Below are 71,767 nucleotides of genomic sequence, written 5' to 3' on the forward strand. Positions count from 1 at the left end.
CTTTGGCACCCATTTCATGAGCCTTCTCAGCCTAAGAGAAAGAACCTTTTGAGTATAAAGTACCCAAATACATGGAGCAAAACGCTGGTAATGATGGGTGGGACTCACTTTGGAGTTAGTCTTTCAAATATCCTTGGTGTCAGTGGTCCTGCAGTAAGAGCAATAATCAGACTGGCAGCACTGTTGCCTGCAGGGGAAACGGGGAGTGACCTCATTGGTAAAGGTACATAAATGGCTCTCTGCAGGCTGTTGGGGCCACAACACTGCTCCCCATACTTCTTCCCCCAAGGAAGAAGAGGCCAGGCCTGAGCACCTGGCATCAGAAGTGCCTGGAGGACTAGCATCTCAGTCCTGGAGGGAGAAGGAGACTTCTCCTCTTAAATGAAGATAGTTCTGGGTAGAGTGTGGCCTTTTCCAGTTGGAGACATAGTGACAGGACATCAGCCAAGTAGAAAGAACTGAAGGAAAAAGGAGCCAGGGACAAAAATGTGATGGAGACAAAGTGGGCAGCAAGGGGGAAATCCAGCTCTTTTTTCTGAAAATGGAATCCTATATGCTGTTGGTGCCCCTGGCTTCCTGTTTTCTTGTTCAGGCAGCCCAAGTGTAGGTCAGGCACCTCACAGCTACCACGAGCCTAGAAGGTACACACATGATTCCGTGTGGGTCTGAGACACATCACTGTGCAGAGGAGAAACCTGCGGCACAGAGAGGGCAAGCATCTTGCTCTAAGAGTCAGCGCCAGGAAGGGGCTGAATAGGGTCTGCACCAGACCTCGCTGAGGCCCAGGCCTGCCTCTGTCCCCATACCCGCCCGCAATGAAGTCACCAGGAAGCTTTAATCTGCTCATTTGCCTGCAAGGAAATGAAGGAGTATTGGAGGAGGGCGGTGGGAGGACCCAGAATACTCTAAGGACTCCATAAAGCAGAGATCCTCAGAGCTCTAGATTTGGTACCTTTTTAAATCCTTCATGCATATTTGGGGCTCTAGTAGGCACTATATTCTGAAGTCTGCTAAGACTCATATATTTTATTTCTGAAAAAAATTAGAAAAGGGGTTGAGGTATATTTTAGAATTGAATTTACAAGCAGCCCAAGCTGTCCTGGAGCCACTGTGCACTATGCAGACCTGCCTGGTCAGGACAGGACACAAGTCAAATAGCCTGGTTATGGTCTTGTGCACTGAGTCCTTAATATGGACAGGACTTGCTCAGACCTCCTCTGTCCCCCATCTGGTGAGCATGGGCTGGGGGACGCTGCTTTGCTGCTCCTGTGGGTATGGCCTGGCTTTCTCTGCACTCACCGTAGTCTCAGGCACACTACCTGGGGGACCCTCAAGGGCCCTGCCTTGACTGTCCAGGGTGACTGTGGGGCACACTCCTGGGTGTGCCACTGTGAATCTACACTCACGGTGTGACTGGCAGGACTGCTAGCACATAGTGGGTCCCTCAGGGAGACACACTTTCCTTCAGCAGGTAAGGCTGAGTTTGGAAGAGGTCATCCTGCTGACGCCCCTGCCCTGTCCCATCTTCTCCTGCCACAGACCCCCGAGGTTGGCTCATCCCCCACCCCCAAAGTGGCCCCGACCAAGCCACTTTCCCTTCTGAACTGGTGCCAAAGGAAGTAGCAAGCTGCTTGATGAGAGCGCTAGGGCTCCTGGGTTCATGTGCTCCTGAAGAAAAAGGCCAAAAGCTGGGGAAGTGGCTTGAGGGCTGCCCATGCAGGTGGAAGGGCAGTGATCTGCTGGCTGCCATGGGTATGTGGCCACACAGCCGCTGTTAAGGGGGATTTCACAGGTGGGACTGGGGGCCCAGGTTCAGGCTTATCCCATGTGACAAGCCGAGCTGGCACAGCAAGGCTAGGAGAGCGTGGGCCCTGAGAGGGCTTCTCACTGTGGGGAGTGGAGATGTTGCTGTGGCGTGAGACCTGAGAGCCCCAGGCCCAGCCCTGCCCAGCCCAGGAGGTGAGGCCTGGCACCCATGGCCAGTGGAGACCAAACCAGGTGCTGTCCTGCCCAGAAGAAACATTCTCCCTCCTCTTGCCACATTTTGGAAAATATTTTTTTTAAACTGAACCCCCAAATATGGGGGAACTCTCATGCTCCCCCAGTCTCTGGCCCAGGAGCCTCCTGCTCAGGTATAGGGTTGCCTGAGCCGGTGCCCTTAAGGGAGTGTTTTCTTTCTAGCCCTACTCCTAGCTCTGTATTTGGAAGTAATACAGGCTCCTAACACCCTCAACTAGACTTCTCTTAAAATATTACTTCCTCAGAAAAACATGATTTCATATAGTTTCCATGCCCATAGGCCTCACTCCCACTCCTGAACCCCAGTTTGGGGAAGATGTCACTGTGTTCACTCTCCAGAGAGGACCAGGTGGGCCCGCTCTGAGCCCCCACAGGGATTCTCACATCTGGGCCCTGAACCCCCCACCTTGAAGGAAGCAGAGGTCTTCCCTTCTCCAGTGCGCAGCTCCTCCTCCAGAGACCCCTGTCCAGCAGCCTGCAGCTCTCTGCCACCTGTCAGCATCTCTCCCAATGGACTTGCTTCCTTCCACCTCAAACCCACCCAGGTCTCTCTGTCCAAAATGCAAAGCCACACCTATATACAAATTTGTACCCCCCTTAGTGCTCGGAGCAGCCAGCCCTCCCCCTGCTGTCCTGGAGTCAGGAGAGTGCTGTCTCCATGCACTGACACCACCACTCTGCTGGTCCTGCTTCTCTCCATGGTCCTGAATATTGGCTCTGTGCCACAAATACTGGGGACCATCTAGTCCTAAGGGTGCTCAACCTCCCTTTGGTGCTTCATTGGATTCCAGTCATTTGTGCCATGAGAATTTTAACCTCCTTATCCAGGTATTCAGAAGCTCCATAACTTCTCACGTCCAGACTTTTGCTCAAACTGCTGAGCTCACCTAGGATGCAGGCATGTCATGTCTTCCTCAAGCACCCTATCCCAGCCTGATGTTCAGGACCCCACTCATGGGCTTCCTTGTCTTAGACCCACCAAGGAAGCAAAATTCCCTCCACTGAAAACAATGCTGCGATGATGCCCCTCCCTTCCTCCCTGGTTCTGATCTGTCTCTCACTCACCCCTTCTTATATATTGCCCCAGGGCAGAAATTGACACATAACAGCAGGTATCAGACACAGGTCACTGTTCACAAAGGACCTGCACATCTGCTCCCTACAATCTTGGGAGTCTTCCCAGCTATCCCATTCTAAGAAAAGGGAAGAGTGTGGAGGGAACATTACAACTCAGGACAGTTGTAGGTCAAGGCTTAGAGGGGTGGAGGTGGTCTAGCAGCACATAGTCTACCAGTGTCAGTGCAGCCAGAGGTCAGAGAGGGCTGGGGAGCCAAAGTTGGGGATCAGGGTGCACAATAAAAGAAGTCCAGGCCAGCCTGGCTTGCATACTGGTGGGCTCTCCATTGTGGTTTCAGTGACCCCTCAGCCTCTTGGCTCTCCCTGAGGTCTGGTTTTCTAGGTCTGCCATTGGGCATCATATCAGTGCTTACCTGTCTGAGGTGAGCTTCATGAAGGTGCTGCCCTTTGTGGAGTAGATGACGAAGGACATCTGCATTTCTGAACTGTGGAGGAAGCATGTGCTTGTGAGACACCGTCAACACAGGCTCAAAATGACACCAATAGAGCTCAGAAAAACAAAGCTTCAGGCAGCCAGTGAGGGGGTCTATGTCAATTTCTCTACTTCTCACAACTCTTCTGCTTTGGGACCCATTTCTCAAACCCTGGAAGTTGTCATAAATGTAGTGAAAAATCTTTAGGCTTGTAAGATGTGTGGTCCCCTTAGAATAGAATGGTAGGTTAGCATCCTGCTCCATTCTTACACTCTTACATTCTTACAGCATTCCAAAAGACAGACAGACAGGCAGGCAGGCAGTTGGACACACACACACACACACACACACACACACACACACACACACAAAGAGGTATGTAAACAGTACAGCACAAGGAGATAGACACCTTCACATTCCTGCATGAGAGGTTCCCCCTGGTCTCTCTTCTACTATAACATTCTTTGGAGTTTCATTCCCTTCTCTCCTAACTACCTTCTGTACCTTATTTCTTCTCTTGTCAAAGAAATAATTCTCTTCCTTGGCAGCCATGTATATACATCCCTTCCTTTCCATCTTCTGGCCACTGTCTTCTGGTCTGTTGGTCCTCATTATCACTGAGATAAATTGGTGCAAAAGGTCCCTAGCTGAACTCCTTATTGCTCTTGGCTCTTGCTCCAATTTGTTTTATCCACTATTATAAGACTTCTTTTCCTGAAGCACAACCTTGATCATGTGAGACGCCTGCTCAAAAATCCTATACCCCCCTATTGCTCACAGCAGGAAATTCAAGCTTGTGGCCTGGTATTATGAGCCCCTATGTTCTTAGATCTTAGTTGACTTGCCCAGCTTCATCTTCCAGTCTTCTGACTAACCTACTCTGCAGTCAAACAGACCATTCTCATCACAAGAAGCTTCTTTGATGGTTTCTGCTATCCTGTGTTTGTCTTTCAAGGCCTAGTTAAAATTCTCAAATATTCCAGGTAGCTACCCTTGACTTTTTCTCTAGGAATCCCTGTTTTTCCTTTATATTGCCATGCAAGACTTTTGTCCATTTCTCTTGGCCTTCAACATCATTTAACCCAGTTTTCAGTCACTGAGTTACTGTCAGTCTGCTTTAACTTCCTCTCCAAGTCTGTAAAGTCCTAAGAAACAGACTGTGTCTCCTCTAATGTGGACTGACTCTCGGGAAAGAGTCAGTGAGAGCTGCTAAGAACTAATGGAATCAGTGTGATTTTCCTATTTTCCTCTTTAAGAACACCACCACGGGCTCTGTGTTCCTGGCCTGAGGGACTCCCATTCCCACTGTCTAAGCAACTATGTATCTGTCTGGAAAATACCCTGGAGCATGGAGAAGCCATACTTTGGAAAACTCTTCACCAGATCGTCAACAAATTTATAAATGTCCTTCCAATGGTCTTTCGCATTGTCTGACCTGAAAACAAAGACTTGAGTCAGAGAGATGAAAGACAATCATCAGGTGAGCACTTTCTGTCTCCACCTCCCCCATTCCCTTTAGCAAGCTCCTATGCATCCCACATAACTGAACCCTGCCACATACCCATGATCTTGGTGGTGATTTCATCAGTGTAAATGGTGGGGAGGTTGAATAACCAGGCCTGTATCCTTGGGAACAAGTGACTTCCAGGGATGAAGAACTTTGGGTGGCAAACCAGGATGGTTAGTTTGGTCATAGAGGGAGATAAGAAATGAAGGAGGATGCATTCATTGGAAAACACATTCTGATTTTGATATGTTGGCTCTCTTGGTCCCCCACTTTCCTTTGGAATAACCATTAACACTGTCTGCTCCTCTTCTACTCCTTAAAGGTGTGTAATGGGATGCAAGACAGGGTTTTATTGTACCACATTCCATCATATGCCTCTTGGAAGCAACAGATCTGGCTCAGAGAGCCAGAGAATATCTCTCAGAGGGTGACCCAAGCTGGTCCTGTAATCCTCTGATGGACTCTAGATTCTTGGGTATCAAACTATTCTGACATACCTCCTTAGATTCGGGATCCATTTGTAAGCCTAAGTCTGAACTGCCAACCATTCCTAATCACACACACACACACAGAATCTGTTCACTTTCATGTTTTCCAGCACTCACAGAGTAGGAAAAGACATTCTCAACAGGAGCCTGTACCTCAGGCAAGGGAGGATGTGCTGCTTAGACTATTTTATTTCCCTTCATCCTTCAGAGCTGACCCACTCTACACATGAAGGCCTATTCCAGCACCACTGTAAGGGGAGAGATAGGAATAGGCCTGGGACACTGATCTTCTGTTGCCATCATGCTCTGACCAGGAGGGAAAGCCAGAGGAAAAGTCACTTCATCTTCTTATTTTCAGTTTCTCAAACTCATAGGCTCCCACTTTAGTTCCTCATTGGTGAAGATGCTCAAGGGAGTCTGAGCCTTATGATGTCCCCTTCTGTCTATGCAGGAAGCCCTTAAATGTGTCCTACCAGCTCAGGGATTGATGATCTCTACAATCCAATGTCTCTATAGTTCTGTACTATTCTAGGTTATGAATGGCAAATGTAAGGTTCACTAAGAGTGTTGGTCAAGATTCTATGGATGTTAAGGGGTAAAACAGTCTGATGCCCTGGCCTGGACTCTTTTTATTGATCTATGACAGTTCATATCTTTCCTATGTCATATGAATTTGAGGAACCCACAAGGAGGCTCTTCCTCTTTCCTCCAATGATAACTTTGTCAATAAACATCTTAAGTATCATATTTATATGCATGATTCTCATATCCAAGAGCATCTTTCTCTTATCATTTTTACTGTCTCCTCTAAGTTTCATCTAAAACTATCAACAGATGGTGAGGAAACTAAGAATAGATGATTCTAACTATGTCAGAATGATCATCATGGAGCACTATTTATGAAGCACTTTATATGCATGATTTCCAATTCCAAATCAATCCAATGATATTAGCACTATTCCCATGTTATAGATGAAAAAACAGTCTCTCATAGGTCAAGGAATTTGCCACAATTTCCATGGATAGCATAGATATGAACCAAGATCAGCTACAAAACTCATGCTCTATCTATTGGATTTGGGAGATTGGGGTGACATTGCTGTGCCAATAACTGCTGGGAGCATAGCAGTAGACTCTGACAACTTACCCACAATACAGACTTTCTCATGGAAGCTCCATGATAATGTACAACGAAGGCAATTCATTTCCTAACTAATGGTAATCCTTTCCACTTTCCTTCTCACCGTACTCTCCTTTGTTCTCCCCCAGAGTGAAGAGGATCTTCTAAAGAAGATTCACAGGATAAGAGTCTTCAACCCATCAACCAGCCCTGGGAAAGCTTCTAGTTTGTGATGATTTTGAAGGATGGTCTAGCCTCTAGAACAAAGAAACTGTGAGTACTCTTGTGTAGTGCATCTTCTTGTAGAAACCCACAAGGATAGAAGTTCTAGGGGAGAGGCAGTATAGAACAGAGCAACCATATGGAGTTCCAGCACACAGAGTTCCAATCATGTGTTAGCACCCAAACTCAAATGAGAATGGAGAGATGGGAATCACCAGACATTTGAGGGCATCTCTACTGTTGAAGCTTGAGTCCAAATTATCTTAGTGATATCATTACTCTGGGGGAAATGGAAAGGGTGGGGAGATTCATGTAGGAGAGCTAAACTATAAGAAAACTAAATTCTCTTCTTTCCTAGTCAGAAGTCAATAGAGAGTGAGTAAACCTCAAACAGCAAGAAGCAATAACAATAGTTATTGAAATTTGAAATTAAGTTAATTTCTAATTAAAACTAGAAAAATCTGGAAGAGTTGTAATGGCTGCTTCTGGGAAATTGGATCAAATGTGGGGGGAAGAGGTACAGGAGCCTCTGGTTGATGTGTTTGTTCTCTGTGTTTTGTTTTGAAAATGTGTGCTATTTTATTTTGTTCTAGCTCCTGTCATTCAAGGAAATCTCTGTCATATCTTTAGCTGAATATGAGCTAAAGGAACAAACACTTCAGTAATCATATAAACAAGGATATTGTTACATTCTTTACAAAAAATGTTTGGAAACCTCACAAAAGAAATAAAAATCTACACGCTTCTACCATAGATAACAGAAGCAAAAGCAACCTAGTATTAATGGGAAATTCTGATTTCCATAGTACCACATTAAAATAATAAAACACCCAATTTTCAACAAAAATAAATCACAAAACATACAAATAAACAGGAGAACATGGCTCATTCAAAGGAACTAAATATAAATTTATAGAAACCATCCCTGAGGAAGTCAAGGCATCAGACAAAGGCTCCAAGCAACTATCTTAAATATGCTCAGAGGTAATGGAAAAATAAGGACTAAGAAATCAAGGAAACCAGGAAAATGATATATAAACAAAATGAGAATATCAACAAAAACCACAAATCTAAGGTAAATGTGCAATAGTTTTATTGAAAACTTTTTATAGTGTTCAGTAGAAGACTTGAGCATACATGGCAAAAAATCAGGGAAGCTGAGAATAGGACAATTAAAATTTTTAAGTGTCAGGAGTAGAAAGAAAAAAGAATGAAGAAAAGTGATCAGCATCTTTCGGACCTATATGAAACCATGAAGCAGACCAACATCTACATTATGGGAATCCTAGAAAGGGATAAAAGAACATAAATTTTATTTGAAGAAATAGCAGCAAAAAATGTCCAAAACTGAATATTACTCAGCCGTAAAAATGACTGAAATCTTGCCATTTGCAACAAAGTGGATGGATCTAGAGAATATAAATGCTAAGTGAAATAAATCAGTCAGAGAAAGACAAATACCATATGATTTCACTCATATGTGTAATTTAAGAAACAAACAGAATGGATCAAGAAGATGTGGTTTATCTATACCATGGAATACTACATGGCAATGAGAAACAATGAAATCTGGCCATGTGTAGCAACATGGATGGACCTTGAGGGTGTTATGCTGAGTGAAATAAGTCAGGCAGAGAAGGACAAATATCATATGTTTGCATGTATAGGAGGATTAGGAGGAACTTGACGGAGGAACAAGGGGGAGATGAAGGGGGGAAATGGTGGGGGAAAGGGAGAGAGGCAAACCATGAGAGACTCTTGAATGCTGACAAAAACTGAGGACTGATGGATGTGGGGGGGAGGGGGGATGGGCACTCATGGGGATGAGCACTGGGTGTTATGTGGAAACTAATTTGACAATAAACTATTTGAAAAAAAAGAAAAACAAACAAACAAGCAAACAAAACAAAGGAAAAGAAGAATCAAACCAAAAAAAAAAAAACCCCAAAAAACAAAAAACCCCCAAAACCAGCCTCTTAACTATAGAGAATAAACAGATGGTTTCCAGAGGAGAGGTGGGTGAGGGATGGGTGAAATAGATGAAGAGGATCTAGTGCACACTTATCTTGATGAGCACTGAATGAAGTATAGAATTGTTGAATTACTATATTGTACACTAATAGTGCAACTAATATAATTAGGGCAACTAATATAACACTGTATGTTAATTATACTAGAATTAATTTTTTAAGTCCATGATTAGATGAAATACATAAATCAAATTATCCAAGAACCTCAATGAACTTCAACTGTGATAAACAAGAGACCCACCCTAAGACATTATAATAAAACTACTGAAAGGCAAAGACAACAAAAGAATCTTGAGCAGGAAGCAAAACATGTAACATGCAAGTAGTCCTCAATAAGATTATTTCTCATCAGAAACCTTGGAGGCCAGAAGGTAGTAGAGAAAATATTTAAAGTGATGAAAGAAAAAAAAACCAAATGAGAATGCCAAATTCCACAAAACTGTCTTTTGTAGGTGATGGAGAAATTTAGATATTCACAGATAAACAAAAGCTGAGGGAGTTCATTACCACTGAACCTGCCCTAACACTAAGTAATGTTAAAAGAGTCCTATAGATTAAAACAGAAGGACACTAACCAATAACTTGAAGTTATATGAACATAAAAAGATACAGATTTAGCTTTCTGGTAAAGATAAATATAAGAGCAAATATAAAAGCTAGCATTATTGCAATCTTGGTTTGTAACTGAACATTTACTCTCCATAGAATTCAAAAGAAATGCATTAAAGTCATTATAAATCTGTTATTGGGCATACAATGTGTAAAGATGTAATTTGTTACACTGATAACACAAAGGGGGGGTTGTAGCAGCTTAGGAGTAGAGTTTTTATAGGTGATTAAAGTTAAGATGGCATTAATTATAATTAGATTGCTATAAATTTAGCATATTACAGTTAATGGTCATGTAATCATAGAGAAAATATCTATAATAGAATGCACAAAGGAAATGAGAAGGGAATTAAAACTTGATTATTTTGTTTTGTAGTAATAAATTTTGATTCCCTTCCCAGAAGTAGGCAGTAAAGAAGAAAATAAGGAGCAAAAGGCATAAGGCAAACATAAAATAAATAGCAAAGTGACAGAAGTAAGTCCTTCCATATAGTAATTATTTTAAATGAAAATGAATTAAACTATCCAGACAAAAGAGACAGATGAAAGAAAGATCTAAGTAAATGCTATCTACAAGAGACTCACTTTGGATGTAAAGACACAAATAGGTTGAAAGTGAAAGAATGCCAAGATATTTGATGCAAACAGAAACCCAAAGAGAGCTGGGGTAACTATATTATACAAAATAGACATTTTTAAAAAATTGTGATAAATGGCAAAGGACATTATATATTCATAAAAAGGTCAAATAATTAAGAAAATAAAACAGTTATAAATATATATGCACCAAACATTGGAGCTCCAAAATTTATGAAGCTAACATTGACAGAATTTAAGAGGGAATTAGAAATCTGTACAATAAAGGTTGAAGACTTCAATACTCTACTTTCAATAATGGTAGAACAACTAGACAAAATATAAGAAAACAAATAAGGGAATTGATGATGTGAACACTATAAACCAGTTGTACCTAACAAGATATGTAGAGAACACTCTCTGTGATAACAGCAAAATGCATTTCCCTCCAATGCTTGTGAAATATTCTCCAAGGTAGAGAATATTACATGTTAGGCCAAAGAACAAGTTTTAACAAATTTAAAATGATGTAAAAAATTCAACCATGAGATAGAAATCATAAAAATAAATCATACAGAAATTGGGGCTGAAAAATACAATGATTGCACTGAAGTATTCAATAGAGAATTTCAATAGCAGACTCAAAGAAGTAGAATAAACCATCAATGAACTAGAAGATAGGGCATTTGAAATTATCCAGTCAGAGAAGCAAAAAGAGAAGAGAATGAAAAAGAATGAGGAAAGCCTACAGGGTTTATGAGAAATCAACAAAGGAAACAATATAGTTATTATGAGACTACCAAAAGGAGAAGAAAATGAGAAAGGGACAGAAAGTATACTTAAAGCAATGATGGCTGAAAGCTTCCTAAACATGGGGAAAAAATAGAAATCCAGATTCAAGGCTGCAATGCACTCCAAAGAGGTTAAGCCTAACAAGGGTTACACCAAGACACATTATATTTAATTTTAATAAGTCAAAGACAAAGAGAGACTTTTGGGAGTAGCAAGAGAAAAACACAGCCACATATAAGGGAATGTACCATAAAATTGTCAGAAGATGTCTCAACAGAAACTTTCCAGGTTAGGAGAGAATGAAATGGTACATCAAAATAATGAAAGAAAAAACTGTCAACCAGAATACTATACTGAACAGTTCTGTTTTTCATAAATGAAGTAGATAAAGACTTTCCTGAATAACAACAAAAGAAGGTAAGAGAGTTCATCATCACTAGGCTTGGCTTATAAGAAATGCTATAGGGTGTTCTTCAAGTATAAGTAAAAGAACACTAATTAAAACAATAAAAACAACATTGGTATAAAACCCATTGATAATAGTAAATACATATTCAAAGTCACACTCTCTAATACATCGGTGGTTCATAATTCACTTACAAGTCTATTTTAAAAGTTAAAAAACAGGGGCGCCTGAGTGGCTTAGTCAGTTAAGCGTCCGACTTTCGCTTAGGTCATGATCTCGCGGTTCGTGGGTTCGAGCCCCACATCGGGCTCTGTGCTGACTGCCAGCTCAGAGCCTGGAGCCTGTTTCAGATTCTGTGTCTCCCTCTCTCTCTGACCCTCCCCTGCTCACGCTGTCTCTCTCTCTCCTAGAAATAAAGAAAACATTAAAAAATTTTTTTTAAAAAATAATAAAAGTTAAAAAACAGATATAATAAAATTCTTCATAACCACAATAATTTGTTATTGGATACATAGTATAAAATGAATAAGTTGTAATATCAATAACCTAAAATGTGAGGAGAAGAGGTAAAGCTGTAAAGTTTAGTAATGGTAGCAAAGTTAAGTTGTTGTCAGCTTAAAGTAATGTTATAAATATAAGATATTTTATGTAAGCCTTATCATAACTACAAAAACAACAAAATAAAGTTGATCTCTGAACAACACAGGGGTTAGGGGTGCTGACCCCCAAATACAGTTGAAAACCTATGTTGTCAAAAAGAAAGCCACAAGCCCCAAATAGTATCACTTAGGTTAAGGTCCCAAGTCAGTAAACCAAGACAATATTTAACCTAACTCAGTTTCAACCCCCCATAAAGGTAACCATTAACCAGTCACCATGAAGATTTCCTGGTCAGCACTGATAGATCCCTTCTGTTCCCCTTAGGAGTGAAATCTTGCCTAAAACAATGAATTCATTGCTAATACTTTCCCTTTTCCTACTTCCTTTCTACATTTACTTTTTAAATGTTTATTTATTTATTTGAGAGAAAGAGAGAACGAGTGCGTGTGTGCATGGGTGCAAGTTGGGGAGGGGCAGAGAGAGTTGGAGAGAGAATCCCAAGCAGGCTCTGCACTGTCAGCATGGAGGCCAACATGGGGCTCAATCTTCCCAACTGTGAGATGATAAGCAGAGCCAAAATCAACAGTTGGACTCTTAACTAACTGAGCTACCCAGGTGTTCCTCTACTTCCTTTCTACATTTAAAAACCTTTCCTTTTCTGTAGCTCTTTTGGTCTTCCCTCTACTTGCTTAGATGGGGTATTGCCTGATTCATAATTTCTTAAAATAAATCCCAATTAGACCTTTAAAACTTATTTGCTTGAATTTTTGTTAGTTAACAGCATATAACATTTGACTCACCCAAAACTTAACTACTAATAGCCTACTGTTGACCAGAAGCCTTACTGATAACATAAACAATTGATACACACATATAATGTATTTATATGTATTATATACTGTATTCTTAAGATAACATAAGCTAGACAAAAGAAAATGTTAAGAAAATCATAAGGAAGAGAAAATATAATAATAGAACCACACTGTATTTATTTTTAAAAATCCAGATATAAGTGGATGTTTATACCCGTGTTGTTCAAGGGTCAACTGTAGTAGTTCCACAAAAAAATTATGATAAAAGCATACTGTTACAAAAAGTCATCAAATCACAACAGAAGACAAGATAAGAAGGAACAATGGATTTATCAAACAATCTGAAAACAATTAACAAATGGCAATATAAATGAATTAAATTCTCCAATCAAAAGTCACAGAATGGCTGAGCGGATAAAAAAATAAAACCAAAACCAATAATAATACAGACCTAATGATGTGTTGCCTACAAGAGACTTACTTTAGTCTTACAAACAGACATCCTGAGAGTAAAGAGATGATAAAAAAAATACTTCAAGCAAATGGTAACCAAAGGAAAAGAGTGGTAGCTATACTTACATCAGACAAAATAGACTTTGAGTTTCAACTGGCCAAAAGAGACACAGAAGGTCATTATATAATGACAAAAGGGGTTGATCTATCAAGAAGATATAATAATTGTATATGTTTATGCCCCAACATCAAAATACCTAAATATATAAATCAAATACTTATAGAAGTAAAAGGAGAAGTAAACATCAATACAATAATAGTTGGACCAGGTCTTCAATACCCCATGCTTAACAATAGACATATCATCCAGACAAAGAACTAATAAATAAACAACTTTTAATCACACTATAGGTCAAAAGGACCTAAACGAGATATATAGAATATTCCATCCATCTATAAGAAGCAAGATACACATTCCTCTCAAGCACACAAGGAACATTTTCTAGGACTGATCACATGTTAGGACACAACATAAGTCTTGATACATTTAAGAACATTGAAATCATACCAAGAATCTTTTCTCATCACAATGGTATAAAACTAGTAATCAAACAGGAGGAAAACTGAAAAATTCGCAAATGCATGGGAGTTCAACAAACACTTCTGAACAACCAGTGGATCCAAGAAGAAATTAAAATGGAAAGAAAATATCTTGAGACAAATGAAAATGGAAACACAACATACCAAAACTTATGAAATACAGCAAAAGCAGTTCTAAGAGAGAAGTTTACAGCAATAAACATATATATCAAGAAAAAAAGATTTCAAATAAATCTAACTTTCAACCGAATGAATTAGAAAAAGAACAAACTAAGCCCAGTTTAGTAAAGAAAGGAAATAATAAAGAACAGAAATAGGTCAAAATAACAGGAAAAGAATAGAAAAGCTTAAGATTTGGTTCTTGGAAAAGATAAGCCAAATTGACAAACCTTTAGCTAGACTAACCAAGGGGAAAAAAAAAGAGAAGACCCAAATAAATAAAATTATAAGTGAAAGAGGAGAGATTACAACTGATACCACATAAATCCAGAAGAACATATGAGATTACTATGAACAACTATATGCCAACAACTGGGCAATCGAGAAGAAATGGATAAATCCCTAGAAACATACAAATTACCAAGACTGAATCAAGAAAAAGGAAAAAAACTAAAGAGACCAGCAATGAGTAAGGAGATTGAATCTATAATCAAAGTCTTCCCAACAAGGAAAAACCCAAGAGCGGACGGCTTTACTAACGAACTTGACCAAACATTTAAAGAATTAATGTTGATCCTTCTCAACCTGTTCTAAAAATGGAAGTAAAAGAAACATTTCTCAACTCGTTTTACAAGGCCATTATAACCCTTATACCAAAGCCAGTTAAGTACACTATTAGAAAACTACAGACCAAATCTCTGATAAATATATATACAAAATTCTCAGCATAATACTAACAAACCAAATTCAGAAACATATTAATTAAGATAATATACCATGACCAAGTAGGATTCATCCCTTTGGTGCAAGAATAGTTCAGTATATGCAAATCAATAAGGGGGATACATTTCATTTGTAGAATGAAAGGTAAAAATTATATGATCATTTCAATAGAAGCAGAGAAAACGTTTGACAAAATTGAACATCCATTTATGATTAAAAAAAACACTCAAGAAATTAGGTTTATAGAAAGAACACACCTAACATAATATAGGCCATGTATGAGAGCCCACAAGTAATATCATATTCCATGGTGAAGGTGTGAAAGAACTTCTAAGATAAGGAACAATACAAAGATGTTTACTCCCATTAATTCTATTCAGCACGGCACTGAATGTTGTAGCCAGGCAGGAGAAAGAAATAAAAGGTATCAGAATTAAACAGGGAGAAGTAAAATTGACTCTATTTTCAGATGACATATTTTATATCTAGAAAATCTTAAAGACTACACACACACACACACACACACACACACTGAGATTTAATCAACAAATACAGCAAATTGGTAGGATACAAAATCAACATACAAAGACCAGAAGTATTTCTATATATTAATAATGAATTATCTGAAAAAGAAAGAAGGAAAACAGTCTTACTTACAATAGCATAAACAATATAATACTTATGAATAAATTCAATGGAGGTGAAAGATCTTTATACTGAAAATTAGAAGACATTGATGAAAGAAATTGAAGAAAACACAAATAAATGGAAAGAAATCCTGTGCATTGAATGGAATAATTTATATTGTTAAAATATCTAAACAACCCAAATCCTTCTAAAGTTCAATGCAATCCTTATCAAGATTACAATAGTATTTTTCACATATGCTGAAAAAACAATTCTAAACTGTGTATGGAACCAGAAAAGACCCCAAATGGCCAAAGCAATCCTGAGAAAGAAACTAAAGCTGGAGGCACCATCGTTCCTGATTTCAAACTATATTACAAAGCTACAGTAGTTAAAAACAGCAAGATACTGGCATAAAGCAGACACAATCACCAATGAGATAAAATTCAGAATCTGCAAAATAAACCCATGCATATATAATTAATTAATATTCAACAAGGAAATCAAGAATATTCAATGGAGAAAAGACGATTTTTTAGTAAGTGGTTCAGGGAAAATTGGACATTCTAAATCAAAAGAATGAAACTAGACCCACATATCACTCACAAAAATCATCTCAAAATGGATTAAAGACTGAAATGTAAACTTTAAAAAATAAAATTCCTAGAAGAAAACATAGGAAAATCATTTCTTTTTTTTAAACCTTTTTAAAATAATTTAATCCAAATCTCATATCTTATCTATAGTTTTCTTTAAAAATGATATAGACTTTACTATTACCATTTAGATACTTATGTTTATGTATGGTGTGAACTGGAATATAATTTCATATTTTACCATATGAATAGTTATCTCTGTTCCTTGAATTCAATATCCTTCTTTTATTGATTACTTTCCATCCTTTACATAGTCACTGCACATCTAGGCGAGGAGGCAGATTCAAGCTAGGAAAATAATTTCTTAACCTCAGTTTTGGGAATAATTTTTAGTTATAACACCTAAAGACAAGCATCAAAGGCAAAAATAAACAAGTGGGACAATATCAAAATTAAAATGCTTTGCACAGAAAAAAGATCAGCAAACTGAAAAGACAACCTACACAATGGGAGAAAATATTTGCAAATGACATATTCTGCTAAAGGGTTAATATCCAAAATATATAAGGAACTCATACAACTCGATCACATAAAAGCCCCCAAATAATCCAATTTAACAATGGGTATAGGACCTAAAGAGACATTTTTCCCCCCAAAGATATTCACATATCCAAGAGTTACAATAATTAAAAACCCAATTTTCAACAAAGAAACATCACAAAACATACAGAGAAACAGCAGAACATTGCTCATTCAAAGGATCTAAATAAACTTACAGAAATCATCCCCAGGAATGCCAAGGCATTACACTTACTAGACAAAGACTTAAAACAACTATTTAAAGTATGCTGGAGGCAAAAATAAAGTAATCCAATTTAAAAATGGGTTAAAAAAACCTGAAGAGACATTTTTCCAAAGAAGATATTCAAATGGTCAAGAGAGTAACAGGATAAGGTACTCAGCATCACCACCAATTAGGGAAATTCAAACCAAAACCACAATGAGATATCACCTTACATCTATTAAAATGGCTTTCATCAGAAAGACCAGAGATAACAAATGTGTATGAGGAGGTAAAGAAAATCTCCCTGATATAAAAAAGTGAATTGAAGATAGTGTAGTTAGAAGGTGGGTCAGCCCTTTGATATCATTCAGATTGCAATCCAGTTCTTTGAGTAATAAAAACAACTGTATTCATCTTATAAATTAAATCTTTATAAGAACAGAAAAGTTCTATGTGATTCAAAGCTCACTTATTTTTTAATATTTTACCAGTCCTATGAGAGTAGACTACTGAGCACTCTACAGGAGAGAACTCTAACAGTTTTGATCAGTACATCATGGTATTGGAGTCATCAAGGAAAACACAGTAGTCTAGCACTGGATGGTACAATGCTTTGCTGACATAAAGAGACAGAACAAGATCAACTTCACTAGTGAGCACTGGACCCCATGCCCAGTGGGCCTCTCTTGGTGGCTTAGGCATGGCAATTGGCCTAAACACACCTCTCCTGTAACAGGGAGAAAATTTGTTCCTTTCCACAGAAGACAGGTATAACAGTGGATTGGTCAGTTGCCATTTGATGCATATTCTTTAAGCAGAGACAAAATAGTCAGAAAGTTAAACAAGGAGCAATGTCCTCACTCAAGGTGATAAGCCTGACACAGGCTGTATGGGCTCTTTATCTCTTTGTAAAAACATGTTCCAGGCTCAAGGTTTATTCTTATGTGGCTGAATGCACATGAGACTACATGCATGAGAATGCCTTTTCCAAACAATTTCCAAACAAGATAAAATATGAAAACATTAATTATTCAACATAGGATTACCTACATTGGGCTTCTTATTACAGAGGAATTAAAGCTATTTGGATTTGTTAATAAGTATGTCTTATGCCACACTGAAAAATTTACTATGAGGAAGAATATACATACTTGCAGAAATCATGAAATTTTTTCACAAACTTGCCGATCTACAGAATGCTGGTATAACAGTCCATAATAGCTCACCTTTTAGTTTTCACTAGAAATTAAATGGCTAAAAATTTGAATCAACACATGCAGTTAAAACTTCTAGAAATAATAAGAGAAATAACTCCATATAGGGAGGATAGAATGTGTTTTTGGTAAGAAAAGACATGAGGTATGAAAATGAACTTTTGTTAAGGGAAAAGAGTAATTTTGTTCTAAAAGAATGGTCATTTTAGAATGAAGAAGAAGAAAAGATTAAAACTAAATGGAAGTAGAAAGCGGAAAGTGAGAGAAACATCTTACTTGGTCAAGCTGGTGAGAAATGAATGATTTTATTTAAATATTTTAAAATATTTTTTAAAAATATGGGGTGCTTGGGTGGCTCAGTTGGTTAAGCATCCGACTTCGGCTCAGGTCATGATCTCACAGTTTGTGGGTTTGAGCCCCGCATTGGGCTCTGTGCTGACAGCTAGCTCAGCGCCTGGAGTCTGCTTCAGTTTCTGTGTCTCCCTCTTTCTCTGACCCTCCTCTGCTCACGCTGTCTCTCTCTCTCTTTCAGAAATAAATAAAATATTTTAAAAATAAGCTTCACCATCAATAGCATACCTATGCAAAATTAAAACATAATTCTCTTTCGTTTTTTAAACATAAAAAGTTTTCTTAAACTTTAGTGTGTTCTTTTTAAAATTTATTTATATATTTTGAGAGAGCATGAGTGGGGGGGGGAGAGAGAGAGAGAGAGAGAGAGAGAGAGAGAGAATCCCAAGCAGATTTCTCACTGTCAGTGCTGAGCCCGACATGGGACTTGATCTCATGAACTGTGAGATCAAGATCTGAGCCAAAACCAAGAGTCAGATGCTTAACCAACTGAGTGACTCAGGCACCCCTCTTGGTGTGCTCTTAATAAAAGATTATAAAAGGTTGTTCTGTACCTTTGTATAATCTATCTTGAAGGCAAATATATTGTGTCTTACCAAAATAATTTCTTGTGCTTCATGCTGTTATTATCAGGTCTTTGATTACTTGGGGGAACTGAGTCTCCTCTATTAAAAGAGCTAAGATTTTTTTTTGGCAAGATCTAAGGTTTTTTTACAACTATGTAACTTTTTATGTTTGCCTTAGGAATCTTTATCACTTTGGTTGGATAGATAACCCAGATCACATTCAATCAAGTGTTCAAACTTTTTGCTATTTCTTATAAACTTCCCATAATGAAATTCTAAATGAAGTCTTTTTGATCTCAAATTAACTTTGGGATATTTAAGAGGGTGCCTGGAACATTTCAAAAGTTTTTTTTCTCTCTCTTTATAAAAGAGACATGTTAGACAATTAGATTAATTTCACATGTCAAATCACATGGGAAGCATTGTCAAATAAAAAGCTAAACCTTTCTTAGATTATACTTTTGATGTATGTTACTGATATGAATTCCAGAAATTGTATGAAATTCCTAGAACTATGTTATGTCTTGGTATAATACTACCAGTCATAATTCTAATTTTTATCTTAAAATTTATGTCAGAAAAAAAATAAAATGTCCTTGTCAATTTCACTGTAATGGGCTCTCATAAGATCTTTAACATTGACTACTTTTAAGTCTTTTGACATTTACAGTTATTGGTTTACTCTAATGCTTTTGCAAAAGTGCTTCTCTTCAAAGAGATTCATAAAAGTGACTGACAAGTACAGATTTCTGATAACTTTAATGTCATATCTTGAACTGGTCATACCATGAAAACTTTTTGAACTCTAGCAGAGAAACTGATAGAGTCATAAAACTTAACAAGAGTAAACTACATGGAACACTAGGTGGCTCATTTGGTTGAGCATCAGACTATTCATTTTGGCTTGGGTCATGATCCCAGGGTCGTGGGATCAAGCCCTGCATTGGCTCAGCATGGAGCCTGCATGGAATTCTTTCTTTCTCTCTACTCCTCTCCCTGTGTCCCTCTCCCTTGCTTGTATACATTCTCACTCTCTCCCATTCTCTCTCTCAAATAATTTTTAAAAAGAATTAACTACATGGTATTGAAATAACTGATGAAGATGATAATAACTTTCTGCACAGTTGAAAGTTCACATATCACTTCTGCCTCCTTTCAAAACTCAACAACTGTGCTTTACATTGTGATTTAAAAGTATAGAAGTTACCAAATGACTAGAAGTGACAGGAAGGTGGAGCAAAGATGCAGGGAAGGCTGGAACAGTAGAGTTCTGGTCTGTTCCTGGCACTCCTCACTCCAGTACCTATGTGAAGCTCATATCATTGAGGTTTTGAACTGAGAGGCACCAAGAAACCAGTTCTGTGAAGGGATTCTTGCCAAAGTGATGGGTCCAGTCACTGGTCAGAGTTGGCCAAGGACCACAGAATAGGAGCTCTTGGGTATGGAATCTGGGAGAACACTAGGGGCAGGGTGGCACCAAGCAGAAGCAGTTTGGGCCTCAGAGCAAACAGCAGGAGGGGCGCTGTCCACGGTGCTGAAAGTTCTCTGAGCCAAGTAACTAAATAGCACCAGGGAACTGGAGGCTCACTGCTTGCCAGAATTTCCTGCAAGTAGAAACTGTTCTAGAACCAGATAAGAGGGGTCAGGTGGAGCAAGTGACCTAGAGAGATGGTTGGAGGTACTCTGTCTTCTCCTAGACTCTGCTGGGAAAGAGCGTTCCCATATTCCTGGGTAGAAAAGCAAGGAGTGGGTGTCATTCCAGGATCTAGCTATGCTAATTTTGGGTAGAGATGAGGAGACATGTAGTGCCTCTTTCTACTAATGTCCTGTATGTAAAAAAAAAAAAAATCCATGTGTAAGTGGACCCATGCAGTTCAAACCCCTGTTGTCAAAGGTCAACAGTATTTCTCTTTTTCTATCTGATCCCTCTAGTATCCGGAAATTCTTGAGTATTCCTACTTTACATGACAATATAGATATTTGTTTAAGTTCAGTGAAAATCTGTTCTTATTACAGGACAAAATTGGGCAACTGCTTAGTTTGGCTTCTTCAACTAATAAAGCTTTTAAAAATGGAATCTATGTCATTTCCAATATTAAGAAAACAATGAGGACTGTATAAAGGCAATAAATCCCCTTTAGATATCACCAAAGCTTTAACTGGAATATCATATTTGAGAGTATACATAAAACCACTATTCTTGTTGCACTTATGCCAATAACCAGACCCAGTTTAATAAGACTAGACATGCTTTGCAAACAAATTAGTCTTTCTATGATTGTTTTTGGTAGAAATTGGGGTAACTGTAGAGATGAAAAATATTCTCAGCAGAAACTACAACACATCCTAATGGATAACAGATTCTAAACCTGTTCATTGTCTTTGAGGCATTGTTGTTTATTTGTAAAATGGAATGGATCCTAAATTATTCTATTTTTCTCCAGTATCTGTCTACAACTCTCCAAACTAATGATTCCAATTTTCTTCTACCCTTCTGATTTGGAATTACTAAGAACAAAAACTGCCCTTTTCTCAAAGCCCTGAAAACTGAGCTGGATAACTTGATATAAACATCACAGAAATCAACACAATGGCTCATCTACAGAAAACTGTTGTGTCTGCTATTGATTGGACTACACAGAACAGTCACTTGAACATCCAATAGCATCACTAGAGACAAATAAATTACACAAGATGCTTTGAATCCACATCTAGAAGCCTAATGTCTGGAAGTCTTTTCAGTTGGCTGCTCTGTGGACTCAGAACCTGGTGCACAGTCTGCCCCAAACATTAACTGTTTTCTTGTTTTCACTGAAATGTCTCTTGTTAAATACATGATTGCTCACATGGCATAGGTCTAACTTCATTACCTCCTGAAATGAGACATCACTGTTTAACTGAATTGACCTATTCTCAAGATTAAGGGATGGATTCAATGAGATAAAACAAGCTACCAACTCAACTTCTAGAAAATTCTTGGGGAAATTTCAAAGGAGGTAGATAATAGGTAGCAAATTGTGCTACCCCAAAGTATGCTTCTTGTTTTAAGAATTATTTCAAGCTGATAAAGGTGGTTTTAGGTAATAGAATTGCTTTAGATTACCTGTTGGCTAAACAAGGAGTCTCTGCCATCGCAATTACTTCCTGCTGTACCTGGTTCAATACCTCTGGTATTGTAGACATTGAAATATAAGAAATTAACAAACAAGCCACTTAACTAAACAGGTTGATGTCTCTTCTGGTATATTCTTTGATTTATATGATATCAACTGGTTTGGTTCATGTGTACCCTGGTTAAGGAATATTCTTCAGTCTCTTGCTATTGTCCTCCTGATAGTCAGCATGGTAGTCTCCATGGTGTGCTGTATTCTCTCAAAGGTCTTAAATATGTGTCCACAACCGTCATCAGTACATCAGATGGTCTCACTGCACTTAGAGAAACAGAAAAAAATGAACAGATGAGTAGTAAAAACAAACAATTCTTCCAATGTCTCTGACATCATTACCTATAAGCTTCATGACAAGACAACTTAACCCTAATGGTAACTAAAAGTTGCACTAATACTAACTTGTTGGTCAGTCTCTCCAGTATGAGAAGATGACCCAAAGGGAGTAATTATTAAAGTATTAACACAAAGCCATTGGACTGAAGTAGCTCTGATACCTTGAAAGCCTACATAGGCACACCAATCACAAACAGCAAAATAGGCTTTTCCAAATAAGGCAACTACTTAAACTACAATCATTCAAATGATTTCTTTGATTTTCTTTCATATCTTCTCTATATAAACCTTGACAGTGGATCCTGTCAGTGTTCCTAACAACTGAGGTTTGGTGTTTCCTGATTCCAATTCATATATGCTCAAATCCTTAAAAATTATAAAGTGCTTCAGTTTATCTTTTAACACCAGGAAAGACAGTGGTGAGCTCCTCTCCCATCCCCAATGGACCCACAGTGACAATGACCAGAGTCCCAGTGTCACCAGAACGAATGGACCTTGAAGCTCTATTTCTCTTCTCTACAGCAGCCCCTCTTTCTGCATCCATAATACACATGTGGGAGCTGCCTTGCAGTCTGTCTGCCCATTCTCCTTTCACAGGGCACATCTGCCTTAGGCTCCTACCCATTTTGCCCTCATCTCTCAAGTCTTCTGGGAACTTCTAAGACCTTCTCTTTTTCATTGCAGCTGCTGCTTGCATCCTTCCTCCTTCTTATCCATCCTTCCCAAGGAAGCTGGTGGCTCTAACAAAAGCATAGATCTGATCCATCTCTCCTCTGTTAAAAGCTTTTCTTCTGTTGACTTCCAGTCGCCCTCAAGGTGAAGAACACACCTCCTAAATGGCCCAAGGACTCCTCACTGGCCTGTTCTCTTCCTTCTTCCACTCCTTTTTCTTCTTCCTCCTTACACTGGATCCTCTGGGATCACCTGAGGGCCTCACTGCTCAGGTATTTGCATAGACCAGTCCCTCTGCCTAGAGCTCCTTGGCTTTCATATGCCACTGGCCAATAAGGCAGGCACATGGTAACACTCACTCATTTTCATCCTATTCAGTCTAATGAATGGCCAAATTAATAAGGAATCTAATGAATAAGCTGAAAGCAAACCACTCGAGAACGTCCTACAGGTGACAAATTCCTTTTGTAATCAAGGACAATCACAGGTATTCTCAGAAACCTACCCATGGGCTTTGGAATAAGACACTTCAATAACATTTACCTATAGTTGTGAGGAAAATGCAGTGATGAAGCTGTTTTCCTACCTTACTCTTACCCCCACTCTGGGACCACACATTGCCTCCCCCATCCAATCTGTCTGGATTCCTGTGACCTCTAGTTTCAAATCAGATGCAGAATTTGGCCACTCATCATTACCACCCCTACCCTATTAATATATGCCACTATCATGCCACCTGTGAACCTCTGTGCCAGCCCCTCACTGGTCTCTGCCTTTGTGGTCAACTGTGATCTGCTTAGAACTAGTTCCAACCACACACCTCCTCTGCTTAAAAACACTGCCCCCCACCCCAAGCCTCCTCACAATCCTGTCTGTCAGCCCTGCCTTTCCTGACCACCACTTTAGAACGGTAGCTTTTCATCCCCCTACCTTACATTCTCCTTGGGAGAGAGGAGAGGACACTACCCCCTATTATCTAATGTTTTGCAGCAAACTAGCTCAATTGACATTGAGAAAACACTGGACTCTCCAGACTCTGTTGCATCACCCCTAAAATAGGAAAACAGATTCTATTCCTCTAAGCAGGAGGAGACCAAAGTGGTCGTCATGTTGCCTGGCACACAGTAAGTGCTCAATTGATATTTTTTCACATGTCCTACCTATGCAAAGTGTCCTTCTTATCTATTGCAGGGTTGAACTGTGCCCACATTGGACCTAATGGCAGAAATACGCACTGGCAGGGGCACTGTGACAGCATGGCACCTGAGGGGGCCCTTTGGACTCATGACCATTCTCTACAAAGACTGACCCAGAGAGGCATTCATTCCTTTACAATGCTCATCTGTCCCCAACCCCAATGCGCAAGAGAGAAATCACCATCCCTCTGGGCTGTGCCAAGTATCAATGCACCATGACATGCTCGGGACAACTCAGAAGTCTCCACGGGACAGTGAAGAGGGACTTATTCAGTGGGCATGGTGGCTTCTAGCTCTGCTGACTTTCCTTAAATGCTAGTGGGCTGGGCACACAACTCCCCAACCATCAGCCTCCACAGAGAATAGTATCAAAGAATCAGAGACTGTACATCCTGGGATGCTGCCATCAGGATGCACATGAAGCCGGAGTTTTGTCAGTCCCACCAGCCTCAGTGCTACTCCATCAAACTTTAGATCTCACCCTCTTTCCAGGAGATTGCAAATGCAAATACCTCCATACTCTACATGCCAGGGTGCTCCCCACCCCGCGACCTCACGATGACTATGAGGATGACAAAAGTACAATAAATGGGCTCTGGAAACCAAAAAGTGCCTTAACACTATATTGACAGTCATACTACTGTTACCACTGAATCAGTAAAGTTTATTCTCAACCCACCAGAGGAGTTGAAAATAGAACCAAGACAACCTCTCCAATCTCTCCAAGCATGGGGATCCTCCCCCTTTCCATTGAAGACCATAAGAGGCACACCCCAGTTTCCTAAGACAAACTGCACCAAACTGTTCTGAAAATGCACACAAACTGTAACATGGTCTCTAAGTGGTTGAAGAAAAAGCAAAACACTTAGCAGTAGGAGAGCAAAGAACTTTCTAATCAGTGACACTATGAGAATGCCTAACAAAAGCAACATGGCAATATCTGTGGCCTTGTAAAAATAGAAATCATTTGGATAAAAAACAAAACAAACAACAACCAAAACTCATAGAGGGATGCTAACAACTGCTGAGAAGGAGCTCCTTGCAATCACTCGTCTCTCCAGCTATTTAAGGGGCATTCAGGCCACAGATCTCGCTATGCTGGTGGGGAGACTGAGAGCCATCCAGAAACTCTATGGTGTCTCTTTTTCCTCTCCAAAAATTCTTGGGGCATTTCTTCGGCCTCAGGAACAAGGGGATTGCAGGGGTCTTATCTTGGATCCGATTAAGGCTATTCCCACTTCCCCTTTCTCAAAAGCTGGACTCTACTTGAACCCCTTCACCAGCAGTAACCCTGAGGTCAGAGGTGCCCTGAAGAACACCCACGGTGGGAGGGCTGCTCATGTGTCGAGGATCAAGTAGAGATCAAAGGCACCTTTGTAGGTTTTCAGCTTTTCTGTCTTGCTCCTGTAGTGCTTGGTGCCCTGGTAGAAGGGTCTCCAGGCTGGGATGCGGTACAGGAAGCTCCCTGTGCTCAGCAATGGAAGTGGCAGCAGCAGGAGCAGGGAGAGTGCAGGGCCTGGCATCCAGAGGTTGCTGCTCCTCATTTTCTTAGCTGCCCCTGATGCCTCACTCTCTCCTGGGGCAGGAGTGTGATCAGTGCAGGCCATGCCCAGCCACCACAGGCCTCTTCTTCATCCACTGTCTCTCCTTCAACCCTGTGTCCTGGGGCCTTGTTCCCTTCAGCCCTTTCCCCAAGGTGCTCTTAGAACCTCTACCTGGCACCTGCCCTTTGGGCAGGAGAGGCAAGCATCTGGCTCTGGGGCAATGGCTCCACTACCTGAGTGGCCCTTCCCTGCCCCACAGAGGCAGAATTCCCTGTGATGTCCGTTATGATGGACAGGAGGGTTGACATGGTGACTTTGTGACCTACAGCTGTGCTCAGTGTTCTACCTGTTGACAACCCCAGGCAGGAGTCATGGGCTCTTTGGACGGGGGGTAAAATGTGGCTTCCATTTGTCTCTTATCTTAAACTCTCTCAGGTAGCCATTAAAGTCTCCAAGACTCTGGCTTTTTGTAACTCAAAGAAGGCAGCTGAGGTGGTTTAGATGAGGACATCCCTGTGCATGTCCAGGAAGTTGAGGAACTGGGAGACTAGAGTACAGTAATGAATGGTCATGGTGTGAACACTGAAGTCACCCATGGACATGGAAGGATCTAGAAGGTCTAGGTTTGTGCAAACATTCCAAAGTTCTTTGTGAATAAGGGACATTCTGGCTATCTCTTGCTGTGTAACAAACCACCCAAATGTAGTGACATACAAGAGAACCATCTAATATGCACACAGGTTCTATGGATCAGAAATGCAGAGAAGGCTGAATGGGGATGGCTTGCCTGTGCCCCATGGAAAAACATGGGCACCAACAACTCATAAGTCAAAAGTGATTGCAAAACGTCAGTACGCAATGTAAAAAGTATTTAGAAATTCCTTCACTGATTTATTTTGTTTTATTCGTTTTTTTTGCATGTACAAAACAAGTGTGATATACACTAAAAATCCTTCTATGTTTAAAATAGAGTTTTCAATATGTATTATAAAAAATTTAAATGATAAAAAGCTTTGTGTTGGCAGTTTTGTTTTGTTTTCTTTTTTGGAGTGGTATTTAAAACCATGGAATATCTTGGGGCACCTGGGTGGCTTAGTTGGTTAAGCAGCCGACTTTCACTTAGGTCATGATCTCGCGGTTCGTGGGTTCAAGCCCCGTGTCGGGCTCTGTGCTGACTGCCAGCTCAGAGCCTGGAGCCTGTTTCAGCCTGTGACTCTCTCTCTCTCTGACTCTCCCCTGCTCATGCTGTCTCTCTGTCTCTCTCCTAGAAATAAATAAAAAATGAATAAATAAAACCATGGAATATCTTAAATGATACTTTGGAATTGATAGAATTGGTATGCATGTCATTAGCATATTAGCTATTCCTTGTTTGATGCTTGGTATTGTCACATTTTTGCATACTTTTCTATTGATTAGACATCTCATGGTGGTCTTAATTTGCATTTCCATAATATCTGATGGTTTTCTGTTCAAGAGATTTTGGGCCATTCATTTTTCTTTGTTTGTGAAGTGCTTGTTTCTACCTATATCCATTCTCTGATTCAGGTGTTCATGCTTTTCATATTGATTTTTTGGCATTCCTTATACAGGTTGGATACTAATCCTTTAACAACTGTTGCAAATATTTTCTTTTAGCATGTGGCTTATTTTTCACTTTTAAGATTTGTAGGATTTTGTATCTGACTTAAGTAATTCTTTCCTGTTAAGGTGAGGCACAATTTATCTAAAAGTTCTAAAGATTTTATTTCACACTGAAGCCTTTGATAAAACTGCAATTAATTAATAAGTGCAATTTGTGCTAGGGATCTTACTCCATGTTTTCCCATATATAAGTCTCATCACCATCCTTTTGTATTTGTTGACTATTCTATCTTTTTCTCAGTGATTTGCACGTCACCTCTGATGCATTTCAAATCCCATATAGGTGTGGACGTGGTTCTGTCATCTCTGTTCTATTCCTTTTATTCATCTGTTGGTTAGTATTTATAGTGTCAATACTACAGTATCTTAGTATAGTATGGATGATTATGTTATTTTTCCTTTCTGTCCCTTATTCCTGTAAGGAAGGATGGTGCTTACCTGCCACATTCATAGCAGGCTTAGACTTGATTTCAACAATGAAATGTTAACATAAGTACATGTGTCACTTCTGGACAGAATCCTTAAGAATGTAGGTATGATTCAGGCGAGCAACTGTGTTGCGCAATGCCCTCTTGGAAACCTGAGGTGGATATGTATATTTGGCAGAGTATGGAATATGAGTGGAAAATAAATTTTGTGTTTTTAAGCTAATCAGATGTAGGGGGCTGTTACCAAAAGATAACCCAGCTGAATCTGATACACACGGGGCATTGGTTACCTAATCTAACACAGAGAGTGCTACAGCAAGCCTTTGCAGGGCAAGGTAAATTATCCACCTTACTTTTCTTATGGCCACTTGTTCTTTCATGTAAATTTTAGAATCAGTTTACCAATTCTTCATTCCCTTCAAACACTCTTAATATTTTATTACAATAACATTAAATATATAGATACATTTGAAAGGATTTGAATCTGCTATCTAGCCTCCCCTAATGGTGAACATGGCAATGTCTCCATTTATTTAGTCGTTTTCAATGCCTTTCATATAAACTTTCCTATAAAGATCTTAAACTGTTTTGCCAAGTGCCTTTCCTACACTGTGTATATACATATACATTTGTACTTTATATATATATATACACACACACACATACACACATTCAAATAGATGTATATATACATATATATGTACTTTATACATACATACATATATACAAATATATTTATATAAATATATATATACAATTGCTATTATAAGTAACATTTTTAAAAATAAAGTTTTTAAACTGTTTATTGGTGTTGTGTTGTGGACAAATGTATGAATTTATTGACTATTCAGCAATCAAAAAGAATAAAATCTTGCCATTTGCAACTATGTGGATGGAACTAGAAGGTATCATGCTAAGCGAAATTAGTCAGTCAGAGAAAGACAAATATCATATGACTTGACTCACATGAGGACTTTAAGATAGACAGCAGATGAACATAGGGAAGAGAAGCAAAAATAATATAAAAACAGAAAGGGGGAAAAACACAAGAGACTCTTGAATATGGAGAACAAACAGAGGGTTACTGGAGGGTTTGTGGGAAGGGGTATAGGCTAAATGGATAAGGGGCATTAAGAAATCTACTCTTGAGGGGCGCCTGGGTGGCTTAGTCGGTTAAGCGTCCGACTTTCGCTTAGGTCATGATCTCACGGTTTGTGGGTTCGAGCCTCGCGTCGGGCTCTGTGCTGACTGCCGGCTCAGAGCCTGGAGCCTGTTTCAGTCTGTGACTCCCTCTCTCTCTGACCCTCCCCTGCTCATGCTGTCTCTCTCTCTCCTAGAAATAAATAAAACATTAAAAAAAAAAAAAGGAATCTACTCTTGAAATAATTGTTGCACCATGTGCTAACTAACTTGGATGTAAATTTTTAAAAATTAATTAAAACATTTATTGATTATTCACCTAACTTGCTAAATATATCTGTAGAGCTGTTTTGGTTTCTATAAAAAGCAAAAAGCAAAAACTACTGTGCTGGTTAGTTCTCTAATAACACATTGACTGGACGCTGTGATGGAGGCATTCTTGATTTTAAAAAGAATACTTCTAATACATCACCATTAAGAATGATATTTATGAGAGGCTTTTGGTGGACATCGATCAGGAGCAGTTTCCCTTCTCTTCTTGGCTTGCTACAAATCATGAACGAGTGTTGAATTTTATCTAAATTATCTTTCTGCATACTTTATGATGAATATCATTTTCCCCAGTAACTTATTCATATGATTAATAACATTAATGTGTATAAAATCAATTTTAATATTTTATAAACCCAACTTGGACATGATAATTTTTGTAAACACTGCTGGATTGAGTTTACTATTAGTTTAGAATTTTTTTTTTACCTATGAACATGAGTGAGGCTGATCTGTAATTTCCTCTTTTTGTGCTGTCCCTTAACTGTTTTACATTAGGGAATAATAGCCTCAGAAAATGTGCTAGGGCTGTTTTTACTTTCTTTATTCTTGGAAGTACTTTCAACATGATCCCAACAATCTGCTCTGTGTATATTTGGTATAATATAATCTCTGCCTAGTGTTTTCTTTGTGAGAATTTTTTAAATTACTGATATCATTTATTTAACATTTACTGAACATTATGGACTGAGTTCTGCCCCCCAACCTCACTTTGGATTATGAAGCTCTATCTAACACATAATGTCACTGTATTCAAAGACAGGCCCTATAAGGAGATGATTCAAGTTAAACGAGGTCCAAAGAATGTGGCCCTCATTCTATAGGAACTTTTTTGTGGTACTTTGTTATAGCAGTCTGAGCAGACTAACACCCTGGATTATTTTGTGCTTGTATTTCTTTTATCAGTCATTTAGGTACCATATTTCTGTAGGAATTTGGATATTTATTTCCATAGATGGGCATGAAGTTGTTCAAAATATGTTTGAGTTTTATATTTCAGCTCGATTTGTGGTTATAGCTTTTTAATTTCTAATATGACTTCAGTCTTTTCTTATTCTCTGCATTCACATCACGGAACATATTGCCCCAAGGGGGTGAAAATTAGTCTCACAGTTTTTAATTATAAAGCACAGTACATAAAAAGGTATACAGTAAATCCTTGGTACTAAAATTTCATGGGCATCTATAAGGAAAAAAAGTGTTCAAAAAAGCTCCTGGGGGAGGGTTATAATTTAAAAAAAATATTGGGAAGCACTGCCTGTTTTACAATCAATTTCATTAGGGTATTATCTATATTAACAAACTTTTCAAATAACCTTTGGCTTTGTTTTATTATTTTACATTTTTTGTATTTATTTTTTCCTCTAATATATTATCCCTTTCATTATCTTTGGGTTGAATTTTACTATTCTTTTTCAACTATTTTAGGCCAATTATTAACTCCTTTATTTTCACCATTCCCCTCACCCCCCCATAACATAACCATTTGGGGCGCAAATTTTCCTCTAAGCTTCCCCTTCACTAAGGCTATATAGATGCTCACATTAGGGATTTCCATATTCACAAAAATAAAAGTTTTGCCTTGCAGACCATCCCCCAAAGTTTTAATGTATATTCTGAATCAGCTCTCAGATTCAGCATCATTTCATTCCTTTACAATCTTATTTGTGTAATAGATGCTCCACAACCTGGGGGTAAAGCACAGAGCCTGTCACCTTATGTCCCTGCACCCTCTGCCTCCCCTAGGGCATCCAGAATATTTACAGAGTGACTGAAGGAAGGAAGGAGCAGGGACTCAGGGCTGGTTTCCTTTTCAGTCCCTCAATGTCCCTTCCTTGGTCTCATCTGCTCTGCACTCCCGTCTCTGTGCTCATGCAACGTGACCCGCACATCTGCCTGCCACTGCAACAATTCTGGTTACCTGAGACTCTTCTCCCACCTCTTCTCACCTGTCACCACGAGGCCATTCAAGCCCTGTCATGACTGTCGCGCCCACTCAGAAGTCATTCCCTCCCGCTCCCCCCCCCCAACCCCCCAAGCCCTTCTCTGGGGCCGAGTCCGTCCCACCCTCCGTGGGCAGTTCGGTTCCCTGCCACCTTTGCTTCCTGCGAGGTCTCAGAACTCACCATGCTCTGGCGCGGTGCTGCCATCTCCCAGCTGAGGAGGCGGCGAGGCGGAGTGACAGCTCCAATGAAGTTTGCGAGATTCTCGGGGAGCGCTGCGAAGATGCCCTTTGCCCGGCTGCTCAGCGGGCAGGGGAACGACTGCCCGGACGCCAGGAGTACCTGCCGCGGCGGGGCGCAGACCGCGCGCTCTGACGTCCCGGCCGTAGCCTGCGGCCCACCGACCCCAGCGAGAAGCCGCGGCGTCCGGGGCGAGTGGGCCGTGGCAGGGGCAGCTCCGTCGTGGCCTAGGCACCGCCTCCAAAGGCACGGGGGATTTGGGCGCGGCGGGGCCACCGGTGCCAGGACGTCCCCTCAGGCCCGCCGCCGCAGCCCAGGCGGAGCCACCTGGCGGCGGGCGGGGGGTCGCGGAACCGAGCGCACGGGGCATGCATTCCGCACCCCTCGCGGCTCGGAGCGTCGACTCGCAGGCCCCTCCCGCAAGGGGCTGTGGGGCTGGCGTGCCCGAGGCCCCGCCCCGGAGGCGGGAGCAGTCCGGGGAGGGGGCGGAGTCCGGCCGGCCCCCAGGGCTCGCGTGCCAAGTTCCCAGATGCGCGTGTCGCGCCGCGCGACCCAGAAGCGGCCGGGGCTGCCAGCGCGTCTCCAGCGCCCAGCGCCGCTGGAGAGCCGAGGTGAGACGCGGCGTCCTGCCCCCGGGACGGGTCGCGAGGGGACGTGGGGGGCGCGATTCATCCCATTTCTACGGCCTCTCCCTAAGGCAGACTGCTCCGTCCTGCCCTTGACTGCCCGGTTCTTCCCAGCCCTCGGGCGCCTGCTTACTTCGTCTCGCCCTCCCTTTTTTTCTCCCCGTGCCCCCCAGTCCTTGCTTTCTGCCTCTGTCTTTTGTCTCCTTGTTTCCTCCTGTTTTTCTCTGTCGTCTATCTCACTTTTTCCTGTCTGTCTCTTCACTACGTATTTCCCCCGTCCTACCCCTTCCTTTCTTCCTTCTCTCTTCTGGTGTTCCTTCCCTTTGCCCCCCCCCCCCCCCACACACACCCAAACCCCCACTGNTCTGCTTCTGATTTTTGTTCTCCTAGGTTGACTTTGGGGGCAGCAATTCTCTTCATTCATCCATCTCTCCATCCACCCATCCTCTCATCGTGTTGTTGCTCGGTTCTGTAAGCTAGGGCTTGTGCTGGGCACCAGGGTAATGGTGCATCTGCCCCAGATCCTTTATCCCAGTAGATTATATCCAAAGATTTGGGTCCGTAACATAGTCAGTGTCTGTTTTTTTGGGGGGGGAACCCATAAATGATCTAGTTGTAAATATCTGAGTTTTTTACGCTGAGCTGGAAGAAAATACTTGGCTTTACAGACAAGGGATTGATTGAATCCTTTCTTGACACTTGCCTTTAGGAATAGACACAGACAGCACACCAGGAAGCTAAAGCATGCAGAAACATTTAGGGGACACTGGGGCCCACACCATCCTTCTGGGGAAGTAGGGTAACGCCAGGTTGGCGGGAAGGGAAGGGGTGGAAGTCAGAGCTCAGTTGTGGGAAGACAATAAGAGGATCAGGGATTTGTGTGTGAAAACGTTAGCTGAGAGTTAAAATATGAAATTAACTGCATATTTCTAAAATACATACTTGTCCATGCTGCTGCTGTGCAGAAATTAAATTACTGAATCAGATACTATGTTAAATCAGACAGGCATTTTATAGCAATTATGGTGGCATTTAAAATTAATGTTTTTGTGTACATTAGGTAGGACCACAGTTGAAAATATCTTAGTATCAAAATTTCTCCTAGACACATATTAAGTGAAGAAATCTAGGAAAGCAAATCTGATTCATTTGGGGAGAATAAAGTAGAGGTGTTGTATGTTAAAGCAATGTTTTGTTTCTTGTTAGCAATGTAATTTTGTCAGAGACATGATTTTATTATTTTATGAGATTTTTATAACATCTGTAGAGCTATATACGTGTTCAAACACACGTATACACATACCATGTATATATATATATATATATATATGGTTGTAAAAAGAAAACTTGTTTATTTTTAAAGCTATTAATTACCACCTAACACTTGAAGCTTTTTTAAAATAAATAATTTAGCCTTTGAAGTTTATGATTTTTAATGATAATTCAGTTTATATGGCTTTTCAGCTGCTATGGAAAAGGAAATTTGTCATTACATAAATCACACAAGAGGTAAACAAAAATGAGATATAGAAGAGGATTGCAGTGAGTTTATTGAAAGAATTTTTTCATTTCAGATCAAAGTATGTTTGACAAAGTCTTAAGTATATGCATGGAACTTTGATTCAGGAAACTGTTTTCTGCATTGAAGAGTCAGACTGTCTTTTAAGTCATTGTACCACTGACTTCTGATGCATCAGGCTTCTGGAGGGGTGAGGTGAAAGGGATGCTTTGCAAATGATTTAAAAACATCATGCCTGCTTTGCTTAGCAGATTTCTTTTTCAGAAACCCAGGAAGTGACGCTTTTCTTTAAAACAGAAAATCACAAAATAAAAAAAAGTGTTTTTCAAGGTTTTGTGTTGAGCTCCAATGCTTTTTTACATTTCTTTTCCTTCCTTCAGTAGGCTGTGTCTCTCTTTTCTAGTAGATAATGCTATCATTGGCATCAGGTAGAATCTGGCAGAGCATTCTGATGTACAAGCCATGGACTTTCCCTTGAAGGCTGCCACTGGAATTGGTCTACATGGCCAAGTTGTGTTAGGACTCCAGCCCACCTCATTATGGCCCTGGTGTCTGGCTGCATCCTGGGAATCCCACATTTGGTTTTGCTTGAACACAGTCAGCATTGCTGCTGAAGGGGTTTAGGCAGAGCTGGACATAGAGCTTGTGGGGACTGGCTGGGAAGCCCTTCTCTCTCCCAGCTCCAAGGGCACTTCTAGCCAGCCTCCAGGAAAGCCTGGATACCTCTCCAGTTTTTAATTTTCTCAGGGTTCCAGAGCTAGGAGGACGCATGTATATTTCCCTTCTCAGAAAACCCAGTACGTCATAATCCATATGTAGAAGAGATGGATAGAGAATTATCCTCTGGAACCTTCCTTAAGGGTCTGAGAAGCATCTCCAAAGTGTAGGGAAATCAAAGGATTATGGAGAGCAGATATTATCTGCTCCTGTTTTAGCTAAAAACGAAGGCAGACACAGGAAGACACTAGCTGGTGATGTAAGCGGTATCACTCAATAAGATCCGGTTTCTGAGTGAGCTTGGAAGAGCTGGACACTGGCCAGCTGAAATGGGCTGGAGAGTACCTTCAGATATCTCAGGAAAATGAGGTTGCCCAATTGTTTGCTAAAACCTCTTTCTTACGTGAGTTTGCTAAAACTTCTTTCTTACATGAATGAAAGGGAAAGGAGGAAAATGCCCAGGCATTTGGTCACTCATTAAACACTATTGTGCTCTGGTTCCTGGGAGCACATGAATAGAGGGAAGGCAGCCATGAGGTTGACTCTGACCCTTTGCACTAGTGTGATAATAATTGATAAATTGATGCTATCTAAAATTTATTGAACCAGGCTCTTTAACACTTCAGATATATTAACCCAACTAATCTTTACAGCCACCCAATGAAGGAGACCCCAAGATGATCCTTTTTAGAAAGAGTCGTTTTATAGATGAGAAAATAGGCAGAGAGAGGATCAGCCCCTTGCCTTTGGTCACAGGATTGGTAAGAGCAGAGTTGGGTTTGATCCAGACATCTGACATGAGAGGCTATGCACTTAACCTCTATGTAATGTAAGTTTTGATGATTACATGGGATGGGTCAGTTATAGCACAAACAGAAAAGTATTATGGAAGAATGTGGCCAGTGTTTCCCAGGTCAAAGAATGATTGAAGTCTGCACTCAATGCCCTGGAAATGGGTAATAAACATAGGCACATGTGCTTGTAACACTGTAGGGTGGATGAGGCTTCATCTCCAAGTGGGTAGCCCTTCCTGTGTTGGTCAGTGGAATCCTCACTAGTGGCCCAGGAAGATTGAAAGCCTGAGGAAAAAGTATCCTCTAAGAGAGGGAAGGCTCGATGTGGTCACACGATATCAATGTAGGAAACTCAGATTCAGAAGGTTGCAAAGATCATTATTTCATAATCCCACAATCTGAGGGCTCAGATGGGTTGGAAACTATAGGACTGAAATCAGGTCCTCTCAATAGGAAGACATAGGGTGGCACTGAAAGATGTCTGTGTGACCCAGAAGACTATCTTGCTGAGCTCAAACTGAAGAGATCCAAGGAAGACAAAGAGAACCTTCTCAGGACACACATAACAGAGTGAAGGGGACAAGTAAATAGTGTCTGGGTCGAGAGCCCAGAATGAACTGAGGCTATTGAGGACAGTGGAGGGACAGTAAAGGGCCCCTTAAGACTGTATGGAGCAAGAAGAACAAGGGGTGCATACATCCACTGGAATGTCTGGCTGAGAACCACCCTCTAGTTGCAAAGGGCATGAGTAGGCACACGTAGGAAGAAGGGGTGAGGCAGCATCAAGCTGCTGTGCATGTGGTCTCCTGACCCAGAACTCACTGGCCAGGGCATGATGTGACCCCAGAGGTGACATCATGCATCTGCACAGGTCATCTGAGAGCTGGATCATAGGGGAGATGCATGGAGCCTGGAGCTGGATGAGCCCCAGAGTCTGACGTTGACCCTGGGAAAGGGCCTGTGAGTCCTTCTACAAGAAGAGATGAGCATCAGGAGCTGACACAGGCTCACTGGGGACAGGCCACATCAGGCACACATCACTTTTGGCTTTGAGAGGCTTCGATCTGGCAATGTCACAGACAGAGTGGACCAGTTATAGGGAGCCCCATACAGAGTTTTGTAGGACATTGTTTGCACTTGCCTGAGTGACCTTACCTCAGGACTGCTGATGTATGAGAGAGAGGTGACCCTCTGGGAGCTTGGTCATGCCAAAGGTCCCCAGCCAGTTCAGTACCCCCGTCTTCTCCTTTTCTTCTCCTTCTCCTCCTCAATATTATTTTTTTTGTTATTTAAAAAAATGTTAATGTTTATTTTTGAGGGAGAGAAAGAGAGAGAGAGAAAGATGCATGTGTGGAAGGGGCAGAGAGAGAGGGCCAAAATGGGCTTGAGGCTCTGAGCTGTCAGCACAGAGTCCAACACAGGGCTTGAACCTATGAACTGTGAGATCATGACCTAAGCTAAAGTCAGATGCTTAACTGACTAAGCCACCCAGGCACCCCAATATTATTATTATTATTATCATGCCCTTTTATTTCTTCTCCTTCTGTTGTTCTCATTATTATGATTAAGATTTGAATAATAAAATTGATGGAGCATGAAGATGGATGTATATTTAACCTAGCGATTGGCAGACTCCAGGCCCACATTGGTCTGGAAGCTGGAAGGCAGTGTTGCATTTAGCAACGTGGCATTTGGCAGGTTGGAAATGAATGCACTTGGGTTGGATCATGGAGCTTCGCTTGTGTGGTTAACATGAAGATTCCATACAAAAAGGTATATGAAGCATTGAACATCTTTGTCACATATTCACTTTCATAGTCAATAAACAGTTAGTTCTATTCTTACATCACAAAGCATCCCTGGCAGCAAATATTTCATCCTGCAGTAAGATTCCCATATTCCAAATCTGAATGCTGAAAACAGCGCTGTCACATCTGTGGCTCAGGGCACTCCAGACATTTCTAGCAACTGGGTCTACACGACCGTGGTTGGCAAAGCCATGAAGACAGCCCAGTAGAGCTGTCTGCAAAGGGACGTAGGGGTGCAGCAGGACCAGGAGGACAGCAGGGTGGGCTCGTGCCCAGGCTTGGGAAAGACATTGTATGGTTCTAAAATACAATCTGGAAGGCTGTCTGAGGCAGAGCTGGGTATAGAAAGAGAGAAGGATTAGAGAGGGGATGTTGTGTGTGTATGAGTATTTCAGTGTGAGTGTATGTAAGTGTGTGATCATATGTGCACATGTGTATATGTGAGTGTACATGTGTGTGTCTGTGAGTATATGTGTATTTGAGTGTGCGGCTGTAGTGTTTGTGAGTGCATGTGAGGGTGTGAGTGTATCTGGGTGTGTGTGTGTGTCTTTGTGAGCTCACAGAAGCTCAGCAATAAGGCTTCAAGCAGACCAGCTATTCTTTGAGGATGAGGGAGAATAGGCTTCATCTCAAATAGTCATACACTGGCAGATCTGGAAAGCACAGTGAGATAATTTAGCACCAACTCTAGTTTATAGATGGGATGTTGAGGTTGAATGAGGTGGGAGGGTCAGTGCCGGGTTACTTGGTAGACCGGTGTGGTTGCCTCTGCCTCTTCAAGAAACATAGGCTAGCACTAAACTTTGATGCCAAAGGCACCCCATTTGAGAATGAATTTGGAAAGGGAGTTAGGAGTGTTTCAGACTCCCCCGGAAGCATATAGTTTGGAGTTGGTGCTCATCACTTGGGGCATCATGAGGGCCACATGGCAGTTCAACCAAAGCATGCTTTGGGGACACACTCTTGGGTTTCATTCCCAGCAGTGCCTCATACTGCAGAGGACTTTAGGTGGGGTGTTCAGCTTTCCAGAACCCGTGTCCTCTTCCTCTGTGAAAGAGGGTGATGGTCCTCCAAGTGTAGTGAAGGTGGAAGGTGAGGGTGGAAGCACATGCAAAACACCTGTCCCAGACTCTTGCCACTGAGACAGAGAGAAGGAGGGCAGGGTACCTGTGCTTCCATTTCCAGGTAGGCAGGGGCTGACTTGAGCCCAGTGCTGTTTATGAATAACAAGCCTGTAGAAGTCCCCATGAGGAAGGGGCTTGGTTGCCCACTGATCACAGTCCTCTTGGGCCTGAGGATAACTGTTGTCTAACTATGAAAACTCAGAACACTCAGTGGAGTCTGGTTCAGCCAGGGCTGCTCACCAGCTGTGGTTGGGGGGCGTGAAGACGGGTGTCCTGGTTTTACGAACTGGCTGGTGGAGTTGATTAGGGAAGGGCAGGAATGAAAGCCTCCCCATCAGAGCTGATGGCACCCTGACCTCTTCAGTGCAACCTCACATGTGGCCATGAGCGTCTTTTTTCTAAGCCTTGAGCACCTCCAGGATGAAGTGGAGGCTGGTCTACCTGAGTAGGCTCAGCAGGTTGGCTGGCACAAGCAGACAGCTGACAGGTGAGCAGGGGAGAGTAAATGGATTAATGTCCGAGGAGAACCAAGTGCGGGCACTTCTCCTGTGTGGATACAGAGTAGACCCATGCTTGCTCCGGGGGCAGGGCCGGGTGGACAGGTGGCTGCCCTCAGGAGTGGAGGTGGGGCCAGGCACAACCCCAGACTCACCCAGGCATGCCTGGGCATTTATTGTCTAGCTTCTACGCTCTGGCCACCTGTGCTACCGGAGCTCCAGTCCCCATGTGCTTGTGTCCTGGCGCTTCCGATGTTTTGGGAGAAAAATTGCATGCTGAGTAGCAAGAAGGCTCTAAACAAAAATGAAAAAAACTTTCATAAATCACGGTGCAAATTACATTAGAGTTGTCAACCAGGTCAGAACTTCCTGGTGGACACCTTGTGTGCTGTGTGACACGGCAGCTGTGACCTGAATGCTGACAGGTGTGAGGCAGTGCTGAGCCACGTCCCTGGGTGGCAGAGTCATGCGGTGTGGTCCTTCCTCCCTGATGGAGTCCTGGAGGTGAAAGCAGGTGGCACAGTGCCCTGAGTCAGGGTGAGCTGTCGCATCTAGAGTTGTCAGGGTTCTTTGGATGCAAACAACGAGGAATGAAGAGCTCATGTCTCACTGCTATTGCTTCCCCTCTGTGCAGAGTCCTGTGGTCCAAGTGTGGCTGGCCCAGCCAGCGGGGGAGCTCCCCAATCTCACGGCTCTTCCCTGGGTCAAGCCCTCCACGACGCCAAAGCTCTGAAGGCTGATAGCTGTTGGAGCGTCCACCTTCGTCAGCTGGCTCACACACTACTGGTCAACATGGCTGCTGGGAAGGGTGCTCTGCAGAGTTCTTCAGCTGAAAACACATGGAGGCTTAGTGAGGCTGACCAGGGCTGGGGCTGCAAGCCAGCACTGCTGGAGAAAACAAACAACTTGGGCTCTGAGTCTGCCGTGGGTGGTGGTGGCCAGGAGACCTCTGCTGAGGTGGCACTGTTGGCAACCCCAGGCAAACTCAGACCGGGAAAGCCAGTGGTCCAGAAGGTGTGCTGGGAACAGGGGCAGAGTGCCTTCACAGAGGTGCCTCGACTCAAGAAGAGGCTGGAGGGTGCTCAGGCCATGGAGAGGGAGCAAGATAACCCCACGGGCCAGCCTGGTCCCCAGAAGCTGACCCAGGACATCCCCAGGGACCCAGCTGGCAGCAAAACCTCTGCGTGGCCCAGTGGAGCCCGAGGGGAGCAGAGAAGCGCCTTCAGCAAACCAGCCAGGTGTCCAGCAGGGAGACCTGGGCCAACCTCCGTCTTCCAGGCAAGTGGACCTGCAGATGCCCTTGGGGAGCTGTTGGGACTCATCAACACGGCAGACATCCCTTGTTGGGGTCAGCTTTCAAGTTCTAAGTTTCTGGTGGGTGATTTCTGGAACCTGCAAACGTTGCCACAAAATGCTCCTCTCTGCAGTGCTTTCCTGGGGGCCCCCGCACTGTGGCTAAAGCATGCCACAGCCCAGATGTCCACACCATCATCGTCCTCTTCCACTGCCTCTTGGGCCCTGCTGCCGCCCACACTCACCTCCCTGGGCCTGTCCACCCAGAATTGGTGTGCAAAGTGCAACCTCTCCTTTCGCCTGACCTCCGACCTGGTCTTCCACATGCGGTCTCACCACAAAAAGGAACATGTGGGGCCTGACGTACATTCTAAGAAGTTGAGAGAAGAGGCCCTCACGTGTCCCATTTGCCATGAGTATTTCCGGGAGCGCCACCATCTGTCCAGGCACATGACTTCTCACAGTTAGCAGGTGGCCGTGGAAAAAACTATGGGTGCAGCTTCCAGCATTTGGCAGTGGGGCAGAGATGGCTCACTGGTGCTTCCTTTGAAAAGGCTCGTTATAGTTGTCTGCAGGGGTGTCTACATTGGAGTTCATAGATGAACTTGGTCAGCATTTGAAAAAGACAGCCCTTGGCTGTGATGTGTTTTGATGCAAATAAAGTCATGAGATAAAATGAAACGCCTTGCTAACCTAGGGTATCAGGACTGCTAGGCACAGAGTAGAGGCCCTGCTCCTGTCACCCTTCTGTTTATTCCATGGGGAGGCAAGTTTGACACACAGCATGGGCTTTGAAGGCAGACAAACCTGGATGCTAACCTTTCACATATTAGCCCTGACCTTGGACACATTGCTTTAACCATTCGAGCCCCAGTTTGCTTCTCTGTAAATGAAGAGGGCGACACCTGTGTCTTAGGGATGTTGTCATGGTTACGTGGAAAGGTGTGTGGAAAATAGCCAGAACGGCACCTGTACAGCGTGATCCCTGAGTGGATGATATTTGTTATTGTCCAGATTAGTCAGCTGTTGTTACATAACAAAATCTCAGCGGCAAGCAACCCAAAGCATCTAATTCTCACTCGAGGGTCTATGGGTTGGCTGGGTTGGGTTGGGGTTGGCTGGGCTTGGCCCCAGGTCATAGATTATATTCAGGTTCATGTTCTTTTACTCCAGGACTAGTGGGCTTCCTAGATAATACTTCTCTTATAGCTATACCAAGAGCACAAGAAGGAAAATCAAATACACAAGCACACCTCAAGTCTGTTTGGGTCCTTTCTGCTAACAGCCTCTCAGCCAAAGAAAGTCAATGGCCAAGCCAAAGCAAGTGGATGAAATGTGCACCCTGCCCACAGGGAAGCCATGATGAGGGAGAGGATGTAAGATCCTACTACAGGGGTGTGAAGAGTTTGGACCAGTCGTTCAGCTGACGCTTGGTCCATGGTTCTTCACATTCTGAATATGTGAAAGGGGGAACAAGGAGCAACGTACCCCCACCCACACACCCCTTACCTTTCAGCAAGCATTCGTGTGCAAAAGCTTAAGGCTTAAAACATGGTGAGACTTCAGAATGTTCTGGCTACCATTATCTACTGCATGTTGCGTTTCTCTCAGTCACTGTTCTAGTCATCTGCATTTGCCCTTGCAAACCTCAGGTCATAAACTCTGATGTGACTTGGGCCAGTTTGTGTGAAGGCCATTAGTTGGGAGTTCTTTCCAGCTAGGGAGTTCTTTTGACTGGTTTCCACTTCACGTTCAGGATTTGTTCATTTGACCTGTAGGTTCCAACCCTCTGGTGGGGCATCCAGCATTGGGCTCGGGCTGTGGTTGGGAAGGAGCTGGTGTGGGTGTCTTAGCGGCCAGTGAACCATCCAAACACCCTCCCCCTCCCCCAAGCTCTGTCTCTTCTCTCCCTCTCCATATACCCACAGGGTCCTGGTGGTAGCATGTCCCACCTGGCCCACCCTCCCTCTCACCCTCTCCCCACCTCCCACCCACTCACCCAGCCATCCTGCACCCATAGCCAGCCATTCAGTCACCCATTTATTGGCCTCCCTGGGTACCCCCACTGTACCAGGCTTGGTGCCAGGCTCTGGAGGAGGCCCAGCGAATTCAGCCATTGGTCCTTGTTCAGGGTACACAACGCCTAGTGTGCAACATGATGGATGCCAAGCAAATGCCTATGTGGGGTGCCTGGCACATGGGAGCAGGTGCACATCAGACCTGTGGGAGGGAGTGCAGTGCCCCTGAGGCCTCCTAGGAGCAGGGACAAGAGCAGATCATCGAAGTCCAGCAGGTGCTGAAGGTGCAGATAGAGGGCAGTAGCTGGGGAGAAGGGGGGCCAGAGCTACAGATACTCTAGGATGCCGCAAGGCCAGTGTGAGGAGGACTGAGTGGGGCCCTCTGAGATGGAGACGTAGGAAGTCCTCACAGGATGGGAGTTTGGCCCAGGGCATGGGAAGAATGACTCCAAGAGGCACTTTGAGAGGGCCCCTGGCTGCAGTGAGAAGGGTGAGCTGGAGGAGAGGAGATGACCCCCTGAGCCATTTCCTCTGCATCTGGAAGGAGTCAGCAATACTCCCTGCAGGTACCAACAGAGCATCTCCATTCTTGCCGGGAGGTTTGGAGGCCCCCCTTCCTAAGAGAGAAAAGGGGTGCTCTGCAGGGTGGTCCCTGTACCCACAGGAGAAGGCTGGAGCTGCAGGGAGCCTCCTTCCCCTGATGTCCATGTGATTCAGGAAAGGGCATCTCATGGAGTGTGAACCTGAGGCTGCACACTCTGCAGTGACTTACATCATTTAACCTGAGACAGGTGCAGGGGGTAGGTATTTAATTCCCATGTTACTGCCAAAGAAACAAGTCTGCAAGAGGTTAAGCTTCTTTCCTAGATTCACGAGAAGCAGCACAGTAGTAAGGCCCCAGGACCACTGGACCCTAAGCTCAGATCCTCCCCAGCCTGCCATACATCTGCTCAGCATGTGGGTCACATGGCATCACGGATGGTTTAAAAAGTAGGATTTAGGACCAGGCATTGACCCCTTCTAAAATTTAAACTTGCAGCCTGCATACACCCCCACATTTCCCATCACCCTTTTCTTAAGCACTTTTCCGTATCTTGGATACTACATGAGTTTACTGATTTGTTATTTACAGCATCTCTCCTGTTACTAGAACCTTAGTTCCACAAGGGATTTTTGCTGTTTTGTTCACTGCTGTATCCCCAGCAGGAAGGACGCTGAAGGAACATAGTAAGTATTCAACAGACCTTTGTTGAATGAGTGAATGAGATGCCTAGATCCAATCTAGGGACAAACCCTGGCCCCGCTGCTCATAGTGTTTTGACATCTGTCCAATGGTGTGCATAGCCATCCTCTTCTGGCTTATTGGATTGGTCCACATTTCTGTGAAATCACTTTGAAAGTCATAAATGCACTATACGAAGACTAGAAATTTAGAATGGAAGGGGACTCTAGACTTCTAGTCCATCCTTCCAGTTCAGAGTGGTGAGCACTGAGGCCCACTGGTGAGCTGACCTGCAAAGTGATGCAGGGCAAATGGTGGTGAGGTCAAGGCTAGGACCCCTGAAATGTCGGCCCAGGCATCTTCCCTGACCCGCCCACATGCCTCTAAGAACATTGGCTGTGGCCGCACACAGAATCACTACTAACGGCAACCACATCATTTTAAAGCAAGGGAGACATTTTTTTTTTAAAGTTAATCAAATGAAAGTTATGAAGAAGCATAACAAAATATCTCCCAATTTAACTTTGTAAGATGGAATTCATTTTAATAAAAATGGATGGACACGCAAGGTGCTTTGCAGCCATTTAAATTGACAAACTCCAAGATGACTTATGGAGGTGAGGACTTCGCAGTTTATTAATGTGGCAGCTTCTACTTATCACCAGGATGGGTTCCCAAAGTCCCCTTGGCAGTCCAATCCTGTCTCATCCCTTCTTCTCTCCTACCCTTCCAGATATACTGGAGAGCAGTCATTTTTAATCATGACTTCACCCAAGCTCCCTCTGCCACCTTCCGTACTAGTTAAGAGTTGGCTGGTGGTGTTGCCACAAAACATCACATCAGCAGGTAAGAACTTTCCTCTAGAATTCTGGGATAAGAATTGCCACGTTTCTTAAATTCTCTGTATCTAATTTAATCTGCTCTGTACCCTGATCCTGTAGGTTCTGGTAGGATATGCAATCTGTCATTTTCAAATTCCTCCCCGTCTTTCAAGTTCACAGGCAGTTCCACAATATGCCCCACCTAAGAAGCTAATCTCTCTTAGCATCATGCAGTCTCCCCATGCTCCACTGGTGTCTTTGCCTCTGTCCTTCAATGTGTTCAGTCTTCTCTCCTCTACCTCTTCCAGGATCATGGGCCTTGATGGTTTTCTGCCAATATTGTCATCAGGCATGTCATGCAGAAACCATTGAGTCAATGACCAGAAAGTCTTGGCTAATTTCTTGGAATAGGTAAGGGAAAATACCTTATAGTGGCTGGGAAAATGGCAATATATATCTTTTTTTTCAAATGTTTATTTTTGAGAGAGGGACAGACAGAATGCAAGCAGGAGAGGGGCAGAGAGAGAGAGAGAGAGAGAGAATCCAAAGGAGGCTCCAACTTCCGAGCTGTCAGCACAGCCTGACACAGGGCTCAAACCCATAAACCAAGAGATCACAACCTGAGCAGAAGTTGGACTTTTAACTGACTGAGCCACCCAGGTGCCCCTACAACATATATCTAAAAGTCTCCTAAGCAGCAGCCATTCAATTAAGGTATATAAGAGACCCCAACATGTGCTAATGAACTTTAACAAAAATCTGCCTCTCCCCCACCCCCACCCCCCCGGCTTTTATCTGGAAGAGAAGTAAAACCTTAACAAGGCTGATAACATGGATTTCAAGTTCTGGCCCATTCCTGAGTCTTAGCCCTTAAAGACAGGGCATCCTACTCAAATGACAGTATAATTAGAGTGTACAATTAATAAACATGAGTGAAGTCCACTGAGCTTAGGGAAAGGGAGGGTAGAGGAAGGAGGTTGGACCTGACATCTAGAGCTCTTTTGTCCTAGGTGAGGGCTCTTCAGTGTCAGGCAGAATGCAGGCCTCAAGAGAGGTTGGAAATCAGGACTCTATGTGAAATTAGTGATTCAGTTTTTAAAAATTTGATGGCCAGAATAGCATGGATTTAAGGAAGCACATTAGTGGGGGCAGAGGGGAACAACCACCAGTGGAGATCCCTGACTCCATTGAGCATCCAGACTTGGAAGAGGCTGGGTGCTGAGCCTGGTCCAATTCTTCTGGGCACAGTAAGAGAACCCCTCACATACAGGAGAAATTCATCAGTTGTTCCAAGGCAAATTTTGAATCCTCCCTTTCCATGGAAGGTTCTTGGCTCCCCCTGGAGGCTACAGACCTCCCCTGCAGACCTCTTCTCTTCAGAGAGGGTTTTACATACCCAGGTTAATTTCATAATTTTTTTTTTTTTTTTTGGAATAGAAGTCTTGAGAGAGGACTAAAAATCATATCGTAAGAGATGGATCCCATAGGAAAAAAAATCCTTTATTTAAAAAATAAATTATTCTCCAATGTGTTTTGATTTGTACCACTTCTTAGGAATTTTCAGACATTAATTTTGAGTGGGGGTTGGGGAGACAGTACATTCTGGAAGGAGGATTGGGGTTCCTTAAATTTAACATTTTCTTCCCTGGCCATCTTGTGTTTTCCTGGGGTAGGAGACAGGAAGCCAGTGGCCTCCAATACCCTTGCTATTTCTAAGCCGCTTGGATTAGCAGGCTATTTTCACTGCCGGCCTCTCTTACCAGCAAGGAAGCAAAGAGGTCCTTAGGCCAGGTGGCAGCTAATCCTATCGGACCCAGGAAAGCAAGACGGGCGCCCTCCAGTGGGTACCTCCTAGGCAAGCTTCTTTGCCCACAAGTGTGCTTTGGGTCGCATCTTTTTTTTCTGAGTCGTGTTCTCTCATTGCATTAAAGCTGTGTGGATAACCAAGGCCCTTGCTGACACGCAAACATGACCATTGGTCATGGGCTGGGTCAGCAGGTGCAGGGGCATAGGAAACAGGAGGGTGGCTGTGATAGGAGAAGAGCTGGGGTGCTCCCCTCTGATGCTCCAGTGTGATCCCTGGCCCCTGCTGGACTGGGGTCTTTGGCCAAGTCTCCAGAAAGGATCCTGACGGTGAAGTAAAGGTCCAGCCTGTCTGTGGGCTGGGGTTACCTTGGGAGATGAGAAAGACAGCCTGGCCCAGTCCCTCACTTCAGGTCAGTGATGCCTTGTGGGCGGGGAGGGGGGGGGTGGTGTCTTCAAGCAGGGGGAGACCTGTGGAAGTTACATGGCAGAACAGTGTCCCTGATGCAGGCTGGTCCACAGAAATGGGGTAGGAGGCTGTGGTGAGGATTTAGGAAACAAACCAGGACCCTAAAACAAGGGAGAGGGAAATTAACTGTTAACTATCAATTCTGACAACTCATTTTGGGTCCTGGTGATTATATAAATACCAAGGTGGAGGTGGGGGGAGCAGAAAGGAGGGAGTTGGGGTTAGCTCTCTGGTCTCTGCCTTAATTTTCAGGGGAGAGGTGTAGCTGTGTACATGATGGGGTTCTGGGGGCAGGAGCAGATCTTGGCCAGGTAGGGTGAGAGAATTGGAGGTGATGAGCTCTTGCTGGGACATCAAGAACTCAAGGGGCCTGTAGTCCTTTGGAACAGAGGCTGCTGGGCAGCTATGGGTCTCCTGGTTCTGTCCCCAGAAGAGAAGCCTGGCACAATTTTGTTTTCCTTTTCCTTTTTCTCCAGCCTTCTGTCTCCAAGCAGGTCACAGTGTAAGAGAGCTGGCTCAGGAATGCCGACCCTTCCCCTTTGCTCTGCACAGGGCCCTTTAGTCTGCTTCTCCTACTTCAGACCCTATCCCCAGGCTGGGCCCAGGGTCTCTTCATGGTATGGTGGGAACATCAGGGTCTTTGGAGCCAGACAGATGGAGGTTCAAAGCTTGCCTGCCCCTTGCCCAGATATCTTGAGAGGATCCTGGGCTGCACCCAGTGTGGGATGGGCAGGCTGGGGGCTCGGGCTAGATAGTGGGCAGGAAAAAAGGAGCTGCTCAGTGGGACCTCAGCCAAGGTCAGCCGGGGTGGCCTGTGGAGAATGTTGCTGCCATCCCTGCTGAGTAGGAGCATGGCTATGCTGCCCTGCACATGAGGGCATCTGGCTCCTGCTACTGCCCAACTACCACTTGCCTAAATATTCAACTTGTTTGGGGCTCCTGGGTGGCTCAGTCAGTTAAGCATCTCTTTTTTTTTTTAATTTTTTTTTAATGTTTTATTTATTTCTAGGAGAGAGAGAGAGAGAGACAGCGTGAGCAGGGGAGGGTCAGAGAGAGAGGGAGTCACAGACTGAAGCAGGCTCCAGGCTCTGAGCTGGCAGTCAGCACAGAGCCCGACGCGGGGCTCGAACCCACGAACTGCGAGATCATGACCCAAGCGAAAGTCGGACGCTTAACCGACTAAGCCACCCAGGCGCCCCAAGCATCTGACTCTTAATATCACCTCAGGTCATGACCTCATGGTTTGTGTGATCGAGCCATGAGTCAGGCTCTGTGCTGATAGTGCAGAGCCTGCTTGGGATTCTCTCCTTCACCCCTACCCACTTCCCCACGTGCCTCCCTGCTTGTGTGCATGCTCTCTCTCTCTCTCTCTCTCTCAAAATAATTAAATAAACATTAAAAAAACCCATTCAACTTGCTTAAACAGATTAAACATTCTTCATAGGAACTTCTGATTGCCCCAGAAAGAGCCCTGTGCCCGTACCCTTCTGCCGGGAAGCTGGAAAAGTGGCATGTCCAGCTCGGTAGTGGGGAAATGGTGACAGGTGACATTGGCTGGGCACTGGATTGACTCTTTTCATCTTCATAGCCTCAAGGGTGCTATTATGGATCTCATTGTACAGATGAGAAAATTGAGACCTGGAGAGGGAAAGTAACTTGCCCCAAGTTCCATAGCTGGGAAGCAGCTGTCCTGGCCTATCCACCCAGACGGGCTCAAGCCAGAACCTGGGCTCCCCAATGCCTCACTGTTTCTTAGTGAGTCTGTTTCCCACTGGATCAGATGGGGAGAGATTCTCGGAACATTCAGGGGACGTGCCTATGCTGGGTGGCCTAAAGGAGGCCGAATGTCCACTGTGCGGCCAGTGTCACCCCCTGTGAATTACTGAGCTTGACTGAGTGTCCACTGACTCCTGCAGAAATGGTAAAAATGGTTGTCCAGTGTCTGCTTTGGCAGCACACATGCTGAAATTGTACTGTACTGAGAAGATTAGCGTGGTCCCTGCGCAGGGATGATATGCAAATTTGCGAGGTATTCCGTTAAAAAACCAGTTGTCTCTGCACTGTGAAGCTCAGAAGAGAGAAGTATGGGGGCGCCTGGGTGGCTTAGTCGGTTAAGCGTCCGACTTTCACTTAGGTCATGATCTCGTGGTTCGTGGGTTCGAGCCCCGCGTTGGGCTCTGTGCTGACTGCCAACTCAGAGCCTAGAGCCTGGAGCCTGTTTCAGTCTGTGACTCCCTCTCTCTCTGACCCTCCCTTGCTCACGCTGTCTCTCTCTCTCTCTCTCTCTCTCCTAGAAATAAATAAAACATTAAAAAAAAGAGAGAGAGAGAGAAGTATGTATGTCCCCCACCCTAAGAGCTGCTCCACCCCTCCCCATGTCTAAGACCCCTCGAGACCTTTGCCATCTGCAAACCCCACACCACCTACCCTGACACCTTACACAGAGGAAACAGTCCACAAGCGTCAGTGGGTAGAAATCAAAGAAATCGAAGTGATATACAAGGAAAACCCATGGGAAAAAAATTAGCAATCATTAGTGATCACTAAGGTATGGTGAGAGACTGAAGATATAATTTATCTTATTTTATTTATGGAAGAATGCTGTATTTGAAAATAGTGATACATGCTTATAATAAGGATTTAAGGAAAGAGAAGAGGTAAAATATTACCCCTGGGTCTACCACCTAGAGGAACCATTGTTTGATGTAGGTGATCATCAGATAGCTATGGGTGTGTCGGGGAGGGGGACAGGAAGGAGGAGGGAGGAGAAAGAGCCCCTAGAATATAAGCACACGGGGACCTCACACACCTGCCTGGATGTTAACGGGCCCAGTGAAGAAAAAGGTAAAATCCCAGTATATGTGATACTGCTGGAATTCAGTCATGCCCTTCATCTTACTTGAATTAGCGGAAGGGAAAGGAACCAGAATGCCTTCTTTCAGAGCTTTCCTACTTCGACAGGGCTGGTTAAAGGTTTACCAGGTGGCAAAACTCCTAGATAATGGTGACCCGGGGGTGTGCCCAGATTCCACAGCTCTCTGGAGACTGGGGAGGGCGCCAGTGTAGTGAGGTTGGCCGGGTGCCCTGGGGAAGTCGCCTGTGGCAGCTGTAGGCTAGACTCACCAGACAGCGAGGCCAGCTAGCAATAGTACTTCCTCCTCACTGAGTGAGGCATCCTGGAGCCCGGGGCTCTGAGAGCACTGATTGGCAGTGCTGGGGATGTCCTTGCTGTAACAGCTTCATCCCCACCATGACTATGGGCAGGGTCCAGGAGGTCTCTCACTTTTGGGTCCCTGTTGATTCCAGAGGAGTAAGGCTGCCTGGCTCCCGGGGCCAGCCAGGGCCCTCCTTCCTCCAGGTCACCCCAGAAGCTTCCCATCTCCTCCTGGGGCTTGCCTGGTTCTGGAGGTGGTCTTGGGGTCTGCAGGCCTCTGGTCCTGTTAGGAGTGGGCTTGGTCAGCTGAGCCAGCGCAATGACACGCTGCCCTGGGCCAAGAAAGGCAGGCACCTGGGCCACCACCTAGGGCCACTCTAGCCTCAGACAGCAATGCTGCGTGTCCAAATGCTGTGCGGCAGTAGAGCTCACTTTGGGGTCTCTGGCAGAAGCTGGAGAGCATGGCCTTGGGAGGAGCATGTGAAGGGAAGACACACTTGCTGTGTGGAATTGGATGGGGAGGATTCTAGATGGAACTGGACCTGTCTTCCAGTGTCTAAGGGCTACCACCTGGAGGAAAACAGATGCGCTGCCAGATACTCACGTGAGTTCCTGCACCAGGTGCTGTGCTAAGTGACAGGCAGTGGGAGACGAGGCTGAGCAGGATGACTGCCTCCCTGGAGGAGCACGCTGGGACAGAAATGATCCCAGGACAGGAGGGAGAGGTGCTTTAATGGGGAAGATGTGGATGCAGGGAGGACTGAATGGGGACAATGTGCTGGGGCGGTGGGGGGTCCCTGACCTCTGGGCCTGCACTGTCCCACATGGGATCCTCTAGCTGCACGTGGCCACGAGCCCCAGACGTGTGCGTGAAGGGGAAGCACTGTATGTGCAGACGACCTACCAGATTTCAGAGGCTCCAGGCCAAAGCATCTCATTCATAATAATTTTTATATTGCTGAAATGATTCTACTGTGGATATAGTAGGTTAAATAAATTACACTAGTACAAAAATGTCACCTGTTTCTTTTTACTTTTTAAGAAGGCGGCTACTAGAAAATGTAAAGTGACGCATGTGCCGCTATTCTGCGGATCACATTATAACTCTATCGGATAGAGCTGCTCTGGGACCAGTGCTTGGCAGTTAAGAAGCATGGGTGGGAGGTACATTTGACTTCACCTCCCCAAAATAACTACTATGGGAGGAGGTTGCCTTGGAGCTGCCTGTCCCTAGGTGCTCAAACAGAGATGTTGGCAGTGGTGAAGAGACCACTGGATGAACTCCAAGGGTGTCTTCAGCTCTAAGCCTACCAGAGCTCAGCAGGTCCCTTTTCTGCCCCTCAAGGCCTCAGGCAGGACCACGTGTTGGAGTGCCCTGGGTGTGTGGCTTGGAGGTCTTGCCCCCCCTGGGGCTCCTCCTCGCCCTCAGCAGAGTGTGCTGGAGCATCTCCTTGGCTCTGTTGAGGGCTCCTTCAGCAGGGACAGCCACATGGGGCACCACGCCCACCCCTTCCCAGGAGCTGCCATCCACAGCCCCCACCGAGCGGGCCGTGGGGATGGTGATGTAGAGATGAGTGTCATCCACATGGTAAGTTTGTGGTGGCTGGCAGCCCCCGCTGGTCACTTCCCCGACTACCAGCGCCCGGCCCAGCTTCTTCATGATGTAGGTAAATTCCTCCGCGGCGCCGGCTGTCAGCGTGCTGGTCAGAATGGCCACGTTCTTCTTGGAGCCGTAGCGTTCCCCTGGGAGACAGAAGATGGAGAGCCCAGTCAGCACTGTGGGGCACCTGCCTTCTCTGTACTGTGTGGAGCCGCAAAGAGGAAGGCCTGGGATTTAGTTCTGTGGCCTTGTGTCCACACGCAAGGCACTCCTTTCTGAGCCCCAGTTCTGCATCTGTCAAATGGGGGTACGAACGTGTGCCTGTTCTCCAGTATGTAAGGGCTTGACAACTCCTTCACACACTTCCGGTACTTTTATCTTTGAGTGATGGGAGGAGCCTTGACTTTCCCGAGAAAAGGATGTGCTTCTTCTTCATGAATAATAAGAATGCCTAGCCTGCCAGAGGCTCTTTCCATTTTGGAATCCAGGAAGAGCCAAATACCCCTCTAGGACAACGATGTCCAATAGAAACACAATGTGAGCCAGAATGTGAGCCACAGATGTTACTGCAAGTTTTCTAGGAGCCACATTAAACAAGTAAAGAAAGAAACACAGATCACATGAATCTTAACCATGTTTTATTTAACTCAATGTATCTAAAAAAAAGTTCATCTCAAGAATGTAATCAATAACATCGTGGAGATACTGTGCATCTTTATTTTTCCGTAAAAAGCTCTCAAAAATCTGGTGTGCATTTTACACTTTTCACATACCAGTTCATATGAACCACATTTTAATGCTCAGTGGCCACGTGTGGCATGTGGCTCCCATACTGGACATCCTTACAATTCTAAGACTCCGGGATCTTGCAGATTTGAGTCTGTTTGTAACTCTTGGTTTTGAGTGTCTATTTGAATTTACAGTTCACGTGGTTCTAAGAAATTTTATTTATATTTTGCAGTGTTTTTGAATGTATGTCTTGATAGCTCCCCTCGAATCCTTGTGTGATAAGGACGTGTACAAATGAACATCGTGGGGTGCTTTGCTGGTCATATGCACCCTCCCCCCCCCCCCACCCCCCCACCGCTGGTCTCCCAGCCTCTTGTCGGATGGGTGTGAGTTCCTTGGTTTGTTGTGCTGAGCAAGGGAGTCAGAGGGAGGCTGTCCCTCATGGGGACCGTGAGAGCCCTGGCTCTACAGAGCATGGCACCTGCTGTGCTGGGCCCAACTGCAGAGGCGCCTTTAGAACCACAAACTTTGTTCAAGCAGGTGTGCTGAGCTTCTGCCGAGAGCTCAGGTGGGATGGGCACTAGAAACTCCGTGGGGTTTGGTGAAGGGCAGGCAGCCCTTCTAATTCTGCTGTGTCTTGCATGCTGATGGTTTTCGTGGCCAGGACGGGCATTTTAGTTTTAGACAAACCAGTGTTCAGAATTAGACACTTTGACTTATTAACTGGGTGATGTTAGACAAGAGACCCAACCTATTTAAGACCCACTTTTTTTTCCCTCTAGAAAATAAGCATAATGGTAGCATTTTGTAGGGATTAAGAATCATATGTAAAAGTGCACAGCATGGGTCAAGAGCTTTATATTCCATTTACTATTACTTTCCCCCGAACCCAAGCTGTCTTTCCCTGATTTTCTAGAAGCTTCTAGAATGAGAACAGGAAAGGGAAAGCGAACCTGCGAGCCGGGTATGGGTCCAGAGCTCACTGACGGAGTCGTTGGGCCGGCTGTAGATTTTGTCCAACAGAATTGGAGGACCTTCATCGAAGAAGTAGGAGCACAGGGCGGAGATGGAGGAGGTGGGGCCACCAATATTGAACCTAAGGGAAGCGAAGTGGGGGGTCATTGGGGCAGAGCTCATGGGGAGGCCCTCAGTTCCCCCCTGGGAGCCTGGGACCTTGCCCTGACCAGGACACTAATTCCAGGCAGCATCATTGTCCCATCCTCCTTCTGCAGAATTCCGTGTTGGCATTTCCCAGCGTACAAGTCTCTCGAGAAATTATAAAACACTGGGTGTCTTACCTGCCCCTTCTGATGACATATTAATACATTATGTGATACATATTGTGTACATTACATTAAAGGCTCTGACAAGTCCTGCAGTCATGAAATTGCTGATAAAATTTCCTCATTTACTGACTGCTCTCCTACATCCATGCTGACTGTGAGGACACTGCCTTCCTAGCTGCGTTCTCCATAAATTCATAAGACCCACTGGGCATTTCTGTTGAGGTCTCCTAATGGGGCACTTAGTGTAGCAGAGTGCTCAGAGCTGTGGAACCACATTGGGTGGGGAATGGAAGAGTGGCAGAGGGGACAGCCTGTGCCTGTCCTAGGATATTTGGCTCTGCCCTGTTACGTGAACTCTTTGGGGCCCTGTCTCCTCATCTGTGAATAAGAAGTGGAGGCTGGTGATATGTGAGGTATCTCTTCTGGTTGATGGTCTAGGGTGGCCCAGCTGGGTTTAGGGTCTTTGACCTCAGTGTTTGAAACTCCAGAACTTTGGTTAGAAGGGTCTGGAAACACTCCTGTAGGCTGGGCCACTTCCTCCTTTAAATGTAACCACAGAGCCCTGGGGGAGGTTTTGTCTTCCCAGGGAGAACAAGCCTCTGAGATGTGGAGCCCTCTAGTGACAGCCAAGAGCCACAGCTGAGCTACAGGCCATGACTTGGCCAATTCTGGCAGCCTCTCTCCTGCAGCTGGGAAGTGGATGTTCTGCACCCTTGGGTGGGGGGGGGCGGGCGGCAGGGAGCAGCCTGCCCCTCCCTGCGTCCATGGAGGCCGGGGCCTGGTCACTGGGGTTGGTGTTTTTCCACCCCCTCCAGGAGGGAGGTCTCTAGCTGACAGTGTCCCTCCACCAGTCATTTTGTGATGCAAAGAATTCTTTTTGCCACAATAGTGGCTAATTTGCAGATTCTCTCAGGGACTCAGGCTTTCTAATTCTCATGACAAGGGTGGTCACCAGCTGACTTTGTATTTTGTATGACATAAGAGGCATAGTGCAGGTGGTGGCCTTGCTGTCCCAAACACGACTGATAACCAGACTCACCTGGGATAATGCCTTTCAAATATACAGATGACTGGGCCTCACCTGGAGTTTTAGATTCAGTAGGGTCACATGAGGGCCCGAGAATCTGTTTTTTTTTAAAGCCTCCCTCCCCCATCCCCCCTACCCCCAAGTCCTATGGCCAGGCAAGCCTGGGAACCACAGGAGTAGCCGAGTGATTCTCAGCCTGGAATTAACATTGGAATCATCTGAGGAACTTAAAAAGACCACCACTGCTGGGGTCCCCCCCCAGCCAACTATGCCACAACCCCCAGGTTGGCTGGCCAGAGACCTCTGCCCCCCAGCCACTGACCTCATGTCGATGATCATGGCATCCGTGTGCACGATCTTCTTCCAGACGTGCTCCACCAGCAGTTCTGACACCTGGGTGAGCAGCTCACAGTCCCCAAACATGTCAAACCTCAAGTAGCCAAGGTTGTCCTCAAACACATTAGTATGAAAGGAAAACTTGATCAGGTCCTCAAAGACTTCAGGGGAAGGGATCTGAAAAAAAATGGGCAGGGGTCCAGCTCAATGTCAGCAGAGGAGCAGATGTTACAGCTCAGGAAAGCGGGCACCACCGTTTCCTTTATACGTGAAAGATACTGAGGGACTGGGAGTTGCTGAAGGAGGTTTCCGATGGAGTGTCTAGGAGGTGATGTGGGTGGTGGGCCTAGGACGTGGGCCCAGATGTGGTTGGCAGACTCCTTACAGAGAACATTCATGTGCGCCCACCCTGCACCATGGGGTCCGGAGCTGCAAGGCCCTGCAAGTGGCGTGGTCTCTGCTCTGATTCCCCTGATCTCACCAGGCACTTCCTGATATCTCTGAGTTCTTCTTCCCTAGGGCAGGGAGGGAAGACATTAGCTAGCTACTGGACCCCTGAATCTTTAGAAGGGGGTTTGGCCCTGTGCTGAGCACATTGCAACCCTTACCATCACCGTGAGGGCTCCCTGTAGCATCCCCATCTTTTCAATGAGGACACTGAAGCACAGAGTCATTAAGTAACTTGCCCAAGGTCACACAGCCAGTGGGTGGTGGAGCCGGAAACTGAGTCCATATGTGACTCCAAACCATGAATCCTGCCAGTGCTGGAAAGGAGTGGGTCCTCTATTTGGAATATGGTGGCCTTGTGAGTCTAGCACAGTGCAAGCACATCCCCCAACATGTTTTGTGCCTCCTCGTCTCTCTCTAAGACTGCTGGAAAGTACATGGGCTCTGTGGGCTGGAACGTTAACTGGGACACCCAGCCTCTAGGGTCTACTTTGCCCTTAGTCGTAAGCTCTTTAGCCATGGGTCACGCTCCTCTGCACCATTTCTTTTTTGTAAAACAGGGATGATGATTCTGCGCTAGATGCTTCCAGTGCATTTAGCCATTCTCTGATTCTGGCTACAACTGCTCCTCAGCTGACAGGGCCTTGCCCCCAGCACACCCCCATGTCTTTCCTCTGTCAATTTCAGGGCCTTCTCCAAGCTGCCTCAGAGTCTGAGAGAGTTCACGTCCCCATGGGGACCTTCAGCCAATGAAGGGTAGGAGCTGCTGGGTCCCATCTGTAGACAGACAGCTCCAGGAGGCACTCACCACCCTTGTTAGGGTTCCATTGGCATTTTCAGAAGCAACAGCCTCCATAACGCCCCCACCGGTCAGCTTTTCCTCCTTTCCTATCCCACTCTCCCTACCCCCTCACTCCTGCTTCAAAGACTTCCTCCCACCTGAACTGCCCGCATCCCAGACCTTGCTTTCAAGCAAGACTCTCAACCTTGATTTCTCTTTTCAGTGTTTTCCCCAAATGCCATTGCTGGCTTCCAATATATTGACCACAATAGTCTCAGAATTTCCCATCCAGTTGGCCCTTGGATTAGACTGCATGCCAAGTGCAGCTCCTTCCGAATGCAGTGCTTTGCATTGTGGGAGGGGAGGAGAAGGCAGGTGGTGCCTGACCACTGTCATGTTCTAGGCTGTGCACTGTCAGCACCGCTGACCATGCCTCAGCCTGTGCCCAGGCCCCATGCTTTAGCTCTGAGGCAAATGTGAGGTCAAGACCTCTGCCTGCTCCTCTCTCTCTGTCTGAAACCCCTGAGGCAGGCAGGTGGTGAGAACGAACACAAACCCCCCATTCCCAGAGGAAGAAACCGCAGTGACTTCTCATGACCTGACTTTTTCGCCAACACTGATGATGAGAAGTGCTGCAAACATTTGCCTTCTGCCCCGCCGAAAGTGAAACTCCTTCTATACCAGGGGTTTTCAGACTGAGTTTTCATGGGTTATCAGTGCTCTACAGAGGTGCTCAGGGGCATGACAAGGGGAAAGGAAGGGAAATACGTGACTAGTGAGAGCTTAAAGGCGAAAACAAGTCTGGAAGCCATTGCCTTGCACTGTGTACAGAGCCCAGATGTGCAGACGACTGGTCAGCTCATTGCTGGGACTGTGCTAGGCTCAGTCTCCCTTGTATCTCACCTGCATGGGCACAATCCCAGGAATGCGGTCCTTGGCATCCTCGGGGATATGGGCTGTCTTCAGGTGTGGGTCTCCGGACAGCATCTGCAGATCAGCCCCCAGCATCTCAGCCAGGGCCCCTTCCGAGGTCACCCTGGAATAGCGGCTTTGCAGACGGCTCAGTTTGGCAGCCATCTTGGCCCCCAGTTCAGGGGAGGCATAGTTGTCGGCTACCAGCTTCCCAGTTGTCTGAAGCACAGTGGGCACCTTGGCACGCAGGGCCACGATGTCCCGGGCTGTGGAGAGGGCCTCACTCATGGGCACGGTGATGTCGGGCTCCACCCCAGCCAGGTCCCAGGCCTCACCGGTGCTGGCACTCAGGGCCATCTGCGTGGGCATGGAGGCATATAAGGGGCTGCTGCCCACCTGGTAGATGCCCACAGAGAGAGCCCCTCCAGCCGTGGGCTCCCCGATGACTGTGGCCCGTTGCAGGTCCTGCATGGTATGAGCAAAAGCCTCAGCTGCCGACCCACTGATGTGGCTCATCAGGATGTAGAGGTCCTTGTGGGGGCCATAGCGCTTGCCAGCCACCTGGGGCAGGGTCCACACTTCCATGACCCTCGAGGTCGCCCTATCAAAGACAGAGTAGAGGTGCTGGCGCGGCTCTGCCTCGAAGAAGTAGGAACAGAGCAGCGGCACAGCTGTGGAGTAGCTGCCGGGGTTATACCGCAGGTCGACAACCAGTGCGGCCGTGTCCACCAGTTTCTGCCACACCAGCTGTACCAGCTGTGGCCCGATGGCCTTCACCGTCTCCAGCTCGGCCATGGCGTCGAAACGCAGGTAACCCAGCCGCCCAGGCAGCACCTCTGTTTTAAACAAGGCTTCGATGAGGTAGGAGACCTCCTCTGGGGAGGGGACGATGGGGGGTGGTGGGGGCACCTCCTCGGCCACCATCTCACCGGGGCTGTGGAACACCAGCAGACGGTGGTCGCCGGACATCTCCTGCAGGTCAGCTGTGAGCTGGGAGGCCAGTGACTCCAGGTCCACAGCTGTGCGGTAGGCCCCCTGGGCCAGCTTGGCTCGAAGCAGGGCACTGGTCTGCCCGACGACCTCTGGCCGTGCATAGTGAGCCTCCACCAGGTACCCCGTGCCCTCCACCAAGGCCTCCAGGCTGCGGTGGAATTCCAGCACCTCCTGGGCCCTGTCCAGGGCTTCCTCAGCCAGCACGATGGCATCGGGCACCACGCCGCCTCCCAGCCAGCACTCGCCGTGGTTGTCGATGAAGGTGAGCACAGGCACGGTGAGCACCAGGTCGCAATCCGGCGTCTCCAGCAGGGGCACCGTGCGGGTGTGCAGCAGGCTGCCCGCGGTGATCTCGCCCACCAGCGTGGCCCAGCCCAGCGACTGCATGAGGAAGGCCAGCTCCTCGGCTGCAGTGGCAGTGCGGTGGCTGGTGAGCAGGTACACTCCTCGCTGGGTGGGGTAGCCCCGACCCAGCAGCTCCATGCGGCTGAAGTGCTCCTGCGTGACGTTGGTGCGGCGGTCATAGGTGGTGAAGAGGCGCACGGAGCTGTTGTCGGGGCCCTGGAAGTAAGACAGTAGCAGGGGCACAGCAGAGGATGGCCCCCCGGGGTTCTGGCGCAGGTCCACGATGAGGTGCTCCGTGTCCTGCAGGGGCTCCCACACCTGGCGCACAATGTAGGGACTCAGCACCTCCAGCACGGAGGCGTCGGCAAAGCTGTCGAAGCGGAGGTAGCCCACGTTGCCTGGTAGCACCGACACCTGGAACATAGACAGCACCAGGGCCTGCCGGGCAGCCTCAGCCCCGGGCACCGTGGGGACTACCTCCGGAGGGTCGTCGTCGCCAATCTCGGGCTCAGAAGGGGTTTCCTTGGGCCTCACGGCCCGCACCAGGAGCCTGGGGTCCTCAGACACAGTCTGTAGGCCAGCGTTGAGTTTGGTGACCAGGTCCTCCTCAGAGACGACCGAGGAGAAGTCCATGTTGGCCAGGTGGTGCAGCAGGGTGGGCACACGGTCCACCAGGGTGTAGTAGTCCCGCAGTGCCTCCTGCAGGCGCCGGACAACTCCTGGCAGGGCCCGGCGCAGAGTGAGGATGGCCAGGGCTTTCTCTAGGGCCTGCTCGGCTGGTGTCCCCACACAGGGAAACACCCCACTGCCCTCCCATGTCTGGCTGCCCCCTCCCAGGGGTCCTAGGGACCTGGACACGGGCACGGTGAGGAAGAAGTCAGACTGGCCTATCCTCAGCTTCTGGAGGTCCAGGGCACCCCCTACAGTCCGCTCGCCCACCACGATGGCCCTGCGCATCTGCTTGAGGATGTAAGTGATGTCCTCAGCCACGCCCCCTGTGTGGCCGCTGGTGAGGACCACCACGTCCTTGTCAGCACTGTACCGTTCTCCCAGGACCTGGGGCAGGGTCCAGATCTCAGTGGTCGTATTGGAGGGGCGGTCGTAGATGGTATCCACATGCAGGACTGTGTTCCCTGGGTGCAGATAGGAGACGACGTACGGGATGCCGGAAATGTGGCCCCCGGTGCAGTGCCGGAGGTCCAGCACCAAGGCAGAGGTGCCCATGAGCTTCCTCCAGACGCTGGCCACCAGGAAGCCCCCCAGCTTGCTTACCACCTCCTGGCCTGGGATGTCGTCCACACGCAGGTAGCCCACGTTGCCCTCCAGGACCTCGTGACGGATGCCCTTCTGCAGCCGGGCCAGCATTTCCTCTTGTGTGAGGTTGGTGAGTGCTGGGGCTTGCCGGGGAACCTCGAGCGTGCTGGGCTCATAAGAAATGACCAGGCGAGGGTCGTTCAAGGAGCTTTGCACCCCAGTCGTCAGCACATGGGCCAGAGTCTGCGGGTCTGAAATGGCTAGGATCTCACGACTCTTGGTGGCCTGCTCGATGGCTTCCTGCATCCCCATCAGGTTCTCTGGGAAGCAGTAGTTATCCAGGAGGACCTTGGCCATGTCCAGAACCAGGCTTGGCTGGAATAGGTGCGTGGGGCCAGCCAGGCCACAGAGCAGCATGGGCAAGATCAGGGCCCATTGTCTCGTCATGGGGATCCAGAAGGAGAGCTAGCTCCTGCACAAAAGCTCCCCTGACGGTGCGTAAGACCACGACAGTGCCCTGTGTGGCTGCCTTCCTCCCTCGTCCTTCTCAGCGGGTGGACAGAAGGTCTGGGGCTAAACTCCGGAGTTGGGGTGCGGCTTCCAGCTCCAGTAAGCCTTTAATCCTGTCTAATTCAAGCGCATCAGCCCTGGAGACCTGGGAGAAGGGGCCGAAGTGGTTTGACCCAGAAGGTATGTTGGATCTCATTGTGCTGTGCCGCCTCTGTGTGTTGTAATCTGAATAACTACCATTTATTTGGAGTTCCAGCCACATGCCAGGCACCATGCTTCATGCCTCACAAGGTGACAGTTTTCACCAGAGCCTTGCAAAATAGAGCCATCAATCTGCTGGAAATAGCATTCTCCCACTATACTGGGTGATCCATGTCTCTGGAATTAGGTAGAACTCACTGGGGGCCTGGCTCCGTGACTAACAGCTCTGTGGCCTTAGGGAAGTACCTTACTTATTGTGTAGATTAAGTGAGAACATATGTGTAAAGCATTTCAGGGTTTCAGGCAAGAAGGAAGCATTCCACTGCTGATAAGTTCTCTGTGGTAGATATTATCTCTGTTGTATACTGGGAGAAAGAGATCTCAGGAGCTAACTGAAGCCCATCATCTTAGGTTGGGGGTCAAGGGAACATTGAGAAGTCTGGGGAGCTGCACTTAGCTCAGTGCAGAGGCTGAGTTTGAGGCTGCCATCTACCTCAGGGCTTGAAGCTTATTTCTGTCTTGGGAATGAATGCATCCAGGGAATTGGGGTGGTCCCCCCAACAGCTTTCTAACAGCAGTGGTACAACATCTGGACCTCAGTGGAGGATGTGGTGAGTGGGAGGGGCGTCCGCCTTCCAGACATCCTAGGTCAGATGAGGTTAGCTCTGAGACCTGACACGTCTCCATTCTCCTGGCTGAAGGAGACCCCTGCTGGTTGAGGGCTCGGCCCATGGCTCGCTTCTTGCGGGGAGAACCCAGCTGTAGGACTTAGGTCTCCGTGGTCCCAGACTCACAAGCATCCAGATCATTTCCTCACCTGCACGGAGCATACAAGTCCTGTCTCAGGTGAACAGCTGGACTCTTAGGCTCCCACCTCTTGCTCTTTTGCATGGAAGTGATATGGGTCCTGCTGAGGGCTGACTTGCCACAGATCTCCAAGCATATCTGCCATGGAACTTAAGAGTCTAGAATCCCTGCTTTGTCTCCACATCCCTCTGGGGGTGGGCACTTTCCATATTCATCAGACAACCACAGTTCAGACTGTGCACGGGCAGGAAGAGCACTGGGAGAGCGGCCTGCTTCCACTTTTGTCACTTTGTCCCATTACGGCCAGTACACACTTCTTGAGTCAGGTGGGCAGCAGGCAGGCACACACGTGTACCTCAGCAGCCAGCCGCAGGGGGTGCTCCCTGGGACCGGGGGCCTTCTCAGCACCCTTGAGAACCGCAATCCGCTCTCTGGAAATCATTATCTGAGGATGTTTACCAAGTGGTTTATGAAGGCCAAAGAGGTCAATTAGCTAAAACAAACATATTTTTAGCTCATTAGGATTTGTTTAATGCCCCAGTGACATATGGTCACATCACTCCACTATTTGCAGCCAATGAGGTGAGCCTGATTTATTATAACAATAAGGCCTCCTTAGTCCCTATTGGGAAGATTGGGCCTTTCACTCTGCCCCAGTGTGGGGAATCGTATCTCAGAGTATGCCGTCCTGGGCCTCTTGAGGGCACTTCTCCATCATTGCATGAGCTCAGGCAAAGCCTCTGGACCAGAAAGGGCAGGGGATAAAGACGACCGGGAAGAAGTCTTTCTTCGGAGAAGGGATTTCTCCTGGACCCTTCTTAAAATGCAGCCTCAGGATGGGATGCCTGGAGCTGTTGCTGGGCCCTGATTCATCGGGATGGCCCAGAGCCTCGCAGAGGATGTGGAAAGCAAAATGAGGGTCTACTGCAAGTCACCAGGGGGCCGATTTAGTCCCTGCAAGGGGATGTGATGTGTCCTCTTTTGGGTGTGGGAAAAAATTCTAATCCCAGAGTTCTCCAAACTGTCTGGGAGCCAGGGATGTTCTCTGGTCCCCAAGTGAGGGGGAACATCAGCACTTGGCAGTCAGCCAAGGACCATGTACCCCAGGGAAGTCCACAGTGAAAGCGAGGAGGAGAGAAGGTCCACACCTTCCCATCCAGCCCTTGCTAGCCGTCAGCCTAGGGGGCTACCATGATCTCATGTGATCTCAGGGTTGAATTTTGGAGTTGGGATGAAATCAGAAGCCTCCTTCTCCCTGTCACTTACATAAGCAGCCATGCAGGCAGAGATGTCAAGAGCACAGGCCTGGGAGCCTCCCCACATCAGCCCTACTATTTTCTAGGGTAGAGACCTTAATTAAGTAATACAACTGCTCTGTGCCTTGGCTTTCTTGGATGGGAAGCGGGATAAAGTTTGCATTGTTGCAACAGTGTTGGCAGGTGTAGCAAAGAAGCTGAGGACTCAGTAAGGGTTGGTGAGGGGCAGCCTATGATCTGAACTCCCCTGTGGGGGTGGGGAGAGATACCCTAACAGCTAGTTAGAGAGATACCCTCAGGTCCCTGGTATATGGGATGCTTCTGAGGGCCCAAAATTGGCCTCTGTGTGTCTGGGGAATCTGTGTGCCCGAGAAAAGCTCAGACTTAGTGTTCACTCCAACTGTCAGATTAAAAGGGGGGTGAAGCACAGAAGATGTGCTGTTGGGAAGGTCACATGGAACATGACTGGAACCCGAGCGATCCAAGAAGGAGCAAATCACCTGTTACATTACAGATTCACTTTCTGCTGTGGGCAGAGGCCTTATCTCTCTGGATATTATCCATCCATCCATCCATCCATCCATCCATCCATCCATCCATCCATTTGTTTAATGTTCATCTTTCCCTCAATACTCTTTATGGACATTTTCAAGAAGTACGGCAAATACCCGTGTACTCAGATTTTAACATTGACATTTTATTACCCTTTCTTTATTTCATCTCTATCTCTCTGACCCTCTCCCTAAATCTCAACTTAACATGTTTTTTTGGATGCGTTTCAAAGCAAGTTGAATCTTGTCTTTATTTTACCCCTTTTTCTTTCTTCTCTTTAAAAAATATGAGTGAATCATACTCATTTTTACAAGTTAAAAAATTCATAAATGTGTGAACAATCTTCTCCCGAAGCCATTCTAAGCCAGCCAATAACGTGTATTATACCTACATAAGTGTTTAATGGGTAGCTGTCCTCATCTTTCTCTGTGGTCTTACATGGAAGCACATATGCAGGATGTGTCTTGTCCATTCATCTATGAATGCCTATCCATCTGTCCGTTTATTTAGTGTTATCTGTGTATACATACATACATAGTGTCTACACTGTGTATACACAAACAGTTTGTGTCTTGTTTTACTTATGTAAGCATACAGCAGAAACAACCTTCAATGTTGAAGCCTGTACATAAAGTTCATCCTTTTAATGGTTGCATTGCAGTCTTGATAATTTACTGATCTGTCGCTTTTGTGTTTTGCTTCTATTGTTATAAGTATCCTTGAACACGTCTTCACAAGGACTAGTGCTTCATGTTTATGTCGACTAAATTTCCAAACCTTGGCTCACTGAATCAAAAAGTACGAACACTTGGTCACTTGTTTTCTTTATCATATTTTCAGTAACTTTTAAATTAACTAAAAATATGTATTTTTCCCATGTTTTTAAAACCACATAATTGATGTATAATTGACATGCATGGAACTGCCCATATCTGAAGCATACAGTCTGGTGGGTTTTGACATGTGTATTCACCTATGGAGCTATTGCCAAGATCAAGGTAATGTATATTTCCCTCTCTACACTCCCCCCCACAACCTTGCATCTCCATCTCCAGGGGAACACTGATCTGTCTTCTGTCACCACTGTGGGTCAGTTTTCATTTTCCAAGACTTTAAATGGGATTATACTATGTGTACTGTTTTTTCCCCATCTTTTGCTCAGCGTAATGATTCTGAGATTCACCTATGCTGTTGAGTGCATCATTAGTTTATTTATTTCATTGCTGAGTAGTATGCCACTGTATACCACAATCTGTTATCCACTCACAGGTTGATGGGCCCACAGGTTGCTTCAAGTATATAACTGTTACAAATGCAGCTGCAGTGATTATTTAAGTAGAAGTCTCTGTGTGGATATATGTGTTTATTTTCATTAGAACAGGAATGTATGTTTAGCATTTTAAGAAATAACCTGTTTGCCAAAATTTAAATTTATACCAGCAGCATACGAGCCTTCTAATTCCTCCACATCAATGCCAATAATTGGCATGTATGGTCAGACTTTTTAATTTTAGCCATTCTAATAGGTATATAGTGGCTTCTCACTGTGATTTTAGTTGACATTTCCTTGATGACTAATGGTGTTGAGCATCTTTTTATATATTTATTGGCCATTTGTATATATTTTATGATGAAGTATCTGCTTAGGACTTTTGCCCATTGGTTGGGGAGGATGTATGTCTAGGAGTGGAATTGCTGGGTCATGTGGTAATTCCATGTTTACCTCCTTGAGGAACCGTCAAACTTTTCCAAAGCAGCTGCACCATTTTACGTTCCTGTCAGCAACATATGGGGGTTTTGATTTCCCCACATCCTCATCAACACTCATTATCATCTGGCTTTTTGATACTAGCCATCCTGGTGACTGTGAAGTAGCTTTGATTTGCATTTCCCTAGTGACTAACAATGCCCGCTATTTTTTCATGTGCTTATTGGCCATTTGTATAACTTCCCTAGTGAAATGTTCCTTTGGGTCCTTTGTCTCATTTTTAAGTTAGGTCAGCTGTCCTTGTATTATTGAATTATAGCATTTTTTACATGGTTTAGGTATAAGTCCCTTATCAGATATATGATTTGTAGTATTCCCTCCTATTCTGTGGGTAATCTTTTCACTTTTTTTAAAATGTTTTATTTATTTCTGAGAGAGAGAGAGACAGAGTGAGCGGGGGAGGGTCAGAAAGAGAGGGAGATACAGAATCTGAAACAGGCTTCAGGCTCTGAGTTGGCTGTCAGCATGGAGCCTGACACGGGGCTCGAACCTACCAACCGTGAGATCATGACCTGAGCCGAAGTCAGACACTTAACTGACTGAGACACCCAGGCGCCCTTCTTTTCACTTTCTTGATGGTGTCCTTTGAAGCACAAACATTTTTAATTTTGATTATGTCCAGTTTATCTTGTTTTTCTTCTGTTGCTCTTGCTTTTGGTGTCATATCTAAGAACCCTTTGCCAAATCCAAGGTCATGAATACATACCTTTATGTTTTCTTCAAGAGTTTTATAGATTTACCTCCTATATTTATTATGTCTGATCCATTTTGGGTTAATCTTTATATATGATGTGAGGTAGGGGTACAACTTCATTCTTTTGTTTGTGGAAGTCCTGTTGTCCCAGCACTTCCTCATTTGACCTTCAGTAGTGGACCCAAGGAACAAGGGGTGTGTGTGTGTGTGTGTGTGTGTGTGTGTGTGTGTGTGTGTTGTGTGTTGTGTGTAGGGGAGAGAGAGAGAGACGATTTATTTTTTTTAATATTTTTTGATGTTTATTTATTTTGGAGAGAGAGAGTCAGAGTGTGAGCAGGGGAGGGGCAGAGAGAGGGGAAGACACAGAACCCAGTGCAGCTCTAGGCTCTGAGCTCTCAGCACAGAGCCTGACGCAGGGCTTGAACTCACAAACTGCAAGATCATGACCTGAGCTGAAGTCGGACGCTCAACCGACAGAGCCACTTAGGCGCTCCAAGAGAGACGATTTATTTAAAAAAATATTTTTTAATGTTTTATTTATTTCTGAGAGAGAGAGAGACGGCATGAACAGAGGAGGGTCAGAGAGAGAGGAAGACACAGAATCTGAAACAGGCTCCAGGATCTGAGCTAGCTGTCAGCACAGAGCCTGACGCGGAACTCAAACCCACGAACCGTGTGATCATGACCTGAGCTGAAGTCGGACACAACTGACTGAGCCACCCAGGCGCCCCAAGAGATGATTTATTTTTAAGAAATTGTCTCAGGCAATTAATTGTGCAGGATGACAAGTCTGGAATTTGTAGTGCTGGCGCCCCCCCCACTGGAAAACTCAGGCAGAGTGTTTATGTTGAAGTTCTGGGGCAAAATTTATTCTTCCTTAGGAAACCTCAGTCTTTCCTCTTAAGGCCTTCAACTCATTGGATGAGTCGTACCCACATCATAGAGGGTAATCTGCTTTACTTAAAGTCATCTGGTAGTAAATGTTAATCATCTTCACAAATCCTTTCACAGCAACACCTAGACTAGTGTTTGGCCAAACACCGTGGCACCAAGCTTTGTTGAGATAAAATTAACCACTACAGGTGATATTGTTCCCATTTTATAGGTGAAAAAACTGAGACAAAAGTCTTCTCCAAGGGCACAGTTAGTAGCTGAGCGAAAATTTGAACTGAAAACTAGCTCCAAAAAGGCATTCAGTCCTCACATCCACACGAGGCCTTTCTGTTTGTTCTGAGAACAGTCTAGGCTCAGAGAACACTTGAGTACTCTGCAAACACGTTCCAGAAAAAATAGTTTCATTGACCACAAATACATACATGCTGCAAGTGATTTGAATTTCTCTAAAACCTAAAATCCTCATCCCATTGCCCCTGAATTTTTAGCCCCAACAGTGCCCTACTTCTCACCAAATGAAGTCAGACCTAGATTTCCTCAGCCCACCTTCTCCAGATTTCCAGAATGGCTTGGGCTCACTCCTCCTCTGCCGAGGCCTCCAAGAACTGCACTCGCGTTAGAATGGCCTCTCTTCTCTGGCGATCCTATGAGAGTTTGCTTCATCATCTTCTATCCTCAGTTCTTAACGATGTACTCTGCTGCCCTCTCTCCCCAGGACTCAGCAATTCAGGCATTCAGCCCAGAGCATGGCCTAGGCTAACTAGTAAGGGGGGCCCATCTCTGCCGAGTTTTGTGTGTGTGTGTGTGTGTGTGTGTGTGTGTGTACATGAGTGTGCACACAGATACATGTGAATATTTGTGTGCCCGCGTTTCTGTGCATTTGAGATCATGCTGTGCTTTTGAGCCTACCCTCCTTGCGTTGGAACACGCCCTGCCCCGTAGACCGACCGCATGGCCAGCAGGGAAGCTGGTCCACACAGGTCCAGCCCGGGGAGTCCACCAGGGCAGGGCCATGCACTGTATTGGTTTTTTGTGGCTCCTGTAACAAATGACACAAACTGAGTGGCTTCAAACGACCTAAATTTACCCCCTCTCAGTTCTGGAGGTCAGAACGCTGAGATCAAGGTGTCAAGAGGGCCACACTCCCTCTGGGGCCTCTAGGGAACAATGTGTTCTTCACCTTTTCCCACTTCTGGTGACTGCACCATTCCAGTCTCTGTCTCTGTGGTTACCCTGCCTCTTCCTTCTCTGTCTTCCCTCTTCCCTAGGGATACATGTGATTGCATTTAGGGCCCACCTCGATAACCCAGAGTACTGCCCTCCTCTCAAAATCCTTCATCACATCTTTTGCCACTAAAGTGATAGTCCCTCTGTACCATATGTATTCATACTCATAGGTCCTGGGGTCCATGTCCAGCCTACCACAGGGCTGAGCCAGGCTTGAGATCCTGTTAAGTGATGCCACAGTCCTTATGCTCTGTGTCCTCTGAGTCCCAGGCAAGTGCCTCACTGAAGTCCAGGGTCTATCTCTCCAAAGGACCCCTCTGCCATTCCATCTCCCATCAGTCCTGGCTGCAGCTGTCTCCCTGTTGATGCCGCTTGCCTTCTCTAAATCCCATGTCTTTATACATTTAATGTCAATTTCTCCAAACAAATGGCATTTATTGCAAACATTGAGAGAGGGCAAAACGAAAATGGTCAGAGGCAGAACACAGGAAGTGTAGAAGTTAAAAGAGGCTCACATTCTGCCTTAATGGCAGCGCAATTAATAAGAACAATGGTCATTGTGGCCTGCAGCTGGAGGGTATTTTGTAGACCTGATGAGCAAATTTATAGTCTGAAGTAAGAATGCTTGGTGGATCTTCATGGAGATGGACTACCAGTGTTATGGGCTTGCATTCTCTGGGTGGTCTGGAGGACAAGAAATTTCTAACATGGGAACCCCCTTGGGGGGCTGGAAGATGGCTAGTCTGCCTGTCTCGGCATTTTCAGACCCATAAATTTTTTCCAGAGTAGCCGAGATGCTGTACTTAATCCATCCTGCATACTAGAAGAGCCCCAGGATTGCCCCTAGACAGGCTGTGTAGGGTAGTAACCCTCACGGGCCCTTCCCATCTGGGATCCTGGGTTGGTGGGTGGCCCCAGGGCCCCACCCATAGGGCCAGCTGTGCTGTTGCTGCTGGACATGTGTTTGGGATTTAGCTGGTAAGTTGGGACATACGCTTCTTTCAGTTTATTCTCTGCTTCCACAGCTTTCTGTTATTTGTGTGGCACATATCTGTCAGTAGGTTCCCACACAGAACACGGTTCACTGAGGCTAGTTCACAATTTCCAAGAGAGAGAGTCTTGGTCAAATATATTGTTAGAGCCTTGGCATGTTTTTTCAACCCCTCTTCAAAGGACCAAGCTGTGGAAGGAGGTCAATCTGCTGTTCTGTCTGTATGTGACAGCTTCTCCCAGTGGCACTGGGACACTGCACTGCTCTGTCATGGGTTTCTGATCAGACCTCCTGGACCCACATGCCAGCCCCATGAGCTGCTGCCTGATGGAAGCCTTATCCAGTGAAGGAAGGGAGAGCCTGGCATGGACATGGAAGACCCCAAAGGCTCTGGAAGGTGGGGTCAGGCATGGCCTCCAGAATGTGAGCATGACATTGGGGTGCTGAGAAGGTCACAGAGCTCACACGCTCACTGTCCAGCTCTGTAGGCCCAGGAATGCTCTCTGGCTGCCCCGTGGAGGTTGTACCTCAGATATCATCAGGGATTCGAAAAATGTTTGCAGCTTCATGCTCTTTTGAACTGGATCTTGTCTTCCCTTCTGTGTCCACTACTGGGAGTCAGATGTGCAAACTCCAGTTTGGCCTATGCAGTGGGTAACCCTCATTTTCCATAAGGAGGATAAAGAGAAGTGAGAAATGAATGAGCACTTATCTGTATGCTGGGTCGCAGGCCCTGCGCTCAGGGGACCCAGAGACAGACAAAGCTCACAGGTGGGAAGACAAGTATTCAAGAAATATCTACAAGGATGATTATAGAAGGCACTGCTAGGTACTCTGAAGGCCCTGGGGAGACTCTAATGGACACTTGCTTCCAGGAGAGAACAGAAGGGGCAGGGTGAGGATTGACAGACCCACAGGCCTGGAGGAGAGCCTTGGACAAGGTATGTGTGGTGTGGCAGCTCATCTTGGCTGGAGACCTTAGTGACCATGCCCATCTCCTTCCTCCCTGGTTCCCACTGAGACAGAGGGTGGGAAAGTGGACTTCAACTGTTTTAACCCTCTGTTGCAATTTGGGTTGGCCAGTGGACCACAGTCTTGCTCATGAGATGTAAGAAGAAGCCTGTGAGGGACCTCAGCACAAGTATCCACAGAGGAAATGGATACCTGTTCTTCCCCTTCTTCCTGCTGGGAATACGATGTGATGAAGGCAGCCATATTGTGATCATGAGCTAGAGCATGAGCTAGCATGAGCTGGAGGCCAGAGCATTGCTCAGACACTGACTCTCACATCATCTAGCTCCAGACCAATGCTAGGTAGCTGTCACCTTCAGAACCATGTTATGTGAGAAAAGCAAATCTCCTAGCAACAGAGTCAGGTTTCCATTTCTAACTGATATGCATATTAGAGAAATAAAGGCTTTGTTAAGGCCTAGTCTTCAGAGCTTGGGCAAGCCCATGTGAGCATTCACTACGGGAACCCTGGAGGCCCCTGAAATTAGATGTCTTAAAGAGGGAGAAATCAAGCCTGTGTGAGTCCACCAAATAGGTCCACATTCAAGGATGGCTCAATCCAGAGGTTGACTTCTGAGTCCTCTGCTTATTTGGAAGCCATGGCTATAGAATACTTTTTCTTAATTTAAAAACTATGAAAAATTATCCCCCCAAACCAAACCAAACAACCACCCATATTTTAACCACTCCAAACCACCACTGTCAACACCAGCTTATTCACTGCCATACTTGTTCCTATTTATGTATCTTTTAAGAAAAAATCAGAGAAGGATGGGGTGCCTGGGTGACTCAGTCGGTTAAGCAACTGACTTCAGCTCAGGTCATGATCTCGCAGTTGGTGGNTTTTTATTTTTTTTTTTGAAGACATGAACAGACACTTTATTCCAAAGAAGACATATACATGGTTAATAAACACATGAAAAGATGCTCAACATCACTATCATCAGAGAAATGCACATTAAAAACCACAATGAGCTATCACCCCCCACCCGTCAGAATGACCAAAATCAACACAAGAAACAACAGGTNAAAACGCCTTTTTGATGTTCCTCATCTTCCTGCTATTTGCCGCGTGTCTTGCTAGTCCTTTCATATATGACTTCCTCGTGTGTAAGCACGTCCTTTGGTGGGTTTTTATTGACGTAACTGGCATCATGCTGCACATTTCACTCTGCAGCTTGCTCTTTCCATTCCACATTATATACTTGATGGCTAGCCATCCTGGTGCACATCAACTAGTTGGCTTTTGAATTGCTCTACATCATTTTGCCATATGCATGTGCCACCTTTTAGTCAACTGCACTGATGGACATTTGGCTTGTCACAGGTCAGGTTCCCGGTGAAACAGAATGGGCTGGACCTGGAGCTGTACCTGTCAGGGAGGGAAACACGTTGGACTGGACAGTGAGAGAAGCTGAGTTGATCCAGCTTTCAAGGGACCTCAGCCAACTTCAAGGGGACTCTCTGGAGTGGGCATGGGCCTTTAAGAGTTACCCCAAATTGAAGCTGGGGACCAGGCATTCATACCCCACACAATCAGTCATTGGACGGAGGTTGTCCCAGGAGGGAATGTAATCTGGGCAAGTTACTCCCTGCAGGCAGCCAAGAACAACTCCTAAGAAGAGGTGAGCTGTCAGCTGACAGTCCTGAAGGGGGATCTGGGTGGGCACCCGGCACCCACCACAGGGCCATCACCAGTGTCTCACAGTTACCATGTGCAACACTTACCTTTGAGTGTGCCTTTCTACTCATGTGCAAAGCTGTCTCCAGAGTGGATATTTAAACAAACAAACAAACAAACAAACAAAAAGAGTTTGTGGATCTCTCTACTCTAATGGATGCGGCTGAATTGTATTCCAGGGTGACCGAAACCACAGTCCCTCCTGCCACCTCTGACAGTGCTCACTTCCCTCTGCCCAGTGCCCATGTGCTTGAGTGTCACATGGCTTCATTTTTGCAAATCTAATGGGTATAGGATGGAATCTCATGATCATTATGCTTTTCAATGACTATAAATGAGACGGAGCACAAAACTATAGGTGGTTAATTCTCTCCTCGACATCTTGTTTTGGCCCTGAATATAAGCTGGACCTTCCCACCCTCATGCTTCCTCCTTTCCTCACCTCCTGCCTTTTCAGTTTGCCCAGGAATAGGGGCCCTCCTGAGCCGTCTTGCAGTTTCAGAAGTCGCTTAATGTGTCAGAAGGTTCTGGCAATTTTGCTGATCTTTGGGACAAAGGCATGCTTACGTGTGTGTGCATGTGTATGTGTGTGCGCCTGGCTTGTGTGATGTGTACATGTGTGTAGTGTGTTATGAATGGGGCGTGTGTGCATGACTGTGTGATGTGTACACGTGTGTGGTATGTTATGTGGGATGTGCGTGTGCACATACATGTGCATAGGGTATCCATTCGCGGGCACAGGGCAGGTGTGAGTGAGGAGGCTGTCACTCCTGGTGTGGCCCTTCTTGAATTCACACCTGAGTGATTTTAAGCATAACCGGAGGCTGGCCCCCGGGGGTGATGTGAGACTACACAGTCTGCAAGCTCAGTGGGCAGGCAGGTCTTCCAGCTGGCTCTCAGCTCTCAGCTGTTGCTGCGGTGACTTCTGGAGAAAAATCTGATGCTGTCTCTTCTCACCATGAACCAAGCCCAGGAAGAGAGCGGAACGGAAACAACCACAGTTGGTTACATTATTCTCCTATCGTTGTTCATTTTAGATAATGTCCTGTTTTTCACTCTGAAAAGCAATGTTCAGCAAATATTAAGATTTCTCCATATTTAGTGTTTTTTAAGGTGTAGACTCAGAGTTAGGATTTCTGTAACAAAGAGTATGAGC

At 45.4% G+C, this 71,767-nt stretch overlaps 2 protein-coding genes and 1 non-coding gene across 3 annotated transcripts; 2 read left to right on the forward strand and 1 right to left on the reverse strand.

Moving 5' to 3' along the window:
• Positions 1–39,266: 39,266 nt before the first annotated feature.
• Positions 39,267–40,439, forward strand: ZNF488 (zinc finger protein 488). Its single transcript, XM_077746502.1, has one exon. It carries the CDS (start codon positions 39,322–39,324, stop codon positions 40,288–40,290), a length of 969 nt encoding a protein of 322 aa, XP_077602628.1. The 5' UTR covers positions 39,267–39,321; the 3' UTR covers positions 40,291–40,439.
• A 7,656-nt stretch (positions 40,440–48,095) lies between these two features.
• LOC144217039 (U6 spliceosomal RNA) lies at positions 48,096–48,199 on the forward strand. The gene has a single exon (XR_013330824.1). It is a non-coding gene; the product is annotated as a U6 spliceosomal RNA (small nuclear RNA).
• Positions 48,200–50,657: 2,458 nt separating this feature from the next.
• RBP3 (retinol binding protein 3) lies at positions 50,658–59,466 on the reverse strand. Its single transcript, XM_077746487.1, has 4 exons — positions 56,419–59,466; positions 54,274–54,464; positions 52,592–52,734; positions 50,658–51,052 (listed from the first exon to the last, which is right to left on the reverse strand). The coding sequence occupies exons 1-4, from the start codon at positions 59,464–59,466 to the stop codon at positions 50,658–50,660; spliced, it is 3,777 nt and encodes a 1,258-aa protein (XP_077602613.1).
• Positions 59,467–71,767: the final 12,301 nt, after the last annotated feature.

This window comes from Crocuta crocuta, unplaced genomic scaffold (genome assembly GCF_008692635.1).
Source record: "Crocuta crocuta isolate KB4526 unplaced genomic scaffold, BGI_CrCroc_1.0 scaffold28, whole genome shotgun sequence".
Taxonomy (NCBI): Eukaryota; Metazoa; Chordata; class Mammalia; order Carnivora; family Hyaenidae; genus Crocuta; species Crocuta crocuta.

Excerpts from the sequence above, each read along its gene's own strand:
- ZNF488 (XM_077746502.1), top strand. The coding sequence starts at position 39,322 with ATGGCTGCTGGGAAGGGTGCTCTGCAGAGTTCTTCAGCTGAAAACACA.
- RBP3 (XM_077746487.1), bottom strand. The coding sequence starts at position 59,466 with ATGACGAGACAATGGGCCCTGATCTTGCCCATGCTGCTCTGTGGCCTG. Across the intron at positions 54,465-56,418 it reads CTGGGATTGTGCCCATGCAG|ATCCCTTCCCCTGAAGTCTT; the intron begins GTGAGATACAAG and ends ATTTTTTTTCAG. Across the intron at positions 51,053-52,591 it reads GACCCATACCCGGCTCGCAG|GGGAACGCTACGGCTCCAAG; the intron begins GTTCGCTTTCCC and ends TCTGTCTCCCAG.